Source organism: Lissotriton helveticus, chromosome 4_1 (genome assembly GCF_964261635.1).
Source record: "Lissotriton helveticus chromosome 4_1, aLisHel1.1, whole genome shotgun sequence".
Taxonomy (NCBI): domain Eukaryota; kingdom Metazoa; phylum Chordata; class Amphibia; order Caudata; family Salamandridae; genus Lissotriton; species Lissotriton helveticus.
The window spans coordinates 759,015,854-759,087,942 of NC_136063.1; positions in this window are offsets into that span (position 1 = coordinate 759,015,854).

Consider the following 72,089-nt stretch of genomic DNA (forward strand, 5'->3'; position numbering starts at 1 on the left):
AGGTTGTTTACCGATCTTCACATCATAAAATCTCATTTACATTAGACACATTAGAAACAAATTATTTTGTTTAATGTATGCACTAATGTTTCAGATATATTGCATAAAAAATGTTGCTCCTAGACATACATATACGTTTATGCAATGTGAATCTAATTTACTGTCCATTCATACGCATTTGTGTTCAATTGTGCACACACATATTAAATGTGCACCTCTAAGTTAAAACATTAAGTCGTCTTTAGTAGGCCTGTTTCATGTGCTGCATAAAACATTGTCTCCAATTTCTGCTAGTATGATGTTTCATGCAGGTATTCACAGACATTGTTATTTGAGAATAGATACATAACTGTACTAGTGATTGAAGGAGAGAGCCCGAGGAGAAGACCGTGTCGAAAGAACATGTAGAGCCAGAGCGGTAACTGAAAGGCCTATTCAGCAAAGTTACAACCTGGCTTGTGTGTTAGAAGACAAAGTCTTCCCACATCCTGTGTAAGATATTTTGCGAATGTTGCAGTCTGCAACTTTGCAATGTAAGAGGACAATGGACCCCAATGATGCGTACAGAGGGGTGTTACCAGAATGATTTATTTTAAACCACTGAAGTCTACACTGTCTGATGCTAATGCACTTTCATTTGGACTTTGAGAGGTTCAGACCTCTATGCTTCCCTTTTGATTCTCCTATGTGTGGCTTGGGCTAACATGTATTCCCTTACTCAAGAAGAATCTTGACCGAGGTTCTGAAATGCTGACCTTAATAACTTATTTTTCCTTTCCTGTTCTTAAATCCTTTATGGAAATCCCCTGATTTCCAAGATTCTTTAGGATTCTAAAACCATCCTCTTAGCTCGGATCTTGGTTCAGGAGATTTAGATTTGCTAAGGTACAGGTAAGAAAACCTGAGACTTTTCTCTGAGCATCAAAATGTAATGTTAGTCTTTTGTATTGCTGTGATTGAACTTCTTTGTTGTCTAATATTGGCCTGACTCAATTTCTTCTTGATGTTGGGCTTCCCGTTGTCATTCTGTATATTTATAGTATGGTGCTAAGAGTGATATACCTTAACTTCATTGCTAATTTGTAATAAACCTTCTTAACCGTAGTTACTGATTTCTCGTCCGTTATGTGTAGCAACATGCATTACACTGCTAATTGAAAATGGTTGATGTAATGTTAACTACCATCAACGCTCAGGCGGAAAATAAATGGTCCATCCGAGGACCGGTGGTAAGAGGGTAGGCCCAAAATGCTGGATCAGTAGTAAGGCAGCATCAGGTGTACCAAGGGGCAAGCCTGGAGTGGCAACTACTACCCCTCGTTTTCACTAATAGACATCCAAATCTGGAGTTCTAGCATGGAGTTAAATGCCAGCAATGGATCTAAGTACAGTGATCATAAAAATACATGCTACCTTGAAACACACAGTATTTTAAACATTCCAGGCAATCAATTTATTTTATGATTAAGTAAAACCATTACAAACCTGCAGACAAAATGACAATGTCTTATATACACAAATATTTTAAAATGAACGACATTGAAATTGAAATAGTTATCATTTCATTCTTCCATCATCATTGGGATAGATTTTTCTAAAATGTCTTAAAAAGCTATTTGGTCTCAAGGACTCATGAGTTCACCTCCTCTAAGTACATTGAAAGAAATCCACAAACTGCAGCATAGGAGAGACCCAAGGAATTTCTTATTATTTTAGTGTGAGGTCCAGAGGTTTTACTAACTGCAGATTAATTCAACTTGATTGTCCAAAAAACAGGCTTCACTTTTGTCTTTGATTGACTGCAGCCTCACTCATATAAAACACAGCCTTAAAATGTTTTTACTTAGTTAAAGAAGGGTTTACCAGGATAAAAATTATCTGTGTAAAAAATTCAAACTGATAACCACATCCTCTACAGCATTCACATGACCAATCATTAAAAGGTTTCCTCACAGATCCTATTTATACTAGTGTTAGAAGCTGAAACCTGAATCTCAAAGATGCATTTGTAGTTAATGGTCTGAGAGGAATTTTCAATTAATTCTGTTGGGATAGATAAACAAATGGCAATAATAAAGTTTTACCCCTTTTTAATTTTAAAAGCTCCTCAATATTGTCACCAAAAGAGGAATCTATTACTGCTTATTTTGCCTTGATCTTGAATGAGCTACAGTTCGTGTTCGTTTTCCAAAATTTGATGAAGCCCAGTTTGGCAAGAATTCTATTTAAATTATTTAAATTTGTAAGACCATTTACTAAATTATTTTTTAGTAAGGAACAAAGGGGCTCATTATGATGGCAAGCAGACATCAGTCCGCCTGCCATCATCACGGTGATGGGACCGCCCGCCAGACGTGTGGCGGTCCCACCAGCCCAGTTAGGATGCCCCTGCCATTCTGGCAGGCGCATCCTGGCCTTTTACCATTGCGTACAGTGCTGCTAGCTGCAGCACCATCTGCAATGGTAAAAGAGCATGCACAGCATTTCCCTGCACCACATGGCAGGCATCACGGGGACCTGCCACTTGGTGCATGGGAACTGCATGGGGTACCATGGGTACCCCCAGTGCGCACCCTCAATCACGCCCGAGGGCGCCCGCAAAAGGCCCCCAAAGCCAATCCCCGGCAGCCTTTCCATGGCGGCATCGTCACCATGGAAATGCCCATCAGTCACCATCATCCTAATATGGAGACTGTGCCTGCTAGGCACCACCACCATATTAGTGACCCAGCTCCGCCTGGCAGGCAACTGTGACGATTGCCACCGGCGGAAAAGAGGTGTATGGACTTTGCGTCTGCCACGATACCCACCGCCATCCTAATACGGTGGAGGGTAATTCCCATTTCGATGGCGTAACGATCGCCACCGCCGGCCCAGCGGTGGCAATCATTACGCCATCCTAATGAGTCCCCTAGTTTTTGACAAATGAATTAGGACCTTTTAAATTATAGACAATATTTAACAAACTGGAGATCTAAAATCCCACACAGATTGGGAAAACCAAATTCTAGTCTAAATTGTGATACAGGGGAACTATTTGTAAGGCCAAACATGTGTCTAACTGCATCAGTAAGTATTTGTCCAAGTCTTTTTATAATTTGGCCCCTTAGGTTTGCAATCCATATTGGGATGGATGGAAAGTTGTTTTCTTTGAATACTTCTCAATCGAAAGTTTCCATTGGACTCATAAATGTATTGTATATCTATTCCTGAATAGGTATTATGTGTATTGAGCCCTATACTTCATAACCTAAAGTTGGCAAAGTTGTCCCATTCAGTTAGCTGGCCAAACACCCAGATACTGGAAGGACTCTGTCTGATCTATAATTTTCTGCCAATCTTCCAGAAGTTACTATAATTATTTTTCCAAAACATCAGTTTATTGTTTATTTCTTACATTAAGTTTCAAATCATTGCTTATGTTATACTTATTTGAGGCACCCATTGAGTGCTTCAAACCAATCGTGTATAGTCTAGGTAAAGAAAACCATATCATCACATTAGCTTTCTTGAGCCCGAACCATCTTTGAGGATTGTGGAACAGTAGGTGTAAAATCTGGAGAATGGACATAATATTTAGAATTTAGGCTAACAATATTAGTTTATATGATATACATGTTACTACTTTAGTTACAGATGTAACAGTATCCAGTTGTAGTGTAGGTCCACTCTGTAGAATATCTGGGTCTACAGTTGGCTTTGTTTCCCTTTTTATCCCAGAATAGTTATTACTTTTTTTAATGGATCACAAAACAATGTTGCTATGTATTTTTTTAGACTTCGTTAGGTTCTTAAGCTTTTTTTTTGTTTAGTTCCCGAGACCATTTTAACTAACTGCTAACTTCCTCATATGATGTTTTTTCCCTAGACCATCATGACTGACTTTTCACTTCCACACATTATGTCCTTTATCTTATTGTTGTTATTCTTATACTCCAACGGTTATACACCCATCATTGTTAAATGATCTTTTACTTCAAGGTTATGTTCTTGATGATTCCCATTTCCAGGAATATTCAATGAAATAGGCTGGTGGTGGTTCAAAGACTGAACCAGGCCATGATTTCAGGAGCTATTCCAATTTTTCAGTTAAAGACGATTTTCTCGTTCGACTGCGCTATTCACTTAATAGGCTGATTTATTCACCTTTATAGTTGTTCTCTCTGTGTTCCCAATGATGCTCTCTATGAACTCCTCCATCATATCCTGCTGAATCTTGGGCCAGGGGCCTATCACAATATGCATAACAGCTATTAGAGTCCTTAACTTACCAATGATTTCTCTGCAAAAGCAGTGGTTATCTGGTCCCGATTGAAATGTATTGGTGATTATAACAGGCTCTGACAAAAACATTTTTCCTCAAGATCTTAAATAAAATATTTAATTGTGGTCCATCTTCTGGGAATGTTTATTATGGGTATCAACTGTGGTTGTTAATAGAGCAGCCATCAAATTGAGTGTATCTGCCAATTGATCTTTAGTGACTGGGGTGTCTTGGACACACTAAATGATGAATCCTTTGAGCACTCCTAAAAGTTTATTCCAAATAGCATTCAAATCAAAGCGGTCACAATGAATGTGGATTGCTATAATTGAGACCAATCATTGTCCTACATCGCACAGAAAAATCAAGGTAAACATCTCCAAATATTTAAAGCACTTTTCGGTCCTTACAGTGCCATTAATGCCTTCACCAATTACTACCTGTGATCGATTAAAACCCAAGGACTTGACCGGGAGTTGGGAGAACTGAAAAGGTCTGCGGTACCGAACAAAATAATTATTACCCACACTCCCAGCCTCATGTGGATTGTGTGAGATAATGACAAGAACAAGACTCCACCATATCTGCCAAGATTTCACCAGAAATATGTATGACATTTCAATGTTTGCAGTAGGTCTTTGGGTGAAATTGCCCAACATATTGTGTGTGAGATTTTGAGTGAGATATAGAACAGAAAACTCTGCATGTCCTTACTTTTGAACTGAAGTTTATGTAGTTCTGCATTCAAAATGATAGTATCAAAACTGAAATAACCAGAATGAAATGGAAAAACGGGAATTGATGAACTACCAGAAGTTGTCCAAGGTGACGTTCTCCTTAATGATACTAACCTCAGATGCTCACAACTCAAATCAAATCAAATCAAAATCAACTTTATTCGGTTTCTCATGTAGAAAATCATAAAAGTTTCACACATCCAAATTTCATTTAAAACATGATAGAATAAAATTACGTACAAAATACAATTCATATCAATAAAAGACAAAAAAAGGGACCTGTTGAACTACCTCACAAACTAAACAATAAAAATGGGGTATACCCTCTAACAAGAAGGGTTGCTAATTGTCCAGAAAGGCCCTGGTTCTCACCGTAGATTTCAGATAACCCATCACGAGAAATATACAATCAGCCTTCAGCAACTGCAAGTACAGAAACGCTGAGCGGACCTGGTTTAAATTCAAGTTCTTTATTAAGGGGAATAAAAAATATCTCCGGGGTACCTTATCATATTTACAAAGAAAATGAAGTGTAGCAGATCCTGTGGAGACACACTCTACCCTTTTGGAGCAGCGAGTAACAGATGGAAAAGATCCAGGCAGAACTAAGACAATAAAAAATGCTCGTATGTAGACAGCGACCGCAGGAGATAAGGCTCAGTGGATGGGGTTGTTTTTAGCATCAGGAATTTGCGGACACTAGGATTTACCACTTCTCGCTCATTTCTTTCCAGTTTCTTTATGCTGCTGAAAGCTTTCTTAACAAACTCCACATCCTTTTGTACAATAGAATTAGGCTTTGAGAAAAGTTCAGGGCGTCCCCAACTCAACAAAACAATGTTTAATGTATTTTAGCCAAGGTATACGAGACATGTTGTCAAGGCTCATACATTCTTTTATGATCTGCTGACTGAGGGCTTATTCAGCCAACACTTGAGCCAGAACACTAAGGGGTGCAGAGCCAGGGTATCACATAGATAAGGCACCCCCAATTCCTCATGAGCCACCAAATTCGACAAACTGCTTGGAACGCCCAACAAAGGCTTCCGAAAAGTGTTCTCAACCACCTGCAAGGCATCTGTGGCAATATGCCCCCAAATTTCATTGCCATAGCAAGCTTTAGCTACGCTTTTAGTCTGATAGATTTTCAGCATGGCTGCAATTAGGTGCTTGCCTATCTTTGCAGCAAAGTTGAAAATAGCAGGGTTTACCATCGCCAGCTCCACCTTTTTCTTCTAGATAAGAGGCCCCCAGTTCAAACAGTCATCCAATAGAACTCCCAAATATGAAAAGACAGTCATCAGAAGAACCTTCTCGGGACCTACTGTGAAGAGAAACTTTTTCTTGCGCCGCATCCCTACCTGCAGTATATAGTATTTACCTTTATTAATTGCTAAATCTCGAGCCTCCATGAATTTAAAGAAGGCGTCATGCAAGGATTGGAGACCCCTAGCGGTTCTGGCTATAAGGACAGCATCATCTGCATATAGTAGGACGGGAAACCCCTGTTACCCTACATACGGAAAATTTGCCCTTGTGTCTGCTAAAACTCTATCCAGATGGTTTATGTAGAGGTTGAACAAAAAAGGGGCCAAAATACAGCCTTGCCGTACCCCCTTCCCAATGTCGAAATCCGTAGAGACACGGAGATCCTGTGAGAATCTAACGTTGGCCTTAGTGGCCCTATGCCGATCCTCTAGGAAGTTAACGATATTGCTCTCCACCCTCTTGGACTGACACAGTTTGACCCGGTTGACACAATTAAACGCGGACGCAAGGTCCATAAAGGCCAGATAGATCGTACCTGGGTGAGCAATTGTGTACTTACCAAGAAACATGTGAAGATTGAGGCATTGGGCCACAGTTGACCGCCCTGGCCGAAATCCACATTGAATATCAGAAATGATCTTGTGCTCCTCTGCCCAGGAAGATAATCTTTTTAATAACACCCCACTCACAACCTTTACCACTGAGTCAAGAAGGGAGATCAGCCTATAGCAAAAGGTGCTATTACGGTCCCCCTTTTTAAACACTGTCACAACAGTTGAAGAGGCCCAGGACTTGGGACAACCGTCCCAGGCTGCTGCATTAAACTCAGCCACAAGAACCGGTGCCCAAAAAAGTGGATCTGATTTAAAAAGGTCCTGTGGGATGCCGTCCGGGCCTGGTGCTTTATTACCCAGACATCACTGCCTTAACCTCTTTCTGATTAAAAACCATGGCGGGGGTATTGATGACCATGTCTATCTGGTGAGATTGCTCTGTGGTGCCCTTAAACATAAATTTAAAATGGGACACCCAATCTTTTTCAGTGATGTATGAACCTAAATCACACCTAGCATCATGCTCAAATAGCGGTTTATTGGCAATACTCCAGAACCCTGAACAGTTCCCAAGGGTGCTCGTCTCTAACAACTCCCTCCATGCCTCCTCCTTCAAGGCACCCTTGCGTGTGGCCAGTGACTGCTTGTATTCATTTTGGCAGGTGTGTATCAGTATTTGATTTCTTGGAGAAACATTCAAAGCCTCCCTCAGCTTCTGTGCCACCTAAGAACAAGATGAATCAAACCATCTGGGAGTTGGAGTGACTACCTTACACGCCGGAGGACTTAAGAGTTCCCCTACCTTGATGGTAATGACATTAAAGGCGCTAAGGACATCCCTCAAAGAAGTACCCAGCGAGATACAGAGTGCTAATTCGGCAGCACAAGAATCTCTTACTTCACCATATAAGGCAACGGGGAGATCTGTGACCATTTAAGACGGCACCTACCATCCGTTGGTCTTAGTGTGCCAGGTTAAATAAAAGTGGGCCACTCAATTGCACACAAAGCGGGTTGTGGTCACTGTAAACACTTTCTATGATAGTAAATCCACAAAATAAGGACTGGATGGTAGATGAAATTAAAATGTAGTCTATAAAAGAACCGCTACCTCTCCCTTTAAAAGAGGGAACAAGGGCTTTGCTATGTGTGGCAGAAAGAGACAATAGTAACATCAGGTCAAATTCATTGAGTAAGTTATTAAATAATTCCCCCTGAGTAAGGTGCTCGAAATGAAACCCCCGTGTTCGAGGGCAGCCCAGATCAACCATGCTTGTATGCCTCGGATCTCCACAAGGGTGGATGTTAAAATTGTCCAGCACCATTAGGTTATCTGATATAAAACCACAAGACTGCCTTATGTAGTAGCCCAGCAAAGTGATGTTACATTCCCACTGGGTACTCGTTGTGGCGTTGTTAAAATTAATCAGGTCCATGCTAGTAGTCCCCTTCTTTAATACCAGAGCCTGGAGACCCAAACTTAAAGATGGGAGAATCTGAATCCGGCAGTACACTGCCAAAGATATATAAATGACCAGACCACCCTTAGCTCTGCCACATGCAGACGGAGAAGCTGGGACAAAAAAGGCCTTGAATCCCTCCAGGAATAAATTGCATTCCACCAACCAAATCTCTTGGAAACAGATCACAGAGAACTGTTTCACAAACTGCACCCAAATAGGATCCTGACACTTATCTGTCATGCCTTCAATGTTCCACGACAGAATGTTATTGTTATATAAATGAGGGACCAACACACTTTGCACAATTGGAGCCTTCTGCTGGGATTTTGACTCTACAGCAGGCTCTACAGGGTTATGCAGTCAATCACACTCCTCCAACCTTGGTAGTGCAGAATATCTATTTGATAACTCTAGGGGAAGGACAAGATGGTGCTGAACTGACTGATTTAGACTGCTTGCTGCTGATGGGAGCCTTTGTCCTTTTGCCGCAGGAGGTCTTTGTGTCCACCTATCTCGGAGGGGCAACCATATTGCTAGTATACCTTTGTGTATCTGCTTTATAAAAGAAGCCTAACGGTAGACCCTGTACTGCAGTCCCAAATTTCGGGGGGACAGACTATAAATCCCTGGACAGAATTCTTTCAGCAAGATATGATCTATTAAAATTCACAATAGCGCAGGCATCCCCACAAGTTTTCCATGACTGCCTATCCAGCTAACTCAGCACACCTGCTGCATGCCTGAAGCAGACCAGTTGCTATACCAGATTGTTAGCAGCGATCAAAGGAACACTCATGGATAGAGTTATTTCAGCTGCATCATCAGCCTACCATCTTCATTCTCCCTCAGTGAAATCTTTTTGGAGCCATGACTTTCAACTGGCATATGTTCAGTCTAAGATCAAAGACCTGGAGAATCGCCAGAGGAGAAATAACCTGAGGGTGTTTGGAATACACGTAGGGAAAAAGAGTGATGATCCCTGGCAGTTTGTTGCTCAGCTGTTTGGGAGAGCGCTCCCTGATCTTTTTGACTGGGACATGGACTCACAAATTCAGCATGCACATCACCTCCTAACAACTCAAAATCACATGACAGCTATTGCCAACACTAATCCAATGTATCCTTGCCCAATCTTGATATATGTGGATAATTTTCTGTTAAGGCAGGAGTTCTCTATTAAGGCCCACCCAACTATACCTGTGGTTGTCGATGCTATGTTCCTAACAGTGTGCTCAGATCTGTGCAAAACTCCCATGGATAGACGTTGGCAGCTGCGTCAAATGATCAACCCACTAAAGGCTGTTGGAGTTCAAGTTTTCTTGCAGGAACTTGCCAGGCTCAAGATTGTCAAAGAAGGTTGGACACAGACCAAGATGCAGCACAGGCTCCATATGCAGGGAGCTTCATTGTACATTTGCCAATCAGTAGATCTAACTTGGATAAATATATTGTTGGTTTGAGTTGGTTTTTGGCCCTGGGTTCTGATGATGATGATGCTGTTTATGTTTAAATAATTTTAATATGTGCATTTATAAGTTCGCTCTCACATGCTTTTCAGCATACTGTGATTTCTTCTTTATCTTTTCTTTTTTTTTGCAGATTTGGATTCTTTTCTTTTTAATCTCTGGGCGGCATTGTGTTTGGGTGGTCAGGGTGTCCTGGGTAGAGGCCTCTCTGTGCTGTAATTCCAGCAGATATCCAAGGGGTGGGATGATTCCTTTCTTTTGATATGGGGGTTCCTATCGAAGACGCAAGAAGGCATGGTGTGGTCCCACAATACATGTGTGCGGAGAGAAAGTCTGCTATGGGTGGGAGGGACCTATCAAATTTCTGATAGAAAGTCAAGGTGTACAATCCAGGGCAATAAAGGCAGTGATTGAACAATACATTCTAATCCCCAGGCAATTGTGGACCAATTCTAATCCTTTTACCAGGATATTTATAGTCAACTCCAAATAATCTATCAGTCCGGTCTTACAGAATATATTCAGGGTTGTGGAATACCCCACTTAGCGGAGAGTGAGGCGCTAACACTTCAGAAAGATATCTCTGTGGGTGAAACCGAGGCTGCTCTTATCGCTTTGCCCTCAGGCAAGGTAGCAGGAGAAGATTCAATTTCACTTGAGTTCCATGAAGTGTTTAAGAATAACATAATATCAGAATATTTAAGGGTGATTCAACATATTGACAAGGGTGGCGAAGTAGCTGCCACAGTGTTCATGAAGAAAAATAAGCCAGCAGATGACAGGGGCTCTTACTGACCTATATCTTTGATTAATGCAGATGCAAAGGTTTTTGCAAAGTTTCCCACCCAACTTGCTCCCCTATTACAAGCTTTAGTCCCACAGCAACAGCATGGTTTTATACCCGGAAGGGATACTACAAGCCATATCAATACGGCAATTACTGCATTTGCTGTGGCGTAAAGATCAGATAAATAATAGTTATGATCCTTTTAGGTACAGAGAAGACTTTCAACCACGTTGTGTGGGACTGCTTATGGGCAGCAATGGGAACCTTTGGTGTGGGGCATAGGTTTTGTAAGTGGGTACAATCTTTTCATAGGACTAGTCTGTCTTAGCTAGTATATGCTGGGAATCACTCACTGCCATTTAAGAACTATAGGGGCACCCGGCAGTGATGCCCGCTTTCCCTCCTCTTATTTGCTCTCTACATCGAGCCGTGTCTGCAATCATTAAAATTGAATGAAGGAATTCCGCCATTGATGTCTGGACGATATGAGCGTAAAATAACAGCATACATTGCTGACATTGCTATTTTTTCATTTAGCTCATCCGCTGCTCTTGATCAAATTATGGAATAGGCTAATAGGTTTGGAACTTTTTCGAGCTATAAGCTAAATTTAGCTAAAACACAAGCATTTCATAATTTTAAATCAGACATTCCAATCTAAGGAGTAACCGCAACAGCTTCATATCTGGGAGTAAAGTTAAGCAGTCGGATTGAAAATATTTATAAACTGAATTTTGTACCTCTACTTCTCTCAGTTATTGCTAAACTTTGTTTCTGGAATAGGCTCCCAAAGAATATTATAGGCCGCTGCATATATATATATATATATATATATATATATATATATATATATATATATATATATATATATATATATATATATATATATATTTGTTAAGCTTCATGTGAGACAAGAGGTAAGGAGATCATCCCTGTGTTGCCATCTCAGCCCTCACGATTCTAATCTTCCACTTCTATACTTTGCCTAATCGAATATTCAGGAGTTTCCAAAGCCCCAATTTGTACTCCTCACAAATATTCAGGAGTTTCCAAAGCCCCACTTTGTACTCCTCACTTTGTTGATTTTTGGCTTAATCCTTGTACCTCTGATATTCACCCAGTCATACAGTTAATTTATCTTACCCTATCTAAAAAGAGTATGGTATGTTACCAAAGGTTCCCACATCCATTTCCCACATATTTCCCTTCGTTCAATTAAAATTAGTATAAAAATTAACTGTGACTGTTCCTTCCCCATTCCACTTACCCACTCTTCCCCATCCAAAATGCCAAACACAATCAGTGTCAGGCCTACCTTAATGTCTCTATTCATTATGACCATTATAATCTTACCCACTTTCTTCCAGCAGGATTGGATACCAGAGCACAGCCAAAACATGTGTACATTGTCTGTCCTCTCAAGTCCACACATGGGGCAACAACTCTCTGCTTTTGGCCACCCGTCTTAGATAACTTCTTCGGGGACCAGTAAACCGTATGCATTGTGAATAAATGCTTTGTGATTTAACAGTAACTCAAAGTGTAGACATTTATACATTAGAATAAACAAAAATGGAGAGCAAGGGTTATGAGGGGTGAGTCCCTACCCCTGAGGTATATTCAAGTAAACAACGAGGACTGGCCCACTGTGTTGGAGTAATGGAATCTGGTTAGTATTCCATGTCACCGGCAAACGTAGCTGTGTCAGCTGGGCACAAGCAGTCTTTGTTAAAAAAACCCTCACACACCAACCTGGTTGGTGTCATACTTCATCATCGGGGTCCAACCAGGCAGCCGAGTGCCGCCTGGTTGTGCTTCTACGCCTGACTACAGCGGAGCGGGTGTCGTGCGATAGTGTGAAGTGAATGAAGGTGAATGTTAAAATGCAACTCTGGGAATCCTTGCCTAGTGATTTATTTGTGGCGGCCCAGGGTGTCAAATAAAAACTATGTGCTGTAACTAGTAGTAAAAAAATTATGATTACTAAGTTGGCTTAATAACGGTCTACATGTTTCAGTCCCTGTAGGGTCTGGGCGGGACTTTCTTCAGGACCAGGGTGAGTGAGTGGCAAAAGGAAAGGCCAATCTTTATTTGTGTACTTTCCAAAGGTTTCAGCCTGAGGAAACTTTCTAGCCCTGCAATAACAGAGACTTGATTAATTTGTCCGCACTGCACTGTTCATAGGCAGGAATAAGCCGATCCTATTTGGGAACTTGTAACCTGAAATGAGAGGAGCTCAGGTATTTTCTCCCAAATGAGGCTGTCAAAATGCAGCTAAAATTCCGTTATCTCTTCCAGGTCCAAAGGCCTCCAGTATAAGTTCTCTCCCGCCTAAGCTGGGGTTCCTTTATGAATGCATTCGTAACGGAACCCCAGCTGAGTTTCCTCACGCTGAAACCTTTGGAAAGTACACAAATAAAGATTGGACGTGTACCATAGCACCTCATCCCTTGCTACCTAACCAAGTAACAACAGGGTGATCTATCAGACCCCCTGTTATGACAGACGAAAAGAAAGGTCTTGAAAAAGGTGGAATTAATCTGTTCTAACCACCGAAACGCGTCGACGCCCAATCTCCAGTACAATTTATGTCTCCACCACCAATGTTTATATATAAAATTTTTAACAATAAAACATAGGTGCCAGAATTTGTGAGCTACGAATGTACAAATTGTATTTTACAATTTTTATGTTTTACATTTTATGTCTGTCTTCTCAATTGTGCAGGTCATAATTGATGGTGTAATTTGTTTTGCTTTTTTAACCATTGACATAGGAATTTGAATATGTCTAGTAGCATAATTAATTGTTTTTAACTATTGATGCATAATAAATTATTTGTACTCTACATATTTGTGTTTGTAATAGAATTGATTCAATTGTGAATATTTAGGCTATGTTTTAGTTAAATCCTGCTATACTTTCAAGGGAATCCATTCTTGACTGGTTAGATAACCTCATTTCCCTTGAGTCTCTTAAGGGGTACCTCTCATTTATATACCCTTAACTACATAGTGCAAGGATGCTCCTTTCGGAGTGACAGTATGCGCTTTATAAGTTCCCGATTAAAGTCAATTAAACTTACTCTGTCAAAGGCCTTAGCTGCACTGAATGTCATTATGGGTAGAGAATATTTTGTTGCTGTTGCTATGAGTACTGCACCTACTATGTCATGTGTCAACTCATGCAGCTGCCTACCTTTTATAAAGTCTTCTTGGTCTACGTGTACCAATCAACTGATCACCTTTTCTAGTCTTTTGGCTATGATCTTCATGTATATTTTATAATCACTTTTAATAAAGATATCAGCCTATATGATTTGCACAACTTGGGATCTTTCTTGGTTTTAAAATTATACCTTTTGTCTCTCCATCCCATAACACTGGGTGAGCATTGCCTTCTACATATCCTATTCTGGCTAATGCTTTATTTCCTTAACTTTTTGCCTGATACCTATACTTATTAAGAAGAAGTCAATTTAGGAAGAGTGGCCATATTTCTTATTATTGTGTGTAAAACTCTTTTTCTGACCTGCCTTTGCCTCCAAATATCTATTAAATCCAAATCATTCATCATGCGTGGCACACAGTCCCTCACCATAGGTCTGGTCATCTAAGGATGGATTTAACAGTCACTTAACATCACCTCCTACCACGATATTATTTCCAACCTCTGCTAACTGGCCATATAGTTCACAGAGTGGTCCTGGGTCATTGATATTCATCCTCCACCTCAATGGCAGACCTACTCCCCACGACAAACACGGAGCAGAGGCAGCCAACAGTTATGAACAACATTGTGGTAAATCTGTCAGATTACACCTTGTCAGAAAGTGAAGATCGAGTACTAAACAAAGGGTTGGGGTTTGTCCCCACACCCACCCATGACTCTTTTAGGTGTAGAGTGGAGTTCTTTGAGACGGTCCGAAAGATTAAACTGAAAAAGTCTTTTGCAAATCAACAACAGGACAATCGGGGTGGTTTTAATACCAACTTAAGGAAACCATCAACCTTTATGCCACCTAGTGGGACGCTGGGTCCTGAGATTGCAGTGTTTGAGGCTAAAGTCCTGCAAGACATGGAGCTACTAGAAACAAAAGAGAGAAATACAAACTATAAAAACATGTCCAAACTTGACTGGGAAGCTGTGAAAAGCTTGCAGAATAATCCTGACTTGACGATAAAAAAATGCAGATAAAGGTGGAGCGGTAGTTGTGCTTAACACCTGTGATAATGAGGCAGTAGTCTACCGCCTACTGAACGTTCGAGCAAACTACCAGCCACTTAATAAAGATCCTACCCCTGAATTATTGAAGACCATAAAAGAGATGGTAGGAGAGGTGAGAGAGAAGAAGTGGATCTCCTCTAAGGAGGCGGAGTTCCTGGTGAATACCAATCCCAGGACTCCTGTATTTTATATTTTGCCCAAAATACATAGGCCTGCCCGGCCTCCGTCGGGCAGGCCGATTGTATCTGGGATACAATCGGTCCTTGAACCCTTGTCTCAGTATGCAGATTACCTTCTGCGTGAGTCCGTTGTCACTCAGAGATCATATGTGAAGGACACTATGGATATCTTAAATTTGATCGAAGAAATGACATTTGATCCAACTGAAGAAATTTTGGTGACCATTGATATTGAGTCCTTGTATTCCTGCATTCCGCAGGACGCCACGCTGGTGGCAGCAGCGCGTGCCTTGAGGATGCAGGAATGGTTTTATGATGCACCGCAAACATTTGTATTGCGGTGCATTGAACTTGCCTTAACAAGAAACTTTTTTGGTTACAAGGACAAGCTGTTCCTGCAGACCACAGGGACCTCTATGGGGGCTAAAATGGCGCCTAGTCTGGCCTGCATATATGTGGGCCAATTCGAGGAGCACGTCGTCCACCCTTCCACCAATCCCTTCAAAGACCATGTGCGTCTTTGGAGGAGATATATAGACGACGTGCTCTGTATTTGGACTGGAGAGGAATCCAGACTACTGGAATTCTTAAATTGGCTCAATGTGCAAGATCATAGCTTTCGCTTCACTTGGTCCTATAGCCGCAACTCAGCGGTATATTTGGATCTAGACATTAAAGCCATTGAGGGTGGCCTGAGGATGAGTGTCCATCAGAAACCCACCGACAGGAACTCTTTGCTGTCCTATGACTCATACCATCCGAGGGCACTTAGAGATAACCTGCCGGTGGGTCAGTTCCTTCGGTATCGGAGAAACTGCTCTACAACGGAGGTTTATAATGAGCAGGTACAGGTTCTTTGTGATAAATTGAAAAAATAAATTACCCTGCAAAAATTGTAAAAGAGAGCACTAAATACACCCAGGAGTGCACTTTTGGAAGTTAAACACAAGGAAAAGGAGGATTGTCTTCCAGTAGTAATGACAGTTGATCCATTAGCTACTAAAATAAGGCAGTCAATACGGAAGCACTGGTCGCTGCTGTCCAACAAAGACTTTAAAATGCCGCCGCCCAGGTTTGCTTTCAAGCGTTCATGCAACCTTAAAGACAAATTGGTGCATACACGTACACAACTTTGTAATGCAGCAAGTAACAGTACGGTCCCTCCTGGACATTACCCTTGTGGTACATGTTCCATCTGCCCTTTAACATCTTAACATTTTTGAGGCAGTTTAGTAACTGTAATACCACTAATGTGGTATATAGGATAGACTGCGAGTGTGGTTTGCAATATATTGGACTAACCACACGCAAAATAAAAACGCGGATTCAGGAACATGTAAGCACTATTCGGGCAGGAAAATTGACCACAAAGTTAGTTCAACATTGTCACAGCAATAAACACACATTTAAGTGGGTGGTGTTAGAAAAAGTGACAGGAGATTCCAGAACAGTAGAAGGGCTGCTTACCACCAAGGAGGCGAGATGGATTTTCCAGGAGAAAGTGAAAGAATGGGGCTTAATGAGCTTCTGGAGTGGAATAAAGTACACTAATGGAATTTCAATCGTGTGCTGTGATAAAGGGTTAGGAGTTCTTTTGCATTAGTGAAGGTGTTCAAGCGCAAAACCTCCCCAGAGAAAATACATTCTACACTTTGTGCAATAGACAACCCCCGTTTTCCCTGTTTAAATTGGACATATATATTGAACCCAATATAAAGAAAATCCAGGTGTATGGTGGATGCAAAATATATGGTCTATATGAATTGGGGTTATATGTATGTGAGTGGACACTAACTGTCCCCATTAATCTTTGCCTGAGTATCCAGCAAGTAACAATATACTGAATAAGAGAGCCTCTGGTTATGTGCAATTCTTGCAATTCTTTTTAAGAAATTCTTTTTAAGGAATCTTTTTTGAAATTATTTGCATCGACAATGTAAACGGGGGGCTAGGCGGAAATTATAATAATGATATCGGTCTACCCGAGTGAGTTGCCTTTTGTGGTGCAGTTTTTTCCACTCATAAAGATCGTTTTTTTCGGGTTTTGGTTATGTGCAATTCTTTCAAAGAGTCTTGTTTGAAAAATCCTTTTTGAAATAATTTGCATTGACAATGTGAACCGGCAACTAGGCATAAAATTGTAATTATGCAATCAGTCTAGCCGGAATAGTTGTCTCTGTGGTGTAGCGTCTTCTTTTTTTTGAAAAAGAACACTTTTTGAAGTATGAATAAAGTTTTCATTGGAAAACTCGAAAAAATCGTGAAATCTCGCGATACTGAAAAAACAGCGGTATTTCCAATGAATAGACTAAGCTTAGCCCTGCTCCAAGACGGTGACAGCCTTCCGCGTGATTACGTACGTCAGACGCTGATCACGTGACGTTTGAACGCACCCAAGTCGAATAAAGAAAGGACTCTTTTCCGGGGAGGCATACAGGCTGATGAAACGCTGAATGTCTGTCACCCTATCGGTAAGCAGAATGGGGGCCGAGATTTGGTATAGGAAGAAGAACATCCATACCTATAGGAATCCTTACTTAACATGGAGGGGTTTTGCTTCGCTTAACGAACACTCGGGGACTATGTGGGTCCGGCCATGAGCGAAATTGAAATAGAGAAAGGCCTTTTTTACATAAACACAATTGCTGCAGTAAGAAATAAGAGATACAGTACATCAAATAATCGGCAATTAAAAGCAGGTGAAAACCTAGAATGTATGACAGAAGAGTGAGTAAATAAGTATGTCAATTGGTTATGTTCTATCCCTTGCAGTGAAAATAACCGAAGGGGAGCAGAAGTGACTTACATTTGGAGTCTCTCAAAAAAAACCCTACGAGGGTCCCGTCCTCTCGGCCGGTATGAGTCAAGTTGGCCGATTGAGGGTAACTATGGTGTAGTTATGTGCATTTGGATCTACCCACACCTAAATAAGTGTTTTTATAAGGCAGGTTGACAATTGTGTGTTTTTATATGTTTTTTATAGTTGTGAAGACTACATTTGTCCGATGCAGTGTCTTAAATTGTGATGCCCTGAAGAAATTGCCTTAAACTTTTAAATGGCAATGAAACATGTCGGCTGCAAGTAGAGTATGGTTGGATAAGTAGGAGTCATACTTACTTTTTTAGAGTCCACAACCAACACGAAAGAGACAGAATAAAGTTAAAGAACCGTGTTGTTTGTGGTTTATATGTTGTTTTGACATTATATGTGTTTTTCGTGGTTTTTCTACACTGCATATCTTTACAAACACATTGTTTGTTTTTGGACTCATTTTTTCTTTAGAGCTTGATGGTGTCAATGATGAGATCAGGGTAATCCTGGTGAGTACCTGCCAGGTTCCCGTTGGTGGTTCGCCCGTGAGGTGCCATCTTGCTCACACACACTTTTCTCTTTGTCTGAGTCTGACACATGGGTGTGTGTAGTCTGTCTCACAACATTTGTTTTACAAAAGGGATTGGGCAATTTTTAAATGAGGCCCAACGTGGATGTATCTCCTACCCCATCAATTAAAATAGGGGAGTTAGTTGTAATGGTTTTACAACATAAGATACACTATTGAAATTATTACCTTATAGGTGCCTACTTGGTCTAGGTCATAGTTGTGGATAGTCATTGATATTCGGGCTATAATATCCTATAAAAGTATACCTTGCTCCCCATATTTTGGTGTTAACCAATAACCATCTCCCATTAGGGTCTGCCGTATAATTCTCCACCTTCGACTGTGCAAATTTTTTTAACAGAATGGCAACCCCATTACACCTCTGATCTATATATCCAAAATGACAGATCCATTTTTGTCTCTTTATAATGTCCTCCCATTTGCCCTGAGGTAGGTGCGTCCCCTGCAATATTATAATCTCATTATCTGATTGTTTTAACTATTCTCCTCCTCCTGTCATGTACCTGGAGCCCATTTATGTTCAAGGTCAGAATCCTTATATTTACTTTATTTGTCTTCTTGCAAGTTGGAACCCTATCTTAATGGCTTTTTTTAGACTATAACCTTTTCTCACAAATGAGAAAAAACTTTTTTTATTTTCTTTCCCACATGTTCCACACCCAATGAAAAACCTTATTCGCTTTACGAAATCTTTTGTCCCCTCGCGTGTGTCTCCTCCCCATCCTCCCCACCCTTCCACACTCCCAGGGGAACGCTCTACTAACTGTTTTGGCCATCTCATGATAGCCTTGAGCTTCCTCCCTCCTGCTGCTACTATTGCTTCCCTTTTATGTGTTGCAGTAAGTTCTCAAACTCAACTGGATGTCTTATATTATGCATTTTATTATCCCACATTATTCCGAGCATTGCGGGGAACTTCAGCTGAGCTGTTGCCCCAAAACATCTAAATTCCTGTATGTGTTATCCCAGTACCCATTGCCTGTTTTGTGTTGCTCTAGAAATGTCTGATCTAATACAGAAAGAGGCCTCCCCTTTTTTTTTAATGATTTGCATTCAGGGCTTTTGAAAGAATATGCTCTTTTAAGGTGTAGGTTTCAAAATGAATTAATATTTTCATACATTTTTCCTTCCTTGGGTTTTTCTTGAATCAATCTCAATGGATTCTCTGTATATCAGCTTCCAAGATTTCTAATGCTAGGATAGATTTAAACTTGTTGATTAGCTTACTCAAAAAATATTTTAAGTCTTCATCTTCCACGTTTTCTGGAATATTTAATAATCTTAGATTATTCCTCTAATATTTTCAAAAAATCCAGCTTTGTCATGCAACTCTTTTTTCTCCTGCTTTCAATATTTGAATCTCTCTATGGGTTGTTTCTACATCCTTTTTAAGTTTCTCTATGGAGGCTTTCATATTCGATTGTCACTCTGTGAGGTCGGACATCTTAGTTTCTAAATTGTTGCAGGAACCTGGGGGCAGATTTAAAACCCCCATGCGCCACTAACTTTAGGACTCCAAAACTGAGAAAAATCCTAACTTTAAGACTTTCGGTATTCACAGAAGGCATTTAGGAGTCCTAAAGCTAGGAGTCCTAACTTTACTACTCCTAAACTGAGAAAAATCCTAACTTTAAGACTTTCAGTATTCACAGAAGGCATTTAGGAGTCCTAAAGTTAGGACACCTAACTTTAGGACTCCACAACTGAGACAATCCTAACTTTAAGACTTTCGGTATTCACAGAAGGCATGTGGGAGTCCTAAAGTTAGGACTCCTAACTTCTGTGAATACCGAAATGAGTAAGTGCTTTCTGTGAATACCAAAATCAGTTAGTGCTTTCTTTGAATACCAAAATAGTAGTAAGTTTAGGATTTTGTCTTAAGTTAGTTTTGTGAATAGGGCGCTGTTCTAAACCCTTGGGACTCCTACCTGCTACACACGCTGCAGGCTGCTCTTTTTACCGTTGCTGGGTTTGTTTCGTCCCCCTCCCGCCGCCGCATCAACCACTCCTGCGGCCGCAGAGCGGAGGCGGGCACTGGACACCGGAGAGCAAACTACATCTCCGGCCTGCCCTAGCGGCGGGAATCCCGGCGACAGAGCGCGCCAGGCGGCGCTTGAAAGAGGCGTCACCCCGGTGCAGCGGGTGACGCTGTTCTAAACCCTTGGGACTCCTACCTGCTACACACGCTGCAGGCTGCTCTTTTTACCGTTGCTGGGTTTGTTTCGTCCCCCTCCCGCCGCCACATCAACCACTCCTGCGGCCGCAGAGCGGAGGGGGGCACTGGACACCGGAGAGCAAACTACATCTCCCGCCTGCCCTAGCGGCGGGAATCCCGGCGACAGAGCGCGCCAGGCGGCGCTTGAAAGAGGCGTCACCCCCGCGTCGCGGGAGCGCGTGGGTGTGCCCGGGGCGAAGCCTGGGCAAAGGGCGGGCCCTCTTAGGCCCTCAGAGGCCTGAGGAGACTGGACTGGGCCGGAACCCCTGGTCGCTTGTCTACATCCTTCCGTTGTGTCTGGGTAAGTCCATCCATTTACGCGCCTTAAAATATTACAATGTCTACGTCGGTGTTAAGTCCGGAGATTGTTATATCCAATAGACCTGGGGGCCTGTCAAATGGAACTCTGGATAACTATTTCTTAAGAACTGCTGCTGAAGCTCCTAAAGAATTAACTTTAGCAGAGCGGCGGTTAGAACGTCGTCGCTCGATTGAAAGTATGAAGAATAGGACATTGACTGACCCAACTCCAGAGGTTTATTCTACCATCGAGGCGAGCCACAATGGCAATGATGATATTGTATCTCTGGACAGTGTGCCTCTTCTATTTAGAGATTGCATGTCTACATCCAGTACCTCCCATAAACAAGCCGTGAGTTGCATCTCACCCCACAACTCCACTAGCTTACCCAGTATAACTGAGGTGTTGATCACACCAACACCTATGCCATGTAAAATTACACGAAATAAGACCAAGAAAATTATGCTGCACAAAACTTATGGCCCACCCCCAACTAAAAAAAGACGAAAAAGGGTGGAACCGCATAAACAAAAGTTGAGCCATTCCGATTTTGGCATAAAAGTAAAGCCTACTACTACTAATGATCAATGCACAACAGTCATTACTGACAAAGAGGGAACAGTAATAGCACTCTCACCACCCCAGCATCTACACACAAAGATAGGGAGGTTAGTACTGATAAAACCTTAGCAGACACTGTGTTGCAAGCAGCGCATACTAGTGTTACACTGGATAGCATCGAATATATAATCAGGAGTTATACTCTAGCAATTGTCGAGAGATTAAATAGGGTGGAGGAAAGACTTGGGAAAATAGAGCTGGAACTGGGAAGAAAGGAAATTCCTACTAGGGCTGTAGTAAATAATGTTGCACAAACTATTCCAATGTCTACTGAAATCACTACATGTGCCCACAATCCTCCATCTAATCTGATAACAGCAGTACCTAAACCTTCTCAAAACACAAATACAAATCAACATAAACCATCTTCTACAAAGTTGATAAACAAATCCAACTCTACCCCTGTTATCCCTGCTAGTAAGCCATCGAAGGGTCTGGGACTTGCATCTTCAGGGTTAGCTAGAACGGATTCAATTAAACTTACTCTGTCAAAGGCCTTAGCTGCACTGAATGTCATTATGGGTAGAGAATATTTTTTTGCTGTTGCTATGGGTACTGCACCTACTATGTCATGTGTCAACTCATGCAGCTGCCTACCTTTTATAAAGTCTTCTTGGTCTACGTGTACCAATCAACTGATCACCTTTTCTAGTCTTTTGGCTATGATCTTCATGTATATTTTATAATCACTTTTAATAAAGATATCAGCCTGTATGATTTGCACAACTTGGGATCTTTCTTGGTTTTAAAATTATACCTTTTGTCTCTCCATCCCATAACACTGGGTGAGCATTGCCTTCTACATATCCTATTCTGGCTAATGCTTTATTTCCTTAACTTTTTGCCTGATACCTATACTTATTAAGAAGAAGTCAATTTAGGAAGAGTGGCCATATTTCTTATTATTGTGTGTAAAACTCTTTTTCTGACCTGCCTTTGCCTCCAAATATCTATTAAATCCAAATCATTCATCATGCGTGGCACACAGTCCCTCACCGTAGGTCTGGTCATCTAAGGATGGATTTAACAGTCACTTAACATCACCTCCTACCACGATATTATTTCCAACCTCTGCTAACTGGCCATATAGTTCATAGAGTGGTCCTGGGTCATTGATATTCATCCTCCACCTCAATGGCAGACCTACTCCCCACGACAAACACGGAGCAGAGGCAGCCAACAGTTATGAACAACATTGTGGTAAATCTGTCAGATTACACCTTGTCAGAAAGTGAAGATCGAGTACTAAACAAAGGGTTGGGGTTTGTCCCCACACCCACCCATGACTCTTTTCGGTGTAGAGTGGAGTTCTTTGAGACGGTCCGAAAGATTAAACTGAAAAAGTCTTTTGCAAATCAACAACAGGACAATCGGGGTGGTTTTAATACCAACTTAAGGAAACCATCAACCTTTATGCCACCTAGTGGGACGCTGGGTCCTGAGATTGCAGTGTTTGAGGCTAAAGTCCTGCAAGACATGGAGCTACTAGAAACAAAAGAGAGAAATACAAACTATAAAAACATGTCCAAACTTGACTGGGAAGCTGTGAAAAGCTTGCAGAATAATCCTGACTTGACGATAAAAAAATGCCGATAAAGGTGGAGCGGTAGTTGTGCTTAACACCTGCGATAATGAGGCAGTAGTCTACCGCCTACTGAACGTTCGAGCAAACTACCAGCCACTTAATAAAGATCCTACCCCTGAATTATTGAAGACCATAAAAGAGATGGTAGGAGAGGTGAGAGAGAAGAAGTGGATCTCCTCTAAGGAGGCGGAGTTCCTGGTGAATACCAACCCCAGGACTCCTGCATTTTATATTTTGCCCAAAATACATAGGCCTGCCCGGCCTCCGCCGGGCAGGCCGATTGTATCTGGGATACAATCGGTCCTTGAACCCTTGTCTCAGTATGCAGATTACCTTCTGCGTGAGTCCGTTGTCACTCAGAGATCATATGTGAAGGACACTATGGATATCTTAAATTTGATCGAAGAAATGACATTTGATCCAACTGAAGAAATTTTGGTGACCATTGATATTCTGTCCTTGTATTCCTGCATTCCGCAGGACGCCACGCTGGTGGCAGCAGCGCGTGCCTTGAGGATGCAGGAATGGTTTTATGATGCACCGCAAACATTTGTATTGCAGTGCATTGAACTTGCCTTAACAAGAAACTTTTTTGGTTACAAGGACAAGCTGTTCCTGCAGACCACAGGGACCTCTATGGGGGCTAAAATGGCGCCTAGTCTGGCCTGCATATATGTGGGCCAATTCGAGGAGCACGTCGTCCACCCTTCCACCAATCCCTTCAAAGACCATGTGCGTCTTTGGAGGAGATATATAGACGACGTGCTCTGTATTTGGACTGGAGAGGAATCCAGATTACTGGAATTCTTAAATTGGCTCAATGTGCAAGATCATAGCCTTCGCTTCACTTGGTCCTATAGCCGCAACTCAGCAGTATATTTGGATCTAGACATTAAAGCCATAGAGGGTGGCCTGAGGATGAGTGTCCATCAGAAACCCACCGACAGGAACTCTTTGCTGTCCTATGACTCATACCATCCGAGGGCACTTAGAGATAACCTGCCGGTGGGTCAGTTCCTTCGGTATCGGAGAAACTGCTCTACAACGGAGATTTATAATGAGCAGGTACAGGTTCTTTGTGATAAATTGAAAAAATAAATTACCCTGCAAAAATTGTAAAAGAGAGCACTAAATACACCCAGGAGTGCACTTTTGGAAGTTAAACACAAGGAAAAGGAGGATTGTCTTCCAGTAGTAATGACATTTGATCCATTAGCTACTAAAATAAGGCAGTCAATACGGAAGCACTGGTCGCTGCTGTCCAACAAAGACTTTAAAATGCCGCCGCCCAGGTTTGCTTTCAAGCGTTCATGCAACCTTAAAGACAAATTGGTGCATACACGTACACAACTTTGTAATGCAGCAAGTAACAGTACGGTCCCTCCTGGACATTACCCTTGTGGTACATGTTCATTCTGCCCTTTAACATCTTAACATTTTTGAGGCAGTTTAGTAACTGTAATACCACTAATGTGGTATATAGGATAGACTGCGAGTGTGGTTTGCAATATATTGGATTAACCACACGCAAAATAAAAGCGCGGATTCAGGAACATGTAAGCACTATTCAGGCAGGAAAATTGACCACAAAGTTAGTTCAACATTGTCACAGCAATAAACACACATTTAAGTGGGTGGTGTTAGAAAAAGTGACAGGAGATTCCAGAACAGTAGAAGGGCTGCTTACCACCAAGGAGGCGAGATGGATTTTCCAGGAGAAAGTGAAAGAATGGGGCTTAATGAGCTTCTGGAGTGGAATAAAGTACACTAATGGAATTTCAATCGTGTGCTGTGATAAAGGGTTAGGAGTTCTTTTGCATTAGTGAAGGTGTTCAAGCGCAAAACCTCCCCAGAGAAAATACATTCTACACTTTGTGCAATAGACAACCCCCGTTTTCCCTGTTTAAATTGGACATATATATTGAACCCAATATAAAGAAAATCCAGGTGTATGGTGGATGCAAAATATATGGTCTATATGAATTAGGGTTATATGTATGTGAGTGGACACTAACTGTCCCCATTAATCTTTTGCCTGAGTATCCAGCAAGTAACAATATACTGAATAAGAGAGCCTCTGGTTATGTGCAATTCTTGCAATTCTTTTTAAGAAATTCTTTTTAAGGAATCTTTTTTGAAATTATTTGCATCGACAATGTAAACGGGGGGCTAGGCGGAAATTATAATAATGATATCGGTCTAGCCCGAGTGAGTTGCCTTTTGTGGTGCAGTTTTTTCCACTCATAAAGATCGTTTTTTTCGGGTTTTGGTTATGTGCAATTCTTTCAAAGAGTCTTGTTTGAAAAATCCTTTTTGAAATAATTTGCATTGACAATGTGAACCGGCAACTAGGCATAAAATTGTAACTATGCAATCAGTCTAGCCGGAATAGTTGTCTCTGTGGTGTAGCGTCTTCTTTTTTTTGATAAAGAACCCTTTTTGAAGTATGAATAAAGTTTTCATTGGAAAACTCGAAAAAATCGTGAAATCTCGCGATACTGAAAAAACAGCGGTATTTCCAATGAATAGACTAAGCTTAGCCCTGCTCCAAGACGGTGACAGCCTTCCGCGTGATTACGTAAGTCAGACGCTGATCACGTGACGTGTGAACGCACCCAAGTCGAATAAAGAAAGGACTCTTTTCCGGGGAGGCATACAGGCTGATGAAACGCTGAATGTCTGTCACCCTATCGGTAAGCAGAATGGGGGCCGAGATTTGGTATAGGAAGAAGAACATCCATACCTATAGGAATCCTTACTTAACATGGAGGGGTTTTTCTTCGCTTAACGAACACTCGGGGACTATGTGGGTCCGGCCATGAGCGAAATTGAAATAGAGAAAGGCCTTTTTTACATAAACACAATTGTTGCAGTAAGAAATAAGAGATACAGTACATCAAATAATCGGCAATTAAAAGCAGGTGAAAACCTAGAATGTATGACAGAAGAGTGAGTAAATAAGTATGTCAATTAGTTATGTTCTATCCCTTGCAGTGAAAATAACCGAAGGGGAGCAGAAGTGACTTACATTTGGAGTCTCTCAAAAAAAAAACTACGAGGGTCCCGTCCTCTCGGCCGGTATGAGTCAAGTTGGCCGATTGAGGGTAACTATGGTGTAGTTATGTGCATTTGGATCTACCCACACCTAAATAAGTGTTTTTATAAGGCAGGTTGACAATTGTGTGTTTTTATATGTTTTTTATAGTTGTGAAGACTACATTTGTCCGATGCAGTGGCTTAAATTGTGACGCCCTGAAGAAATTGCCTTAAACTTTTAAATGGCAATGAAACATGTTGGCTGCAAGTAGAGTATGGTTGGATAAGTAGGCGCCATACTACTTTTTTAGAGTCCACAACCAACACGAAAGAGACAGAATAAAGTTAAAGAACCGTGTTGTTTGTGGTTTATATGTTGTTTTGACATTATATGTGTTTTTCGTGGTTTTTCTACACTGCATATCTTTACAAACACATTGTTTGTTTTTGGACTCATTTTTTCTTTAGAGCTTGATGGTGTCAATGATGAGATCAGGGCAATCCTGGTGAGTACCTGCCAGGTTCCCGTTGGTGGTTCGCCCGTGAGGTGCCATCTTGCTCACACACTCTTTTCTCTTTGTCTGAGTCTGACACATGGGTGTGTGTAGTCTGTCTCACAACGTTTGTTTTACAAAAGGGATTGGGCAATTTTTAAATGAGGCCCAACGTGGATGTATCTCCTACCCCATCAATTAAAATAGGGGAGTTAGTTGTAATGGTTTTACAACATAAGATACACTATTGAAATTATTACCTTATAGGTGCCTACTTGGTCTAGGTCATAGTTGTGGATAGTCATTGATATTCGGGCTATAATATCCTATAAAAGTATACCTTGCTCCCCATATTTTGGTGTTAACCAATAACCATCTCCCATTAGGGTCTGCCATATAATTCTCCACCTTCGTCTGTGCAAATTTTTTTAACAGAATGGCAACCCCATTACACCTCTGATCTACATATCCAAAATGACAGATCCATTTTTGTCTCTTTATAATGTCCTCCCATTTGCCCTGAGGTAGGTGCGTCCCCTGCAATATTATAATCTCATTATCTGATTGTTTTAACTATTCTCCTCCTCCTGTCATGTACCTGGAGCCCATTTATGTTCAAGGTCAGAATCCTTATATTTACTTTATTTGTCTTCTTGCAAGTTGGAACCCTATCTTAATGGCTTTTTTTAGACTATAACCTTTTCTCACAAATGAGAAAAAACTTTTTTTATTTTCTTTCCCACATGTTCCACACCCAATGAAAAACCTTATTCGCTTTACGAAATCTTTTGTCCCCTCGCGTGTGTCTCCTCCCCATCCTCCCCACCCTTCCACACTCCCAGGGGAACGCTCTACTGTTTTGGGCATCTCATGATAGCCTTGAGCTTCCTCCCTCCTGCTGCTACTATTGCTTCCCTTTTATGTGTTGCAGTAAGTTCTCAAACTCAACTGGATGTCTTATATTATGCATTTTATTATCCCACATTATTCCGAGCATTGCGGGGAACTTCAGCTGAGCTGTTGCCCCAAAACATCTAAATTCCTGTATGTGTGATCCCAGTACCCATTGCCTGTTTTGTGTTGCTCTAGAAATGTCTGATCTAATACAGAAAGAGGCCTCCCCTTTTTTTTAAATGATTTGCATTCAGGGCTTTTGAAAGAATATGCTCTTTTAAGGTGTAGGTTTCAAAATGAATTAATATTTTCATAAATTTTTCCTTCCTTGGGTTTTTCTTGAATCAATCTCAATGGATTCTCTGTATATCAGCTTCCAAGATTTCTAATGCTAGGATAGATTTAAACTTGTTGATTAGTTTACTCAAAAAATATTTTAAGTCTTCATCTTCCACGTTTTCTGGAATATTTAATAATCTTAGATTATTCCTCTAATATTTTCAAAAAATCCAGCTTTGTCATGCAACTCTTTTTTCTCCTGCTTTCAATATTTGAATCTCTCTATGGGTTGTTTCTACATCCTTTTTAAGTTTCTCTATGGAGGCTTTCATATTCGATTGTCACTCTGTGAGGTCGGACATCTTAGTTTCTAAATTGTTGCAGGAACCTGGGGGCAGATTTAAAACCCCCATGCGCCACTAACTTTAGGACTCCAAAACTGAGAAAAATCCTAACTTTAAGACTTTCGGTATTCACAGAAGGCATTTAGGAGTCCTAAAGTTAGGAGTCCTAACTTTACTACTCCTAAACTGAGAAAAATCCTAACTTTAAGACTTTCAGTATTCACAGAAGGCATTTAGGAGTCCTAAAGTTAGGACACCTAACTTTAGAACTCCACAACTGAGACAATCCTAACTTTAAGACTTTCGGTATTCACAGAAGGCATGTCGGAGTCCTAAAGTTAGGACTCCTAACTTCTGTGAATACCGAAATGAGTAAGTGCTTTCTGTGAATACCAAAATCAGTTAGTGCTTTCTTTGAATACCAAAATAGTAGTAAGTTTAGGATTTTGTCTTAAGTTAGTTTTGTGAATAGGGCGCTGTTCTAAACCCTTGGGACTCCTACCTGCTACACACGCTGCAGGCTGCTCTTTTTACCGTTGCTGGGTTTGTTTCGTCCCCCTCCCGCCGCCGCATCAACCACTCCTGCGGCCGCAGAGCGGAGGGGGGCACTGGACACCGGAGAGCAAACTACATCTCCGGCCTGCCCTAGCGGCGGGAATCCCGGCGACAGAGCGCGCCAGGCGGCGCTTGAAAGAGGCGTCACCCCGGTGCAGCGGGTGACGCTGTTCTAAACCCTTGGGACTCCTACCTGCTACACACGCTGCAGGCTGCTCTTTTTACCGTTGCTGGGTTTGTTTCGTCTCCCTCCCGCCGCCGCATCAACCACTCCTGCGGCCGCAGAGCGGAGGGGGGCACTGGACACCGGAGAGCAAACTACATCTCCCGCCTGCCCTAGCGGCGGGAATCCCGGCGACAGAGCGCGCCAGGCGGCGCTTGAGAGAGGCGTCACCCCCGCGTCGCGGGAGCGCGTGGGTGTGCCCGGGGTGAAGCCTGGGCAAAGGGCGGGCCCTCTTAGGCCCTCAGAGGCCTGAGGAGACTGGACTGGGCCGGAACCCCTGGTCGCTTGTCTACATCCTTCCGTTGTGTCTGGGTAAGTCCATCCATTTACGCGCCTTAAAATATTACAATGTCTACGTCGGTGTTAAGTCCGGAGATTGTTATATCCAATAGACCTGGGGGCCTGTCAAATGGAACTCTGGATAACTATTTCTTAAGAACTGCTGCTGAAGCTCCTAAAGAATTAACTTTAGCAGAGCGGCGGTTAGAACGTCGTCGCTCGATTGAAAGTATGAAGAATAGGACATTGACTGACCCAACTCCAGAGGTTTATTCTACCATCGAGGCGAGCCACAATGGCAATGATGATATTGTATCTCTGGACAGTGTGCCTCTTCTATTTAGAGATTGCATGTCTACATCCAGTACCTCCCATAAACAAGCCGTGAGTTGCATCTCACCCCACAACTCCACTAGCTTACCCAGTATAACTGAGGTGTTGATCACACCAACACCTATGCCATGTAAAATTACACGAAATAAGACCAAGAAAATTATGCCGCACAAAACTTATGGCCCACCCCCAACTAAAAAAAGACGAAAAAGGGTGGAACCGCATAAACAAAAGTTGAGCCATTCCGATTTTGGCATAAAAGTAAAGCCTACTACTACTAATGATCAATGCACAACAGCCATTACTGACAAAGAGGGAACAGTAATAGCACTCTCACCACTCCCAGCATCTACACACAAAGATAGGGAGGTTAGTACTGATAAAACCTTAGCAGACACTGTGTTGCAAGCAGCGCATACTAGTGTTACACTGGATAGCATCGAATATATAATCAGGAGTTATACTCTAGCAATTGTCGAGAGATTAAATAGGGTGGAGGAAAGACTTGGGAAAATAGAGCTGGAACTGGGAAGAAAGGAAATTCCTACTAGGGCTGTAGTAAATAATGTTGCACAAACCATTCCAATGTCTACTGAAATCACTACATGTGCCCACAATCCTCCATCTAATCTGATAACAGCAGTACCTAAACCTTCTCAAAACACAAATACAAATCAACATAAACCATCTTCTACAAAGTTGATAAACAAATCCAACTCTACCCCTGTTATCCCTGCTAGTAAGCCATCGAAGGGTCTGGGAATTGCATCTTCAGGGTTAGCTAGAACGGAGAGGAGAAGCATTAGGCACATTCGGGGGTCACATAACAGGGGTCCACTAACAGAACTTCCACCGGAAGCAGTGCCTTTCGTGGTGGTTCTTACGGGGGTGCCAGAGCTGGAAGAGAACAAGCGGGAAGGATTTGCCCAGCTGAAGAATAAAATTATGCACCGGCTGAGTATATACAGGCCAATTGCAAGTAACATTAACGGCGAAATAGTACATGTTTGCAGTCTTCAGTGGTTGGGTGGTAGACCTAAGGACATTGAGGGAGATGTGGTGGTAGTCAACTTCAGAGACCAAAATGTTGTCCATTACATACTAAATTGGCCTCCAGGCAATGCCAACAACTGCATTACCCCCCGTCCTCTAACATATTTTTACCCGAGATCTATAGTGTTCCCGCCTCAATATCCATATAGACAAGCTCACTCTAACAATTATTTTCCAATCACACAGAATATAAGGAACCCTTCATATGTGCACTACCCAGTACCAGCTCCTGATCCATATGGGTGGAATATTGTACCCCCCAGGTTCAATACAACTGCCCACAGGAGGATGGACCATTTAAAGCCTTTTACGCCACTGGAGACAACAAATAGGTTCAATATATTAAATGGATTGGATGACTGTGATTGAAGTCCACAGAACAGAGGGGATGGGGGTGGTGGAACACATACCCTTAGCCCGGAGGGCACTGATGAGGAAGTTGAGGTTGAGGGAGATCTCAGGGTAAATACCTTAATTAGTGTAACACGTCCACCCGTGGGGGGGATTAATACAGCCTGTTATATTCGGCCAGAACGTGGTACTCCAGCATTACAAGATAAAGCCGTAAAATCATCACACGCCGACCTCCAAAATATAGAGACAGTTATGGTCTCGGGGGCCAACTTGTTTGATTCTGGGGAAACCTACGACCCAAACATCGACTTTATTAGAATGGGAGAAACAGCGATTGTTACAACTAAATACAGTGTAGGCACCGATAATCAAATAAGCAGTCCAACAGGAAAAATAGAAGTAGTTGCCATGGGATTACATGATAATCTTCAGAGGCCCATGGGGCCTATTGACCCCCCGGGATCTACCATTCTTCATGGGGAATCATGCCTACGGCGCAATCAGGCCCAAAGCGAACCACCCAACGGTCTGGGTGGGCAGTTTTTAGTATCCTGGAACGTGGCAGGCCTCAGGAATAAGATGGCCTCTAGGGACTGGGCGAACTTTATTGACAACTATATGATAATTACTATGCAGGAAACCTGGGCAGTTGAACCCCAAAATAGACTAGGGTATCTACAATTTGCGATAGCCGCAACCCACTCTAATAAGGGAAGGCCAATGGGGGGTCTGACTACATGGGTCAAGCAGGATGACAGAAACAAAACAACTCAGTTAGCAACTAATTCCAAAGATATATTGGTAGTAAAGCTAAAATCCCCTGCATTTGGTGAATTAATAATTTTTAATGTGTATGCCAGGGGGAAACCGGGAGGGAAATTGTCAGAGACAGTCGATGCACTGGGCCACTATGTGAGAACATGGAGGGGAAATGCAAACGTTTTAATATGTGGAGACTTTAATTGCTCCTTTGAGCCCTTGGATCAAAGTGACTTGGAACTCACTGAGGCAGAAGATATTTGCTGGCAAATTCCCCCACTTAACATACCCCCAATAAAGAGGTGGACTCAAGCAGCTCTCCAACTCAAGACTTTCAGTCTTGAGTGTGGGCTTAGAGCGTTAAATGGGAGAACACGAGGGGATAAGCAGGGTAATCCCACATTTAATAATAGTTTGAATACAAGTAGAGCAGATTACATCCTAGTGAACTTGGAATTTTGGTCGTCCATATGTGACATGACCATCATCCAAAGAATAGAGAGTGATCATAACCCACTCAGCCTAGAGATACAGCTCCTTAAGGGTCAGGGAGAAGTCGAAACAGACACAATGGGTGACATAGTCCTGGCAAATGATACACGGCGGCTGAGATGGGCTGAGTGTTTGGGTAATTCTCACTCTATTACAGAAATGGACGCCCTGGTAATGGGCGCTACTGCCGATTTACAGGGTTATTCATCCAAGGACGATTATGAGATTAGGGTGGCTCATATTCACACGACCCTTTTTTTTAAACTTGGCACATTTTTTAGTAAGTTAAGAAAAAATCCTTTGCGTAAAGGTAGACGGAAACCCGATTCATGGTATGACAAAAACTGTAGGTTAGCATATAAATCCCTAGCGCTAGCGGTGCAAACCACTGATAGGGAGGCGATACAGGGCGCTAGACGATACTTTAAAAAGATACAACGAGAGGCAAAAAAAGCTGGGGACAATAATTATTGGGATAAATTATATGAGGCCAGTGAGTCCAGAGACATGACTGGTTTCTGGAACTTAGTGAGATGGGGCAAGTGGAATCAAAAACCGCAGCCCGAAAATTCTGTACCTCCAGAATGCTGGATATCGCATTTCAAGTCCCAGTTTGCTAATACAAATAGCGCACCTATAGATGCTCTGGATTTTATTAGTAATTATACACCTACAACTACACTAGTGTTCAGTCGGAGAGACGTTGAATGTGCTCTCAACTCAATACCAAGAGGAAGAGCCCCGGGCCCAGACAAAATTCCAGCAGACCTTTTTTTACATAGTAAAGAGGTCTTGGTCCCGTACATAGAACTGTTGGCAAATGCCATTGCAAGGGGCTCGACCTTGCCGGAACTATGGAGGGGAGTCGAAATAATACCAATTTTCAAAAAAGGGGACCGTGCCGATCCTGCGAACTATAGGCCAGTCAGCCTAATAGCATGTATTCAAAAGGTTGTGGCCAGGATGGTACTTCTCAGGATCCAGAATTGGATAGAGGATTCGGGGGTCATGTCCACGCTTCAGACTGGCTACCGCCCCTCTACCAGCACAGTGGATCAAGTTTTTAGGTTTTCAACAATATACTGGAATTGGGAGATTCTTGGGGGTGGCACACTTAATGCAGCCTTTGTCGATTTGAAAGCGGCATTCGACCTTGTGCCACGAGATAGGCTGTGGCGAGCGCTCTACGAACAAGGCATGCCACATGAACTCCTCTCCGTTCTGATCAAATTTCATGAAAATAATTACGCGCAGGTCAGGTGGGGAAACCAGAGCCAAGTCACAGATAGATTTCCAACAGAAAGGGGTGTCAGACAAGGGTGCGTATTGGCACCAACATTATTTACGCTATACATTAACCGGGTCATAGATTACTACAGGGATGCACATACAGACGCACCTAAACAAAATGGCATCCCAGTCCCCCTGTTAATGTTTGCAGATGACACCCTTTTAATCTCTAAAACACAAGAAGGGCTCCAGAAAGCAATCGGGTGTTTTGAAAAATTCTGTAATGACTATGGCCTAGTTATTAACGTGTCTAAGACGAAATTTATGGTAATGCACAGGCACAGGAAAATAAGGGGCAGAGTTTTCATGAATGGTGAATTGTTAGAACAGACAGACAGCTTTAGCTATTTGGGTATTACATTGGGATCTCGGCTAGAGTGGAAACCACATATGTCTTACCTAACAACCAAGCATGCACAGTTGGCAGGTGTTTTACTGAGAGAGTTTAAGTCCTCAGCCACAAAACCAATAGCCCCAGTACTCAAAATATATGATACAAAAGTGAGATCTTCTATGTTATATGGGGTGGAATTGTGGGGGGTTTCTGATGTCACGGCTTTAAAAAATGCACAAAATAAATTTTTGCGATGCATAACAGGGCTCCCACGTTCAACACCAATTGTACCTCTGTATATGGACTTGGGCTGTCGCAAAATACAGGACATATCTAGCTTCAGACCAATTGCCTATTGGAGGAGACTATGGGTCACGCCTGAACTCTCTCATTACGCTTTAGCGCTTCTGGAAACACGAAATATGGACTCTGGGGGTAAAATATTGTGGTTCAGAAAGGTCAAATCTTTACTTAAGGCCTTAGGGATGGGGGAACTATGGGAAAAACCTGAGGAGAACATCTTCCCATCCAAACAAACTTTAAAAAAGGCTTACTGGGCACACGTAACCCAAGAGGAGTTCCAGAAACATACTGCACCATCGCTCACTAGGGTTTTTTTTTAGCAGAAACATATTCCTGTGTATGAGAGATATTGGGACCTCATCACAATACCACATGACAGGAAACTGTTCCATCAGTTTAGGGCAGGAACCCTTCCAATCAACACATTTATTAGCAAATGGTCGAGTAACACAGATGATAATATGTGTCCCTTTTGTCTAGTACACTCTGAAAGCATAGCCCATGTGTTGTTTGTGTGCCCAGTGTACAAAGATCCTCGCCATAAATGGATTAGGCCGATCTGTATACAAAAGGGCATCCAGAGTGGGACTGTAGCACTCAGAATTCTCAAAACCGATTGCTCTGATAGTATGGTGGTTGCGCTTGCCAAATTTTTAAAGTGGATGTGGTTATTACGAAGGGACAAGCTGGAAGTATTGCAGCCTCCATAAATATAATCTGGTATTCATGCAGGAAAACAAATAGTATCAATTTTAATGTTTTTATCAAACACAGTATTTATTTTTTTAATCGGTCGTGTTGGAACACCCTATATGTGGATAATATTAATTGGATGATCAAATGATGTATTCGAATGTAAATATTCAAAATGGATGTAATAATGATGAAATGTTGATTTTAATATGTTTATGTACGTCTTTCATGACTAAAAGTCGAAATAAAGACTTATTTGAATTGAATTGAATAGGGCCCAATGAGTTTACATCAATTAGACCCAACATTTTCCTTTTCTTCTTTCCTGAAGTCATATCTTAGAGGTATTCTTCTGAAATGCTCCTCGATAACTTTATATGAGAAAAGCATCTTGCGGCACCTACGGCGGCCGGGATAGGCAAGCTACAGTGGGTGGGGCAGGTTCCTGGTTTTGGGTTGTTCAAGCCCTCGCAGAGACCACAGAGTCTTCTCACTGCAGGGCATCCAGGGGTCTCCAGGCTGCGTCAACTTTGCCTGCCGGCTGTGCTAGGGCCAGAGATTGCACTCTCACCACAACAGAGGAAGAGAGAAAACAAAGCACAGAAAAGGAAAAGGCTTCTATGAACCGGACACAGTACAGTAAGGGGAAGCCCTGTGGAATAAACATATCTGATGCGAAGAAAACTCAAAGGAGGAAACCTGAGCACCGAGAGCCAAAAAATTCTGTGGCGGCAGAGCCAGTAAGGAACAGTAGTTATAAAAATAGATACACATTAAGAAACAGAAGATTACATTTGATGTTCCTGTTGTAGAGGAGGGTGTACTGAATGTATACAACAACCTAATTCAATAACTTTCCCCCAGTATATATTGCTACTGTTGACCACCAAAAGAGTGGGTATACCTCCTCCTTCACTCTAGTACTACCCTTGGTCAGTTTAAGCAATACGCCCATTCAAGGATCGCAGCCTAGACCTGGGGGAAAGTTAGGATTACACCATCATTGCAATCCTTTTTTAAGTGCACACCAGGCAAGAGTAGAGAAGGACTATACCACCCCAACCTGTCTCTTTGATCTCGTTAATAGATAGCAACAATATTGAAAAGCAATATAAATTATCTGAGAGGAAGGTAGCGGCCTTAGCTAATTGGTTTAACCACTTGGACGCTAAGGCCCGTGGACCCTCTTCATGTAATTTCCATTGAAGTCAATGGACACTCCATGACGAGCTGAGCTCGTCATGAGCGTCCAAGGGGTTAATGTGCTAGCCCAAGAAATCGGGTTGCAGCTACCCAACCTTAAGTTGTATTTCTGGGCAGTACTCGCTGGCCTTTAGAGTAATTTGCTAACTGGGGCTGAACCAGATTCCTCTGTCCTTAGTTATTGATTGCCTTGGAGTCTAATTGTGGGCTACTATGTTATAGATTAATGGATCCCAATTATTACAAATTAGTAAGATTTAAGTTCAATATATATATTATTCATATCTGGAGGGAAATATGTGCAAAATATTCTCTAGCTGTGTGACATGAAGATACGTCATTATGGGATGATCTAGCCTTCCCTGAAGTATTCCATGATCCAATGTGTAAGGCCTGGGGAAGACTAGGGTTGGAGACCATTGGGCAACTATAGGACCTTAATGGATTCTGCATGTTGGACGGGCTTTAGGCCTTATACGACCTCCCTCATCATTTCTTTTTAAAATATCTAAAGTTATGGGATTATTTTCTTTCAGGCTGTAAGCACTCAATAGATTTGGAAGGGTTGGATATTATGTCCTATCTACATAGGGCAACAGGGAAACCCTTGATCAGCGTAATCTAGCAAAGGGTCTATCAGTACAGTATTGATCATAGACTATTACTCAGGGCTGAGTAGAGTAGAATCCTTCCTCTGAGATCTTGGTATCTGAAATTCAGAGCACCTTGGAGAATGTTGACTGCTTGGTGCATTCTATAAGCGCAAAACTGCAGCATTTTAAGATTATCTGTATGCTGTACTATACACTGGCACAAATATCAAAGTAGGGTGAAAATACTTGTACTGATAAGAACCAATTTTAAAAGGGTGGGTACTATGCAGCAGATATTTACTTATGATTTTTAGCTGTCTCACTCTTCGGGAATTATGGGAAGGGATGACAATTAGCAACACCCTGTCTATGTTTTTACGTCCAGCTGTCCACTAAGAAGATTATAATGGGGTGTAAAATGGAACATCATCTCAGTCGAAGACTGATGATCTCAATAATACTTGTCTCTGCCTGGCTGTATATATCTAGATTATGGGTTTCTCTCTCCCCTCCGAAAGGAGTCGAGTAATGGGCTATTATTCTACAGACGTACGAATGGGGATTTGGCAATGACCATTTCTAGAGATCCCCTCCTCTGTTACACGATTTGACAGACTATGGGCTGGATTCAATTGGGATTCCCAAATTAAGATCTATAATTTATTAGCTGGTACACTGAGGAATTGAAATGTCCTTATTTGTATGATTTCTTTTTTTCTATGTGTTTGGTCTGTCGTTTCCATTTGCGATGTTGTTATATATTTGTATTTAATCATTTTCTTTTTTCTGTATGGAAGGCCAAACCTGGTATCTGGGGCATTCCCATGGGTTATTAAGTAGTTGTTATGCATTTGTGATATGAGCTATGATCATATCTGACCTAATTAAAAATAAATAAAAAAAACATAGTTGTGTAAAGTTATTTCTTTCATCACCTAATGGTGTGCATGTGATCCTCTCCAACCTGTAAATGAGTACACTTCTCACCTGCATAGATATTTTGCGGCTTCCATGGTGCGGGATTCATAACACTAATTTGCAGCATTTATACATAGCTCTGCAGCAGCTACACTAAACCTGTCATTTACCTTACAGCCATTGCTCAGTTTATTAATATAATATAGATCACGTGTGGGTATGAGGCACTTATAAATAAGTTCACTGCTACATAATGGACCCATAAACTCTAAAGAGTAGTCTAATACAGAATTAGGGGCATATCTTTATCACTGCGTGACAGCGATAAAATATGTGTGCCAAGGGCTGTGCATGTCATGGCAGTGCTGACAAGCACTGGTTCCCCATCAATTATTGCTCCTGGCTGTTCACACTGACTGTTCTTCGGTGCACTGTGGGTAGCCACGTCTTGGTGTTCAAATGAGCTTTTACAACACATACACATAATACAGAGACAATAAATCATAAGTGTGTAAATCAGTCTATAGAAAATAATACATAAGATAATGAGGAATACAAGGGGTAGGAATCACATGTCACCAATACTAGCAGGCAGTATATTCAAAGACTGTTTAGTCGGGGGAACCACAAACTCTGGATAAAAACGTACCACAATGGTTGGGGTTTGCATTACTAATAAGAATGTATTTCTACCTAAGCAAACCCTTTGTAGCAACATTAAAGTAATGAAAGACTGAGGAAAAACATATGGTTCGAACCCTATGCCTTGCAGTTAACATGCAGCTCTTTGATGACAGTTCATATGCCACTCCCTTATATTTGAATTGTAAGTTATGAATGCAGGCAACAAAAGGTTCTCTGTGATAGAAGCTGTAACCCATTGAGCTATCCACATGAAAAACAGTTGCAGGTTCTATGCAGCAGGCACATTAATCCTATATGCTACTTTTTGATGAGTCAGAACTGCCACTGGACAAAACTTGATCTCTTTCCAGCAGGAACATTAATCACCAGAGTTATCTTGACATTTTTATTTCTGCCCGAAAACTGGACAGCGCCAGGTGTGGCTGCACCTGTTGCACCACCAGAGTCGACCCTGGGTAGGGGTATTTTCTGACTACCTTAAGAACATACTGAAAGTGCTGTGGGAGCTGGACAGCTCATGTCAGAGTCCTCAAACTAACTTAAGGCAGGAGACTTTTATGGGTAACTTCATCACTCTAATAGGGGCATTCAGAATCACCTTCACTCCTGATTGAGATTCCTAGTGAGAGGAAACTGGATGTGGTTAATACTCTCTGAGTTAAACCAATCAGAGAGAGACACAGGGGGCACAAAAACATTTTCCTGAAAAGAGAGGGGCAATGACAAAATAATGACACCATGTGCCAAGGACAGCCCAGGCAGCACTCCTATGAGTCACTGACTGCTTTGAGAAAAAAGGCACAGCTCAATCAAGCTGGCACCAGATATGCAATTAGATTTAATTGTGTGACAATACATATGAGATGCTGTCAGGAAAAGCTTAGTGAATGTCATAATCAAAGGAAAGAGTACCAGAAAATGGCTCAAGGCCAAGAAGTATCCGCACTGGAATATCTGATTACTGTTTGCTCCATGCCTCAGTCACCATTTCTTGATGGTGTTCTGCTCCAGAGTATTTGCAGGAATTCAACATGGCCGTCGCCTCCAAAAAGTGATAGTTCACGGTTCTATGCCTTTTCTGCTCGTGGGTCTGTCCCGGTCTCATAGCACCTGCGTAGATCTCGCACAGCATACTTCAACTAAAGATTTTCTGTGAGGAGCAGTGTCTCGCCTTTGTGCCTGTTGCCAGCTTGAAGAATTCCTCTGAAAACTCCCCTTTTTTGAAGTGCCACCTATTTAACAGGCTGGTGTGCACACCAAGGAAGGTTTTCGTCATGCTTGCTCATATTGTTAGCTTGCGGTAAGAAGGTAGGAGCTACTTCTTATGTAGGAGGCTTCTTGTGGAGAAAAAAATCATTTTTTTTGACAAGTTATTTGTTCAGAAAACCTTCCAGCAAATGATTCAAGACTATCAAGCAAAGTTATTTAAGGATTTGCTGATTTCTTATTTATACACCTTGAAGAATGGACTACCGAGACTTAAAATACTATTGAAACTGAGTGTTTTCAGACTATCCTTGTGCAAGAGATACAAAATACTTGAACTAAAGGTGACATATACATTTTTCAGGATTTTTTTTCTCTGAAGCCTTTTTTATGAGGACAAACACCACCAGAAAAGACTGCTAGGACTGCATAGGAGAGAGGCAATACCTTGATGTGATCTGCGGTATAAATAAGAATTGCATGTTGTGTAAAGCAGACTTGTAAAGAGATATTGCCTAGAAAACTAATAATAAGCTGATTACTGTGTATTTGTGTTTTGTGCTTTATAATTTCTCTTTCCTCTTTTCTACCTTATCTTTAGAGTTCTACACATGTAAATTATCTAATGTATGATTGTAAACAATATTAGTTTATATGGAAAATGAACCCTAGAAAAATAAATATATAAATATAAAATCTGATCCAAGTGTCCTTTTGATACATGACAAAAAAGAGAAACTTTTTTGCAAATAGATAATCAGTAAAAAAATGTATAAAAATGAAATGAACTCGAAAATGTGACTAAAATGACAAAATAAAAGTATACTGAAATATATAAATTAGGACAAAAATAAATCCAGCTCTTTGAATTGAATTTTATCTATGCATACTCACTTTTTGATACTAAGTTCCATCAATGTGACCTAGACCTAGGGTTTTAAGGCAATTAAGTGAACGTTGTAAGATAACATAATAGTATGTAATGTGACATTGATTATTTCATGTTTTTTAGTGATTGTTTATTTTGTCCTGTTGCAAATGACGGACTCCTGAAGAAGGCAATAGCCGAAACGCGCGTTGAGTTTTCATCCACCGCTTTGCTAACTTCATCAGCCCACAACTACAACTAAGTCATTTGGGTTTTCTCCCTCCCTTCTCTGTTATATAATTGTGTGTTGTAAAACTATATGTTCTTTATTGATTTATTCACTGAATTGAAATTTTAACCGGAAAACTTTACCAAAAAAAAGAAGAAAAAAAGATAAATAAATTCAAAACAGTAATTTGATATATAAATGATGTTTGGTCTCGTTTAATCATGTTCATATGTCACTACGAATGTCAATTTAGTTGAATCCCCTAGGTTTTGGCATTTGGTCCATTGTTTTTCACTACTGTCCTTTTTCAAAATAATTGTTGTTAGTCCCTACTGGTAGTGAATACATCGTTAGTAGGGGTCCCCCTTTTTTTCCAAAACGTACACCTCCTGCTCGTACCGGCTCCTTCCTCGTATTGCCCAATACGAGGAATACGGTCAGGATTTCTGCGGGACCAGATCGTGGTGAGTTCTAAGAATTTGAAAAGGTCTTCAATGAAATTGAAGCAGACAAACTCCCTCCACATAGAGCATACAACTGTAAGATTGATCTAGAACTTATCCTGCATTAGAATCAAGGCTTCACTGAAGCCGAAAATCAGTCCATCAAAAAAGTATTTTGACAATTTATTCGATCCTCTCAATTTCCAGTCTTGCCCCCTTTATTTTTTGCTCTGAGAAGAAATGGCGAACTTAGAACTTGCATCAACTATAGAGCAGTAAACCAAGTAACCATCAAGAACAGATACTCCCTGCAGTTGATCTCAACCCCATTGGATCAAGTCCCCGAAGGGGGTGAATGGAAGACAGACTTTCAAATTTGGTTCAGGCTTTTTGAGTACCAATTGATACCTTATAGGTTGTGCATCACCCCAGTGGCCTTCAAATATTTCATCAAAAACATTTTGAGAGAATTTTTTGATAGAGTAGCTTTGGTTTACATTGATGATATTTTGATATTTTCAGTGAATAGAGAAGAGCACGTTCAACACGTGGGAGCCATCCTCTAAAGGCTGCAAGAACACCAACTGTATGTAAAACAGGAGAAATGTGCCTCCATGTGGAAGAGGTTGATTTCCTATGATTTGTTTTATCTCCTAAGGGAGTTTCAATGGATCCCTCCAAGGTTAAGGTTATTCGACATTAACCATCACCTAAAAGGTGCAAGGCTTAATTGGGTTCGACAATTTTTACCGGCACTTCATTAATGGCTTTTCTCAAAAGGTTGTTCCCTTAACCCAACCTTTTGAAATAAAGAGTACGTTTTTCATGGACACCTGAGGTGGAAAAGACCTTTCGTTTTTTTAATAGAAGCCTTTACAACAGCTCCAATCTTGCTACATCCCAACCCAGAAGAGCCCTTTTATGTGGAGGCTGATGCCTCAGATCAAGTCATTGGAGGAATTATATCCCAATGGCCCAAGACTACTGGTCAACTGCACCCAGTTGCATTCCGCTCCAGAAAACTGATGCCTCCTAAAATTAACTACTCAATTGCTCATAAAGAATTATTAGCTGTGAAGGATGCATTTCGAGAATGGAGGCACTTCCTGTTGGGGGCTCAACATGGAGTGACCGTGTTCACGGATCAAAAAAAGTTACAGTATTTAAAGTCCGCTAAAGCCTTGACTCCCAGGCAATTGAGATGGTCCTCGTATTTTGCAGATTTTAATTTTGATTTTGTAATTACTTATCCTCCTGGCTCATCCAAAGGAAAGGCAAATGCCCGTTGAAGTCTAAGTTCTGAGACAAATCTCGCAGATTATGCCAGAAGAAAAGTTTGCTTGTGCTACAGATTATTCCAATTTTTAATGTGGGGTGCAAGAATCTTTATCATTAGCTGAAATGAAGACATGGACAGAAGAAGATTCAGAAAGAGAAATAGGAGATGACCTTCCATACTTCAAGGGAGCCTTGTACTTAGCACCCACAGAACTGCGGGAATTGGATTTACAAAACTTTCATGATGATTCATTGGCTGGGCAAAAGGGAATTTCAAAGACCACAGAATTAATCAAGAGACATTTTTGGTGGCAGGCCATGAACAATTAGATTAAACAATATGTACAAACCTGTGAGAAGATCATAAAGGGAAAAGTTAAACATCAGGCCCCTCAAAGACTATTGCAGTCATTATCTTCCATCCCTAATTCCTGGCACCCAGTTTTGACGGATTTAATTGTTGATCTTCCATCATTTCAGGGTTATAACACCATTTGCATTTTAGAGACACTTTCTCTAAAATGAATCACTTCATTCCTTTAAAGACCCTACCACAGCCCCCAGAGTTAGCACAGCTATTCACTCAACATGTAGTTACTGTCCATGGGATTCCAACAGTGATAATTTCCGATAGAGATTCTCAGTTTGCATCCCGTTTTTGGAGGGCCTTCACAAATACATTGGGAATATACTCCTGATACTCCTTCAGTTATCATCCTGAGACAGACGGGCAGGCAGAAAGGGTCAATCAGGAATTAGGGCAATACTTAAGTCTGTATTTGCAGGATTAAGAGGGCGAGTGGCCGGAGTTGGTGTGGACTGCAGACTTTGCATATAACAATGCAATTCACTCTTCCACTGGTTACTCACCTTTCTATTTAAACTATGGAAAGAATCCAAACATATTAGTTGGCAAAAAAAATTATGATTCAATCCCAGGTGTAGAAACCCTAGCTAATAGTTAAATCAACACCCCCTTCCATTCAGGGGGAATCAGAAAGTGAGTTCAAAGTGAACAGACTCTTGGATTCTAAGAAAGGATGCTTCCTTTATCTGATTGACTTGAAAGGCTTTGGTCCCAAGTAGAGGTCTTGGGAACCTTCTTCAAATGTCCATGCCCCAAGGTTGGATAGGAATTCCACAAAACCTTCCCTAACAAACCAAGGTTGGGACGGTTCTTTGGAGGAAGGTACTGTCAGGAAAACCTTAGTGAATACCATAATCAAACAAAAGAGAACCAGAAAATGGCTCAAGGCCATGAAGTATCTTCGCTGGAGAATCCAATAACCAAAAGAAACCTATCAAGAAACTAATAGAGAGGTATAGACAGAAGTCAGCATCTGGAACTTCAAAGTTGTCTGTCTTCTTTCTGTCCCATTTCCCCTTCCCCCTGTGAATGCAAGCAGATGGAAATTGATTCCTTGTTTAGAAACATTTGAGGGCATTGGGAGAAGATTCATCTGCTCCTGTAGAATCAGTTGACACCAGGTTAGTGTTCTGACAGGTGCTTACAGTAATATATAGGGGTTGGACGAATGTTTAAATCCACCTGCAGAAATGGCACAAGTTGTTGACTGCGCATTACACTTGTAAAACAGAATTCAGGCCAAATTCGGCCAAATGCCACATGGTGGAATATTTTCTTGTGAGGTTCCAGAAATGGGAGTTGGTGAGTGAGAGTCAGATTTAGTGTCCCCCAGCGTGAATATTTAACGAAGGCTATCACGGTCAGAGGGCTGCTTCTTGAGTCGATTTGCTGTTGCTCAGGTAGATTTTCTGCTTATGAGGCAGCCAAATCAACTTGAGTGGCATTGTGCTATTCCACACCTTATGGTGCCGCTTGCGTAGATTTTTAAGCGCTGCTTGCTCTACCATTGTTAAATTGCAACTAGACAAGCACAACATCCATATTTTCCACCCATATTCCAGAACTCTGAAAAATGTTGCTGAGTTTTTTTGTAACTCCTTGGTATCCTGAAGAGTGATACGCTGTGGGTCCCGCCTACTCCTGGTAATAGCCAGAAATCGTCCTAAAGTGTTAGGTAAACCCTTGAGGTGTGACACTTGGCAGGGCTGCTCCATTGAAGCATACACAATGTTTATATTGTTTCTATAATTGTATCTTGCTGCCTTATTATTGTGATATAATCTACCAAGCATAAGGGTACGGACAGTCAAAGTTTATAAAAATACTAGCAAACAATTAGAAACAACAGAATGAGGCATGGACACCATCAGACTAGCAAATCATGCAGGTGTTATCCATTGCTTAAAGATACCTCTAGTCTTGCTTTGGATTATTAAACATGTAGCTCTGTATCATATATCACATTTTTTCAAATATATATATATAGAAGAAGACCGTTCAATAAATACTTTTATTGAAAACGCCCGTCTCTCTATTTCTCTGCACCTCTTATGAAACAAAGCATGCACGATTGACTGAGTGAAATATCTATCGATTGTTTCCACGACTCTGAAGATTAGTTTTATCTGGGGAAACAAAGTTGTCATGTTTATGCGGTTGTCAGAAACTAATCCCTTCTTGTTTATTTGAGAAAGTTTCTAGTGACCTCTGAGCTAGCTGGCACACACACTGAAGTCTAATATATTTGATAGAGACCTAGTAGACATAAGTCCTACGTCAAATCTATAGGATATATTATTCCAATGCGCAGGGCCTTTACGAATATAGGAACTACACTACAGGCAGTCTGCACTCCGGGTTTAGCTGGGGGAACATTGTGAGTCAGTCGTGGCTGTCCCACTCCCTAGTCTTCGTTGGTTTCACTTCTGGCATCGCAGGCTGTTCTGCTGCTCAGCCGTGGCTGCCCGAAGGATCCTGCTAAGTTTGCAGGGATGTCATCTCATTGCCAGGATCACTCCCACCTACGATTGATAAAGTGCGACCGGGTGCAGTTGTCTAGTGCCAGAGGTTGTGGTCTGTCTACAATCGATGTGGCCTCTTCCTGTGCCCTTGCTCACACCGGAGGTTGGACTGAGGCAGTGTCTGCTCGGCGCAGGGAGTGCTGAGATCTCCCCAACTGGATCGTGCTTTGGGAGACTATCGGTTCAGGCTGGACTACCCAGAGGTAAAACATTGTTATTCACTGGGTTCCCATGGTTCCTCCCGCCATTGTAGTGCTCGCTTGAGTGTTTTCTGCTTTGTCACTTTTGATCTTCGTGTTCTCCCCTGGATGGGGTGCGCTGTGTTGGGCCCTATTCTGCCCTCCATTTGAGAGCTTGCTTCCTTTCTAACTTCTGGGCTTCCCAAGATCGCAAGCAGCAGCCCTAGTGAAAGGGAAAAAGGATTCTCCAAGCACAGATTTTTAAATTAAAATTGATGTAGGACTTTGCAAAATTTCATAGAAACTAAAGAAAGACTTCCTACCCTTTGTACAAGTGAAAATTCCACTGCGTCTTAACTGGTTGGCCATACCGGAACAGTAATTTAGGTGTTCCCTCAACCCTGTACTCCCAAAACTCACACTATTCAACTAATTGGCACTTCAACTGTAATTAAAGAATCTTTCCTCTTCCCCTACCCGGTATTAACCCTTGATGGCTCCTTGGACTCCAGCCGTCTCCGAGATGCACCTCTGCAGAACCACGCCTTACTGGATTAGTCTCTGAGCTGCTCATTATTGACTCTCTCTAATGCTCTGATATTAATTGTGTTGCTCTTGCATATTAGTTGTGGCTCTCCTTGTCCAGCGTTTAGTTCTAACAGAAGCCTCCCAGTCTTAGACTGCAACTATTCTATTCTTGTAACGAAGCATGTCTCCAGCAAAACACCCTTACCCATACCTCTGACTCTGCTCTCATGAGTCATGGCTCAAACTCGTGGAGCATCATATATCCAACAAATATCTCAAAGAACGCTAATAAAAATCTCAAACATAAATTATTGAAACTTCATCCGGAAACTCTAATAGTTGATACTTACCACAGCCTGTCTAGTACCATGAAGAAAACTGACTTAATATTCTACTCCAAATGTCTGACTATATGGAAAAACATCTATCTTCTCCACCTTCCTCTCACTAAAACAATCAAAATTCCATATGGAATTAAACTGACGATGTTCCCCTCCCTTCTGTTCAATGGGGAAATTGATATATCCATATACAGGACTGGGAATATTCTCATTCAAGCATCTGTACCTCACCTCAACATTTTTTTACAGACATTTCAGTACTGTGGCCACTTTGCTCTGACAACTGGGCCAAACACCCCAATTGCCTATCTCCTCCTTGACTCAACTCACTCTCCCCAAACAGTCTCACCGTCCTCCTCCAAAAAACCCGCCATCCTTATCAAGGCCCCCCTGAATTCTTCCAACAGCCCAATCACCCCTTCCAAATCACACTGTCGATTCTTGCCCTCCTTACCGACTTCTTTCCCCTCCCTAACGTAGAGCCTCTCTAACACTATCCTTGACAATTTGCCTGCCTTGCCAAGGTTTGCGGGCCCCTCTCACAGTCCCACTTCAGAGATCCCCTTCCTCCCAGCTGTACTCCTTCACCACCCTTGCTGATGAGGGTCAACCTCAGGACCTCACACATGGACTCACCTCATAGCTTAGAACTCCCTGCCCCGTCCACTGGACTCAACCAACTACCCAGACTCACCTTCGAACACTCATCCTATACAATTGCCTTCTAAATTGTCTCCTCTTGCTTTCTCCTCAACGTTCAGTTACACTGCAACTAATGGAGTCCATTGCAATCTGTGCGATGAGGCATGTTCCCTTGATAACATCTTCGCACAATTATTCTTCCAACACTAACCCCCTTCTAATGGCAGACTCTAAGCATATCACCCAGAGTTTATTAAATCCTAGTCCAAATGGCATTGACCACCCTCCTAGCGTGGTGTTTCCCTCCCCCGTCTACACTGATCCTCCTGCGTCTCCCGCCACCTTCACTGCATGATGCTCCTCTAATTCTCTTTCACAGACTCTGAACTGAATGGACCTGAAACTCAACTCTCTGGCTTCAGAATTAACACATCTTAGACAGGATCTCTCCAACCAGAACACCCGGACCCACCCCTACACTCATGATACTCCACTGTTCTTCCAACTTCTCTCCACGCTCCCCTTGGCCTGTTATACCCCTTTGTAGGTTGGCACACAAGCCTTATCACGCTCATTGCTCTCTCCGCTCTCGAATTAAATGCTCTTAACAAATCCTATCTCCGTAAGATCCAGGTGACTGACTATTTCCCCTCCTCCAAAATCCCAGTAACAGCGGGCTTAAATCGAGCCCTTGACACTCACAACTCACCCAGACCTCCGGCACAATATACCACCATCCACACCCTCAAATCGGCTAAGGATAATCCTTACCCTTCTTGCATAATTGTAAACTGCAGATCTGCAGCACTACATGCTACAGAGATTGCTGAAACCATCCTCGGTGAGGAAATCGATATTTCTTTCTTCACAAAAATCTGACTCAATGACCACTCAATGGCCATCCTGGACCTACTTATTCCGCCCGGCTACTCCATCATTAGACATGACAGACCTGATAGAACTGGTGGAGGTCTATCCATAATCCACAAATCGGAAATTCGACTCTCCCTTCTAAAGAATGCTGACTGCTCGACCTTTGAATACCTCGGCATTAAACTCAATGTCAAAGGCTTCCCACCTATCGAATTGCATATTATCTACCACCCTCCTGGTGCGCTACTACTCTTCGCTGAAGAGCTATATGACCTTCTTACTCATTTCTCCCTTTCTGACTTAAAGAATGTCTTTTTAGGCAATTATAACCTTCATTGGAATAATGCAGAAGACTCCACGAACAGGCGCCTTGCAAAGCTTCTTGAGATGAATGACCTAAAGCAACTTTGCAACAAACCTACCCACATCAAAGGCACTACACTTGACGCCATCATCAATAGCAATGATCTGGTCTCCCTTATGGGCATCATTCCCATTGACTGGTCTGACCACCATCTCATTCTGTTCAACATCCTGGCCATCATCTTTCCTCCCCAAGTCTTAAATAACAAACCAAAGATATGGACCAGAAACCTCAAGTCCCTCCAACTGAACTTGAGTGAAAAATTCATGCTCAATTCCAACGTCTCCCACACTCTCAAAATGCAAACGAGCTCTCCTTAGACCTACAACGTTAGCTTATAAGAAGCACATTTTTAGAGAAAAATCATCTTTCTTCCGTACCCATCTTGATCGTGCTAAAAATAGGCCCAGGGATCTCTTTAACATTGTGAGAAGACAAACCTCATCTGCCCCTCCCGACCTGACTGTCTTCAATGAAAGATGTGAGGAAATCGCCAGCTTCGTCACAGACAAAATTGCAAAAATTGATTAATCCTTCCCACAAATCACGGCCTTTCCTACAAGGCCTACTTCTCTTAACATCTCCCCTTTCTCCAGATCAACCCGACCTTCTGATTCTTTCATCAATAAATCTACTCCAATTGGTACAGGAGACTACCTTCCCAACACCCAATTGAAAAATGACGCAAATTTGACAAATTTCAAACCCATGACCGAGCTAGAAGTCTTTAATATCATTGCGAAATTAAAGCCAACCTCTCATACCAAAGACCCACTCCCGGCAAAACTAGTACACAACCTTAACCACATCATCGACTCATGTTGGACAAAAATGATTAACACCTTCACCTCTGGGTGCGTACCTGACTCCCTGCAACTTTGACAAATCACTCCCATACTTAAAAACCACAAGGCAGACCCTAATGATCCCAACAACCTCCGTCCCATCTCTAACCTCCCACTCCTAGCTAAAACCATGGACAAATGTATCTTACAACAACTCAACAGACACATAGGCAAGTACAACCTACTGGACTCCTTCCAATCTGGTTTCAGGAAAGGCTGCAGCACAGAAACCGCCATGCTTAACATTGCTGATGAAATACATTGTTCCATAGAGAATGGAGATGCCTGCCTCCTTATCCTACTGGACCTCTCAGCGGCTTTCGATAAGTACAACCACGTATCCTTACTGGAATTTCTGAAGACTCGTTCTGGCCTTAATGGCACAGTCCTAAATTAGTTCACTTCCTACCTCCAACACCTAACACAACAAATTAAAATCAACTCCTGCCCCTCTAGTCCCACTCCTTTCTCTCTTGGTGTCCCCTAGGGCACAATTCTCTTCCCTCTCTCTTCAACCTCTTCATGGAACCCCTTACTATCATTTTGAAACAAGCTGGGATGAATTATCACCTTTAAGCTGATGACACGCAACTCTACTACAAAATCAAATCACACTGCGACATCCTTCATCTTTACATCACACCGAGCAAGATTCAATCCTGGTTTCACTCCAACCATCAAAAATTAAACCCCAACACAAAGGAAATCATTCTTTTATCCCCCAAAAGTAACCATGTCCCTATCCAAGGCTGGATCACAGACCTCAAAAACCTAAACTACCAGCTCACTCAGGATTCACCCTGGGCAAATATCTGTCACTGAAGGACCATATCAATAACTCAGCCAAAGGAGCACTTCACACACAAAACACCTCAAAAAAATAAAACCCTTCTTCCCATATGACGACTTCAAATGGGTTGTTCAATCGCTAGTCTTCTCAAAACTTGACGACGGGAACACTATACTCACCGGAGCTCCTAAGACTCACCTCGCTCCCCTCAGATCAGTACCCAACATGGCTGTCCGGCTTATAACAGATTGCAAACGGTATGATCCTGTAATGCCTGCCCTCAAGTCCCTTAACTGGCTCCCCATTGAAGGAAGCTGCATCTACAAGACTACCTGCATCACCAACAAAGCACTTCATTCTCAATCCACTTACTACTTAAACAATAAACTTACAAAAGCAGGAAGTGTCAGACCGTTGATAAGCTCCAATCTTCTTCTTCTTGTTCCCCAGTTACTAAAAAGAAATCTACCCAGACTCGTTCCTTCTCAGGAAATGCACCCAGCATCTGGAACGCCCTCCCGAGGGACCTTCGCTGCAATCTCCTACCTTGGCTTCAAAAGAGACCTGAAACTCCATCTCCTCAATAAAAACTGGAGCCCATGAATCTTCCCGAACCTGATTTCGATTGGGCTCCTGTGATCAGGTCATCCCTCTCCTGATCTGCTTGCCTTTCTTTTCCTTGTGTTCACCTTATTGTTTCCACTTGCCTTGCTCTCTCTCTTCTAACCACATTTCTGTAATTTTCTGTACAGCGCTCTGTTAACACTGGCTCTAGCCTAGCCAACACTTTTATGTCTCCTAATATTGTTAATTGTTTTGACCTCATTTCAGTAGCTCCATCCCTCATGTCCCTACAAATGTTTCTTTGTATATTTAATGTGTTGTTTCTCTGTTACATTCCCCTTATTTTTATCTGTATGTAACCATCAATCCTAAGATTTTTGCCTTGCCCGGGACACAGTGTTGATTTCTACGTCCCTTATTGTTATTTTGTATGTATCCTTTGTTCCAGTGATATTTGCCTTCCTCTTGATGATATATAAAACCTTTAAAATAAATATATAGGCCGCCCCGACTGACTTCACTTAAGCTGTTCGAACTATGCCTGGAAGTGTGCACCTTGCAACTGACCCAGCACCAGGCCCAATGTGAACAGTCTGACTTTAACTGACAATGATGCTCTTTTTAACTACATCTAAGCAACCATAAGATGTTTTTAAGATGAGTTCTGCAAAGTGTTACTTCCAGATATGCAAACGTAGCATTGTATTTTATTATGTGTACTAACGGTTGTATTGCAATGGTTTTCAGTAACTATGCAAATGAAAATAAACGTGAAACTTGACACACAGGAACCATGTGCTAAGTGGTCTTTCATTTTATGCATTTGTGATGTGTAAAGGTGGAGTCAAAATTCCACTGCTCCAATATTGTTCACTCCGGTGGGCGCTAGACCCACAACTCACTACATGACATAAAGGAGAATTACGGGCAGCATGCAGAGACCTGTCTGCATTGTGTAAACAAAATACAGTGGTTCAATGGGCTTGTGGCTGGGCCACGTGGGTTTGTCTTCTTTCCATGCTTCTTTGACTTTTGGTAGTCAATTAATCCAATGTAGGGTCTGGTGTCAAGGGGCACAATTTCACTGCTCATGATGACTTGCATTCTGGTTAGTAAATGTCTGCCATGTGGGTTGAATCAAAATTTAATGGCACTTCCAACAAAGTAATAGCTGAAGGAGGCTGATCTATTGCCCTATTCAATATATGCAGTCCTATGGACTGAGTCAACTGTTGAATGGCATCTACAGCATGCTATGGCTGATATAGCCTTACCCAAATCTCCTCTATATGTATTAGTTTATTATGTATTTATTTCAAAAGCTCCACTAATGATTGATTGATTGATTGTAATACTTCTATAGTGCCTGCTGTCACCCAATGGGTATCCTGGCGCTTTAGACTGAAAAGAGTGGGCCAGAGTGGAAAAGAAAAGGTCTCGGAGATGGAGGGCTGGACGGCGGTTAGGACTTCGGGAAAAGATAGGTTTTTAAGCTCCTGCGAAAATCTAACAGAGAGTCAGTATGTCTGAGATACGCAGGTAGGTCGTTCCACAGGCGGGCACCGGCCACATTGAAGGCCCTCCCTCCTGACTTCGATCGTTTAGTCCAGGGAACCATCAGTAGACCAGCACTCGATGATCGGAGTTGCCTCTTAGGCTGGTATCTTATACATTTTTCCTGTAGTGGGACTGGTCCCGACTCATGCTCTGCTCTAAATAGCATACATAGGGACTTAAAATGGACACTCTCCTTAAAGGGCAGCCAGTGTAGATCCCTCAACGCCAGTGTAGTGGAGGCCCGACGCTGCCTATCAAGGGCTAGTTTCGCTGCTGCAGTCTGGACCCCCTGCAATTCCTGAATAATGTATTGTGGGGCCCCCAAATACAGGGAATTGCAGTAGTCCAGTCTGCTAAGCACCGTGCTTCTTACCACCAATGAGCGAGACTCCTTTGGCAGAAGGGGAAGTATTTTTCTTAAAGTACGCATTATAGCAAAGCAAACATTGGCGGTCTTATTCGCCTGTGACCCCATCTGCAGATTGTCATCAATCAGGACCCCCAAGTTACGCACGCACCCTATTGACTGGTACTAAGGGTTTCTCCTCAGGGGTGAGTTTAAACTCAAATGGTAAGGGTTTAGGGTCTCTGGCAGAGGAGCAGTACACCACCTTGGTTTTCCCGCTGTTAAATTGTAGGGAATTTCTTCTCAGCCAGTTAGCCGTCCGTCGTATACACTGCTGGAATACATCCATGGAAATTGCCTGTTCGCCTACCATGGAAAAAGTAAGCTGCGTATGATCGGCGTAGTTAACTAGGCTGACACCAAAGGACTCGATAATAGGGAGCAGAGGCTGTAGATAGACATTGAAAAGGATAGGGCTGATCGCCGAGCCCTGTGGCACCCCATATATTACCGGGGATTTAGTAGAGGAGAAGGGTGCTAAAGTCACTACCTGCTGTCTTCCTGTAAGGTAGGATTGAAGCCATTGAAGTGCCTTTCCCTTTACTCCCAACCTCATCAGTCTATCTAACAGTATGGAATGGCTCACTGTATCAAATGCGGCTGACATATCGAGAAGCACTAAAACCGTGGCATTCCCTTTGTCGGCTCGCATGCGCAGATTGTCCAGCATGGTGGTTAGAGCCGTCTCAGTCCCATGGCCTGGGCGAAAACCAAATTGGTCTTTATCAAGCAGATGGTTAGCCTCCAAGAAGTACGATAGTGTACTACTAACTGCCTTTTCCAAGATCTTAACTGGAAAAGGCAGAAGCGAGATGGGCCTAAAGCTTGCCGGCAGCGACGGGTCCAGGGAGGGTTTTTTAATCAGTGGAGTTACCACTGCCTGTTTCCAACACTCCGGTACAGTTCCTTCCTCTAGTGATTGATTGCAAATCAATCTCAGCCAAGGGAGAGTTTCTTAACCAAAGGACTTCCAGATTTTATGAGGAAGGGGGTCAATGGGGGAGCCTGAAGTCACACTAGACACCACTACACCACACAGCTAACACAATCTTTTCCAGACCAAAAGCTCGAGTGATACAGTTACTAAAGATTTGAAGATGCATATTTCTGAAAAGTAAAATTCTAGAATATTCTCAAAATCCATTTGTGAAAGCAAATCTGTGAAAGAACATACATAAATGAGCACTTTTCTGATGTGCTAATTTGTGCAAAATGTTTGACAAACGACAGCACATTTACTTGGACAGTGGAAACTATTACGTTTTCCACACCAAGCATACATTTCAACTAACTAAAAGATGGTGGAGGTGAACAGTGTAAGCATGCACAGATCAGTTTTCTACTTCCTGTGAATGAGTGCCAAGCTAAACTTAAAGGACATGATTCACAAAAGGCCTCTGCACTTGTGGCGAAGGCTCCGCAGTCCTGGAGGCTCCACACTCGGGGTAGAATCTATGCAATAGGAATTTTCATTAAGGAGATTACATCCCAAGTGCGGAGACTTTATTTATTTATTTATTATAAGTTTTGTATAGCGCTAGCTGGACCCAAGGGTATCAGAGCGCTACACAGCAGGTACAACAATGTGCCTTAACGGCGATGGAAGATTGATAACTTGACAACTTAAGGGCATTGCAAATAACATAATCATACATATCATAAGGTCTACCAGGGGGAGGGGTACTATGATCATCCCCCTAGAGTTCATGTGGCCTCGAGGAAGAGGGCTTTGAGTAAAGCCTTGAATTTCGGGAAATGGGAGGTCATTCTGATGTGGGGAGGGATGGGGTTCCATATCCTGGGTGCATTGCCCGCAAAGGATTTACTTATAGTTTTGCGTTTCCGCGATTTCAAAGGAATGAGAAGAAGCCTGTTGGAGCTTCTGAGGTTCCTGGATTGGCCAGCCCTTTTGAGTTTCGCGGCCAGGTATTCTGATTTGCCTGTGTGAAGGGCTTTGTGTGTAAAACATGCTGTTCGAAAGTTGGCTCGTTGTTCAATAGGGAGCCATTTCAGATCCTTGAGCGCGGGGGAAATGTGGTCGAATTTCTTGGTTCCTGTGACCATTCTAGCCGCGGCATTGAGGGTGGTTTTCAAGGGGCCTAGGTGTGATTTGGCTGAGCCGGTCAGGGCTGCGATTCCATAGTCAATTCTGAAAAGCACTAGTGCTTGAGTGGCCTGTTGAAGGTCCTTTGGAGGCAGGAAGGGTTTTATTTTGTAGAGAAGTTTCAGATTGAGGAAAGCGCTTTTGGCGGAGTTCGCGATGTGTTTTTTCATGTCTAGTTTGGGGTCTAAGGTGATACCTAGAGACTTGACCGAATCTTTCGGCTTGAGGGTACCATTGAGGGCGTCGATGGCTTTGAGCCATTCTTCAATTTGGGGGTTTTCGTCTCTGTTGGAGATGAGTGGAACTTCAGTTTTTTCTTGATTAAGCTTCAAGTGGTTTTGTGAGAGCCAATGTCGAACGTCTTTGAGCGTGTCATTGAGTTTGAGAATATCGTCCATAGAGGTGGTTTCCAGATAGAGCTGCGTATCATCAGCGTAGAGGTAGAAGGGGATGTTGGAATTCCTGAGTATTGTGGTGAGGGGTTCTTATAGATATTGAAGAGTTGGGGGGAGAGTACTGACCCTTGTGGGACTCCTCTACTGACGGGGAGGGGGTCGGATTCAAAGTTTTAGATTTTTACTCTTTGCAAGCGATTGTGTAGAAAGGAGGAGAACCAGTTCAGTACCGTCAATTCCAAGCCTGCTCTGTCTTGAAGGACTCTTAGGAGCAGTGTGTGATCGACAGTATCAAATGCGGCCGATAGGTCAAGGAGAATGAGAAGGCAGCATTGGCCTGAGTCAAGTGATTTGTGTAGATCATCTATGACGTTTAGGATGGTAGTTTCAGTGCTGCATCCCTTTCGGAAATCCGATTGGTGGGGGTCAAGGAGCTTGATGTTCTCTAAGTGTTGGGTTAACTGTGGGAGAACACATTTTTCCAGTGTTTTGGATAAGAGAGGAAGGTTTGACACGGGTCTAAAGTTGTTCATATCTTCCGTGTCCAACCCTGTTTTTTTTTAGTTGCGGCGTGACTTGGCCGACCTTGAGGCAGTCTGAGATAATTCCCGAGCTCAGCGAGCTGTTGATGATTTTGCACCAGATTGGGGCTAGGGTGTGTTTCAGGACTTTGGCCAGGGTTATAGGAAGCGGATCCAGGGACTGGGATGATGGTTTGGCGTTGGCGATCAGGGTGATGATCTCTGCTTCCTGAATCGGCATGAAGACGGACCATTGAGTGGGCGGGGTCAATAAGGTGTGGTCAGTCAGTGATGGAGTCTTGGTCTCCCTGAGAAAAGAGGGGTTTGTGCTGAGAGAGAGGTCGATCTTGATGATTTTTTCGTTAAAAAAGCTGGCAAAGTTGTCGCATTGTTTTTTGGAGGACACTGAATCGGATGTGGTAGGTTTGGAAGTTTGACTTCTGATGATGCTGAAGAGCTCTTTGGGGCGATTTTTTGCATTATCTAGAGCGGAACAGAAGAAAGAAGATTTTTTTTCCTTGATGAGTTTGTAGTAGTTTCTGCGTGCTGTCTTGAGTTGTTCGCGTTGATGGGTGGAGGGATTGCTCCTCCAGATTCTTTCAAGGGATCTGAGAAGTCTTCTTTCGTCATTGATGTCCGTGGTGAACCACGATCTCGATGGAATGTTTCTGGATTTTTTTAGTTTCAAGGGCGCCAGGCGGTCAAGGGTGGCCGTCATGTTGGAGTGGTAGAGAGAGGTGAGATCTGTGGTTGAGAGGTGCTACATCGTGTTCGGAAGAAGAGTGCTTAATTCTTCTTCTAGGATGATCTGTGGGACTTGGGCAATATTCCTTATTCATTTGGTAGGAGCTTGTTTTAAGTGTCGAGTTGGCGCTGGTTGGTTGATGTGGAAAAGAATTAACTGGTGGTCTGACCAGTCTACTGGAATGATATAGTCGATGGTGATTGTGTAATTGTCCACAATGATTGCGTCGAGTATCGCTCCTCTGTAGTGTGTTTCTTCAGAGCAGTGTTGTGTCAGATCGTTTTCTAGCAGAAGGTTGTTGAGGGATTGGATGAGCGGGTTATTTGTTTTGTTCCATCTAATGTTGAGATCGCCCAGTATTATATTATTGGCGTTGTTGAGCGTGCATTGGGTGATTAGGTCAGATAGTTGCATTCCGAATTCCTTTGAATTGCCTGGTGGGTGGTAGAGGAGATGGCAAAGTATTGAGCTCTTTGCGCAGGATTTGATGTTGATAGAGAGGCATTCAAAGGAGCTGTACAGGTATGGTGAGCTTTCCGTGATAGCGAGGTTAGTCTTATGAATGATAGCTACACCTCTCTGCGAATGGCGGTCTTCGTGAGTGATTGAAAATCCTGGTGGTACCAGCATGTCCATGATGGGGGCTGACAGGGAGTTGAGCCAGGTTTCTGTGATAAAGGCTACATCAATATCATGTGAAAGGATAGCTTCTGCCAGTTCTGTTGCGTGTTTGGAGGCAGATCTGCTGTTGATGAGCATGCATCTGATGCAGGGTTCTTCATCGTGCAACGACTTGCTGGGTTGGGCTCCGCCATGAGTGCAGAGGCCCTCTGCGAATGAGACCTATAATCTGGAGCAAATGGTATGTATTCCTGATTTTAAATCTCAGGTTCTGCACACATTGCACTCAATCCTGTTTTTTTTCATGACATACTTTCCTCCAGGTAGTTTGCATTGATGAAATACATTATGTGGCAAAAACAGTGTGCAGTAGCAGGAAACCAATATATTCAAGTGTGAGAAAAATCCAGGACATTATGAGTTCAACTCTGAGGGACCTGTAAAAAGACGAGGAATACATGGGGAATAGATAATTCCAGGTCTCACTCCTATGGTAGTTCCTCATTTTCCCCCGACTTTTGTTCAGTCACTAATCGTGAAAGTAAAGAGATCTGTGGTCCTCCCAGCAATATATAATTCTGATGGGTCCGTTAACTGCTCTTCTCAGCCCCATCAGGATTAAGAGGCCACTCATAATGATGGCATTAATGAAATAGTGTGCAGTAAGGCTACATGCTAAGAACATTTCTGTTAGAACTGGGATTTCTGGTTGGCTAAGGCTTACGCCAAAGCCAAGCAGAAACCACCATTCTAGCCAGGGCAAGGGAGTCACACGCCAAGATAACCCCTGCTCACCCCCTTGGTAGCTTGGCACGAGCAGACAGGCTTATCCCGGAGGCAATGTGTAAAGCATTGGCGCACGCACAGAGCAACAACATCCCAGGCACACTACAAAAGATACTCCACACAAGGTTATATAAAAATAACTTTTGTATTATCAAAAACACATCAGATAGTAATCACACCATATACATTGTGCCAACTGGCACTGGCAATATTCACACGGGATTATTTACATAGGACAGTACCACGTGGGCCACTGTCAGGAACAAGCACTTGTTAGAACTAGTACTTAGAACAGTTGTAGCACAAACTGACAATTGTAGAACACCACCAGTAACAACTGGTAAAGGTAGGTACACACTACGCAATACTAATAACCATAGGCCTAAATCACGCAGGGACACAAACTCACTAGTATAAACATACTAGGCAAAGCAAACTTCTAAGCATGAGCACCTTTAGAAGTATCACAGCCATAAAGGCATTGCACATTATGCATAAATCACTTTAGGCCTAACCAGTAGAAATACAGTAGGCAATCTCCTCACTAGTCTAAACACATTAGACCATACCCCCTAAGAATAACTCACATTTAGGGGCGTAACTCACAGAGTGAAAACATCTCAATAGCATAAACCTACATAGGTAAAACAACCTCATAATCACAAATCAAAGTTTTAGCGGTATCAGATACAGGTTGCGCCAAACATACTATAAACAATACATTTCCTAGCACCACATCACTCTAGCCCATAAATCCCATTAGGCAATTATCATCACAAACATAGTGGAAAATCACATTGCGCAAAAATCACATTAGGGCCTTGCGCCCTATCCACATACCAGCCCCCCTGGCCAACTGGCCATCTCAAGGAGGGGCTCAAATGCCCTGTGTCGAGAATGTCAGGGCGCGCTGCCATCGCAGCGCCAGTAAGGGGATCGCCACCGGCACAAACCTAAACATTGCAGCTGCCCACTACTTGCTGGGCAGCTGAGAACAATCACAAGGACCTAAACGCTGCAGCTGGCACTAAGTGCTGCACAGCTGTGAAAGGCCTGGCACCTCTGTGCCACTTCTGTCCCTCTCAGGGACTCTCACTGGGCATGCGCCTAACGGTGCAGCTGCCCACTACTTGCTGGGCAGCTGTATCTCAGACAAGGCAAAGGGGGCATGGGCTTTCACTAGCCCATAGGAACAGCTAACTGTGCCCCCTGGAGCCATCTGGCTCTTCAAAACAAACATGTATAGCCTGGAGCCACACGGGGCTCTGTAGCTAAAGATGTCCCCCAAAATAACGAGGACAAACCTGTCCCCAGCACTGAGGCATCCCACGGGGGAAAACACGGGCCTCTCTGGCTCCTTTTAAATATCCAGGGCCCCACCAGGGTTTTCTCAAATAAACATGAAAAGAACCTGCCCCCAAACACTGAGGCATCCTCGGTGGGAAGATGCAGGCCTCTCTGGGGCCTCTCAAATAAACAGGGGCACACTATTGCAGCAAGAATTGCAATGCTGCATGAGTTCAAACCGGGACTCAGAACATTACACAAGCCCCCGCTGCCCCCGCTCTTCGTACTGCCAGCAGTCCCTACATACTACCGGGAGGTTCCTCTCAAGGCCTCCCCACTCCGGGTACTTCTACTCCGTCCCTTGGCACCGCCTGCAGCTCCTCTTCCCCCGCGCTAACTGGCAAACAGCCGGATTACCTTTGGGTGCGGGGACGGAGGGGGCCGCCACTCTAAATCAGCTCCCGGCGTCTCCAGCGATGGATTCTCGCGCTGCCCAATCCTATCGCGGCTCACTGGACGAGCCACCTTTGACGCGGCAGCTCTTCCGGCGCTGTCCAATCACAGCGCGACCTCACGGGACGAGCCTTCTTAGACGCGGCAGCTCTTCAGAAAAGCTTCCCTCCGCGGCCCAATCCCAACTCGGCCCCGGGTCTGATGGCGGCGAGGTTCTTCAACGTTAAATGCGGGGTAGGCTCCCGTAATACAATTAAGTAAAAAAGGTGGCAATGCTGCGTGGTGGCACACGCAGTAAACTAAAAGCACCAGTATGCGGGGTGGGCACCCGCTCCCCTTGGCACTAAGGCAATCTCGGGTTAATCCCTCGTAAGGGGGGCTGCAGCATCGCGCTGTGCAGCCCCTGCTCCTCCTTGGCCGGTCATCCAGAGGTAGCGCTTTCAGCAGCGATAAACGGAGCCAAAGTCCTGGAGTAGGGAATATAGCATAAAGGCCCCAAGGTCCCTAAATAAGGACATACAGAAAAACAGAAGATTCCAGGGCATAGCTGGGCCCCGGGAGGCAGCCCTCCTGGCAAGTCCTCCTGGGCCCCAGCAGCAGCAGCACGCCCTGCAGCAGTCAGGATCCCAAAAGCAAGAAATTTTACATGGGGTCACAGCCCCTTTTTATACACACATATCCTTTGTTTAAAAGGTGGAGGCAATGGGAGAACCAGCCACAACTGGTTCAGGGGAACTCCTGAGCACCTTGTTTTGCTCTGCCCCTCTCTCCCTTTCACCGGGTGGGTCAGGAACATCAGACACACCACAGGGGGCGGAGCCAGCATTGTGGAGGGAAAACCCAGCCCTATTCAAGTCCTAGGTGCAGCCCCTCCCTGCCATCAACATGCAGATCTCCCCATTCACCACCGGGGCAGAGCCAGCCTGACTCCAGGAGCCAGGCACACCAGCCAGCTCCAGCCAATCACATGCCAGCACATTCACTGCACAGACACACCAACTTCTAGAAGTGGCACTTCCACACTAGACACATGAACGCCGCACACATCATCGCGCAGCATTCAATCTCACGAGTTCGCACATACCAAACTCGACCCTGCACACCCCACACATCAGGAACTACCATGGTCACACATATTCCCCATGCATTCCTATGGGAGGGCAGGTCACTCTCACCACACATACACAGAGAGCGCTGGACCACAGTGAAAAAGTGTGCAGAGGCCTAAAATCACCAACACCACGTTACAGAAATAGGCTAGGAAAAAGCAAAAAGTTTCCGGGTGTACCTGCCAAAAAAGGCCAGGTCCTTAATGGTTACAGATGTTCTGAAGTTTGAACTATCTTGTGCAGTGATTTCACAGGCTCTGTTGGCTGAATGTGACGCGACCGGCCCTTGTGGGTTGTAGGTAAACCGCTGTGTATATCTTTGAGCTTGTGTACTGGCAACGGTTTTCTATTTTTCATGAAGTAACGCGGCCGGCCCTGTTGGGTTGTAGGCTTAACGCTGTGTACGACTCACTCCACTGCAACCCCCTGTTATGGGGACGAAATAAAAAGATTTGACAACAACAAAAAAATGGACCCATAACCCAACCAGGGGGCATACTTACAAGGATGGCGATAAATAAATGCAGAGCACTTAGCGCTTTTCTATTTATCGCCGTCTATCGCTGGATTATATTGCCCTGTTAGCACGTTATTTACAACACATTTCACAAGGGCGATATAATTACCAGCGATTGCGGGGAATTGGTTGTTTTACAGGGAACATCGGTGGTTTTCCAGCGATGTTCCCTGCAAAACGGCAATTACTTTGCTGATACGACCCTGTGGTCGTATCACCACAAACAACCCCCATATTAGCTATGCCTAAGTCTGCGTTCTAGCAGACGTTAGTTTTCGACGAAAACAGCGGTTTTCACCCAAAACTAACATCTGCTAAAATGCGTTGCCAGCCTTGTAAATATCGCAATGTGCACATCAGCAATATTTACAAGGATGTACTGCCCAGTGACTCCCACTTTGCATCTCACTAGGCCACCATGTATCCAAACTGTATATCACCTAGCTTTCGTTGAAGTTGTTAGAGTCAATGCAGCATGAAGGTTGTTGGTACTTGGGTGCCCCATATGCTACTTGATGGCCAATGATGCTTGTGGTGCTCAGTAAAAATGAGGAAAAAGAGCCTGTGGTGACCCTTATAACAGTGTCCTGGTTGGCATGGGCCATGCTTAGACATGGCTAAATGAACCCAGACGGAAGAGAGGGAGAGAGCTGAAAATCACAGGACACCCAATTCCATGAGTCTGATTATCAGGCTGCCGCTGTGCAGGATCCGACTGACTGATGAGTACAAGTGGTGTCGTGACTGGGGCAGAGGAGGCCTGAACCAGACAGTCAATCTAACTGGCAGCAGAGAGAGAGAGCACTGCAGAGCTGTGATAGCCTCCATAACTGCCACACAATGAGACAAAATGTCCCAGACCCAGATAAAGGGATGGAGTGGTAGTTGGCATCATTGTGGAGGCTGCGTATGCTACTTACTGCAAGAAAGCCACAATCCTACCTCAGGTGGGACCCTATAGGGCAGAGGGATGTGGAGGGTCTGTTGTGGAATCAATAGAGGGCATCTCACTCATTTGAAGGATGCCTGTTAAGGTGAGTTGACCTACATGGTGGCTAAGATGTCTTTAGGCCACCTAGCTCCCAAATAGCCGACCTGCTGCCATGCTTGCAACTGCTGACTGCCAAGGCTCAGAATGGATCCAGGGATCTGGGGGTCACTCCTGCCCACCCATGGACAGTTAGGGCCTACAAGCTGATTGAGTACTATTTGAAAAGGAGTAACAGGGGGTGGGGGGGCAGCTGTAATCAAGGTCCTCCCTGTGGTGCACAGTTGTGAAGAGGGCACCACTCACATCAACCACACCCATGTGGATTTGGCCTCAGAGCCAGAATAGTAACCAATGCTTTTGTTGACTTTGAACCAAGTTCTACCTGAGTTGTCACCACACAACAGCGGTTGGCCTTACTAGTTGAGTTATACCCTTCAGAAGCATGCCAAGAGTGAACAAACCCATGGAAAAGAACATCAAAACCATAACTGAACCCTAGAGAATGTATTGGCTAACAAATTACATTGCATAAATGAGAGAAACGAGCTCTCCACAGCACTGGCTTCAGCTGAAAAGGGGGCAACATGAGACTAAGTTGCTTGTCTGGGAACTATGACTCCTAGCTTCATTCTCATTGGCATAGATAATATTGATATGTCACCAGACAAATCAGAGCTGAATTGCTTGATTAGAAAGCCCATGGTGAGCCATGGACAAGGGCTCCCACAATTGATGGCTGAGAAAGTAGCTGAAACCCTGACAAATGAGACACAATCCTGGAAGCCATTGAACACATGATCCACACAGTGAGTGTTGTTGTTGGACTGCTGACATATGACAAAAAAAGACTGGCTGAGTGAACTTAATAAATGGAGGTCTCAACTTCATGATCTCAACCCTTCTACCAGCAGATTGGAAAGACATCTTCTATATATCCTGGAGTGGGTGAGGTTCCTATAGTACAGAGCTGAAGATTCAGAGAGACACGCAAGAAGGAATAATAGCCGCATTGTTGTACCAGTAGAATACTGAGTGAATGGGCATGATCTCTTTCATCAAATAATGGCTAATGAGGGAGGTTGCACCACATAGCCTTACAGTACTAATGTGGCACCTGCCACTGATGCACTTCTCCCCGTCCCCAAAGCAGTGAAGGATCACCTTACTCATTATCAGTGCAGCGGTGTGAGTCTACAATGTGCCTGCATGGTTGGATACTAAGAGCTGGCTAATAGCAAAACCATAAAATTCCACAATGGTTCAGCAGCAATGCTTCTCATTCCTAACTGTGTAAAAGAAAACTGAGAGCACTGGGGGTATGATATGCTGAAAAGCTAAAGGTAATGAGAGTTGGCAAGAAAAAGAGAAAGAAGAAGACACAAATGGGTAGATTTACCAAAAAGTAGCACAACTGAGTACAGCACTGCAACCAAAGTTGCTGTGCTTTGTTGCACAGGGGGAAGAAATCACTGCAGAGCCATAACTGCTAAGATATGGCAATGGTGCTCTCTTCTCCTATGTTAGTGCACAAGCAAGCTACCCAGCACCATCTACACATCTTTGCATCATAGTGCAAATGTATATGTGTAATGTCTAGTAGAGTTTGTACTGGAAGGGTAAATTTTCAGTACAAAATTCTATGCCCAGACATACTTTTAACCTTTCCATGCATTGGATGTGTGCTATCCAGTGCTGACGTCTGCCTCAAGGAGGCGTTATTTTTTTGCCTTAAAGCCATGTCTATCAATTTTAGTTGCTATAGCTTTGCTTCCGAAACCATGGGTGGTGGCATAGAAACACTCATTTACCAATCATTGGATGCCAATTGGATCACCTATCAACACTTTGCATCACTTTGTGTGATTTACCAGTAACACAAGTAAGGGTCAATCTATCCCTATAACTTCAAGTAAATAAGAGACAATTGCCCTGCCAATCACATTTGCACAGAGAGGTAGAATTGTGACTTATGCACTGACCAGGATCAGCGCTCCTCAGGGCGCTCCAGTAGTTTTGAATATAAGACCTACATTGATAGACCAGACTCAACCTTGATGACTGGAATTGATCTGCGACTGTTTCTCTAAAAATCTGCAGATTCATTAATCTGAACATTTGAGGTGGTTCATTGTATTATAAAATCTTCTGTGGACCTTACTACTAATAATCTCCACAGCTAGGGTTGACCAGTGCAGACGTCTGATAGGATGGAGGTGACTCACAGAGTAACTGATTGATATCTGTCATCCCACTATCCCCAATACCTGCATTGAGATGAGCTGGAGTTAATTTGATTTCATGTTGTTTGATGTGAACAGGGTGTCATTACCATCACATCCTAGGACAGTTTTTGGGGAATGGTTGTTGTTGGTTACAATTTGAGTCTAAGAGTAATTCTTTACAGATTCTCCCATGAGTATGAGAGATATGATGTGAAATAAGTTGTTTGTTGAGATTCTGGACCTTTGATCTTTGTTTTAGCTCTTAGAGACCTTCCGGTGATAGGCGCACCACAAAACAACCTAACATTAACATTAACATTAACATAAGTATTAGTCTAGGTGGGTGGCTACGTACCCCTAACCGTGGGTGCGGTACTCAGATGATCATACAGTTACTTACAATATGTCTTCAGTTAACAAATATAAGTTTATAACCTAGAACATGAGGCCAATTGTCGTGCAGTTTCCACTAATCAGTGGGATCTGTGTGTTTGTGGACGGAATAAACATTGGGATGGTGCCAGACTGATTGTGTGCACCCCCTCAGGATATGTTGTCCCTTGGACCAGCTAGGTCAGAGTACCTCCATAGCCCTCTAAAACAGACAGGGAGTAAATAGTTAGGGAAACCACTGAACATGACAATCCTGATCCTTCAGGAATAGAGGTGACAGATGTAGAATCCTTTTGCTCACAAACTCATGCGCTTCTTCGCTCAGGGAAATGTACAAAGAATACACAGAGGGACATTTTCAATATTTATTTAACCAACATGATTTTTTTTATAGAATAAATGTGCTACAATGATGAATAGACAGAAGCAGATGGAAGTTATTAGAATTATAATGACAGTGAATAAAATAAAAGATTACACCATCATCCTGAAACAATGTATATACGCAAGAATATGAAACAGTATAACAATCTGGCATACCCCTACTATGCGTACCCTAACCTACCTGTTGAGGGTGTATGTGTGTGTTCTGCCAAGAATCCTGGTGGTTGATGATACAACCCCATTACCTGTAGGGAAAGAGTGTAGGACCCCATCTTGGTCACAAGCTGGACACCCCTCATGGACATATCAGTCTGCTGCTGTGTGAAAGCATCAACGTGTAGAGACATCTCTATGACAGCACAAATGCCCTCTACCAGCACCCACAAACACATGTTTATTTATAACAAAAGGCATCCTTGGACTGCGTGAGATTATAATCAGGTTGCCATTATTTGTGTGCTAGAGATAGCTATGTTGCCATTTGTACGAAAACAACAAGCACATTTACACAACATATTTGTAGGCCTTGTACACGTTGTCAGGGCAATACAATAGTATTTGTGCAAAGTTTAATTGAGTAAGCAAGGTTGGTGTTTCCAAGAAACTAATCAAAACTGTCACAAATGCAAATGTGTGTCAAAAGTCAATGTGAAAAAGTGAAGGCAATTTTAGGAAGAACCAGGTTCATGTAAAATGGCAAAGTTTTCTTCAAGGCCTAACTGGGACACATGACTCTATGGGCACTGCGGAGAAAAGATACAGAATTCACTCCTACTTGAAGAGTTGTGGCATCTGAATTAGGAAACTCACTTGCTTCAATCTGGAATTATTCATCTGAAAAAGAGATGGAGGGGGCAGTTATACTCCGTGGCTTATTCCTCTTATGATAGAGGTCCTGGTGTACCATTTACACATGACAGAGTTGATGTGTAGAGGGAATTTTCATGTGTACCATTGACTGGGTGACTAGACAGAGTGGAGGTGCTCTTAACCAATGTCTACGCTCTGAACGCTGATCAGTCCGGATTCTTGGACGCATTGTCAGGAAGAAGGCACTGCTTAAAGGTGAGGTAATACATCCATATCCCTGTATTTTATTTTTTCTTCTGAGTTTACATAGCGTGAACTTGACCAGACGGTATCAGGTATCAAAGCGATTTTACATGAGCACCAGTTGCTTTACATAAGGAAATATTCATTTTTTTGTTAGGCACAGGGAGATTATGGGGCGTATTTATGCGCCCCTTGCGTCACTTTTGGGCCGCCGTTGCGTTACTTTTTGTAACGCAGCAGCGGCTTAAACAATGTGCCATGTTGTGCCATATTTACAAGGTGATGTATCTAGGCAGATGCATCACCTTGTGAAGCCCTGCACCACATTATACCTGTGTCAGGTATAGTGTATGCAGGGTGGGTGTTCCGATGCAAGAAAGCCTTGTAGAAGTGGCGCAGTGAAATCTATCAGATTTCACTGCACTATTTCTAGGACGACACTGCGTCAAATCCTTATGCCTGCCTCATAGCAGGCATACGGATGACACAGTACTATAATCATAGCCCTCCCTCCTGCATTGCTGGAGTTGCATCATGCTTCTGACACAACTCCAGAAATGCGTCAGTTTTGCACCGACAGATACATCAGTAATACTGACGTATCTGTCATTCCTTGTGACATGAAGCGTCATACAGTAAATATGATGCATCTATCATGTTGCAAGTAGGGTGCAGTGAAAACTGTTGCATCGCTGTTTTAATGCATCAATGCAACAGTTTTCATAAATAAGGCCCTAAGTGATTTGCCCAGAATCACAGGATGTTGTGCATCGTTGTCTAGACTCAAACCCATTTCCCCAGATTTGAGGTCACCCGCCCTAGCAATTGGGCCACATCCTTTCCCCACTGTATGCAAATCACAGACTAATTTATTTGGGGAACATGAAGTTGGGATTGGGCCCATTGATCCATTACCTAGAAGATTTTGGCTTGAGAGTAAATTGAGACTAAATCATGTATATTTCCATTATAGAAGCAAGAAGTGTCCCAGGACTTGGGCAGATATTTGCTTTGGAGCACATAACATTCCGCTATTTGGGGGTTCAATTATAGAGATCTAAAGCAGATATCATTAAAAGCAATATCGGCAGGACGATAGAGTCTAACAAAAGTTGTGCCTTTTTTTAAAGGGCTTTGCCACTCTTGGATATAGGCAGATGAAGTTATCCAAAATGGTGGTTCTATCAAGACTTCTGTACCATTTGCCAACCTACCAGTTTGACTGCCAGCATGAATATTCGAGGAAATGGATGCCATCCACCTGGACTTGATTTGTAGCAGAGGCACATATATACGGTTCAACATAAGTGTCTGCTCTCCCCATCCAAAGAATATTTGGGAACCCATATTATGAACTCTATTAAATATCTGCCTAATTTAAATGGGCCACAGGATGGTACTCAGATGTGATCTCCCCCAAAGCTGAGTTGGCCGCATCGGGACTGTCTCTAGCAGGCATATTCAGGCTGTTTAAAATAATGAAATCTCAACTGAGGGCACAGACCATATTCCTCAGGTTGTCTATTTATAAATGGGTCAGATGTATAGAAAAGGGAGGGCTAAAGAGCAATATATGCACCAAATGCCCTAATCCCGAATTTACCTGAGTTGGTATGATAGGGAGGACCCATTAGAATAGCTAGTCTTCAGCAGGAGTAACCACTGGAGGAGAACTGTATAGCACAGATGTGTTCAATTAATTCCCCAATCTGACACAAAAAGATGAGATTTCCGCAGGACAGTTCTTGACCTATGCTACCAGTTCTCCAATAGTGTCCCATATACTTTGAAAAGGGTGACACTAACAATCCTGCTGTCTATACGTCAGTGCTATTTGGGGGCAATTATTAACAACCTGGGAAAGGGAAAGATCGCTGGAGACTCTTCCTTGACCCTCGCAGCCTTGCACTTTCATAGTAATCTCAACCTGGGAAAATGCAGGCAGACATGCTTCAAGTAGTACATTCAGCCTGGGTTTTTTTTCACTCACATCTAGATAACAAAAAGAGTTAGGACACAGGGCTCTCAGATATATCCGTTACAATGTTTACTATTGATTATTTGACATTTGACCTCTTTGATAACAAAAATGATGTAAGACCAATTGCCTGTAATAACGCTTAAAAAATGCGGTTGATGTCTAAACAGAGACGATGCAGCAGATGATTCATATGATCAAGATGTAACATCTGGGTAGAAGTTTGGAACATCGGTTTTGCTATGGTGTACAAGACAATAAAATATATTGGAAAATAAGATGCAGTTTTATAACTTAGAACGTCCAGTCTACTTTATACTTTCCAAGCCCAGCACAGATTGAGATCAATGTTCCCTCTAATTGTTTTCCTCCATGTGTGACTATAAAGGTGCTCCGTGCACTGCAGCTAAGGCTGCGTGCAACGAAGGCACGTAACAACCGGTAAACAACCTTTACAACGAAACTTTTACAACGCACTACCATTACAAGGCGGTCATTACAACGCAAACCATTACAACGCATTGCGCTGGGGGGCGCTCTAGGATAGGATAGGGAATAAGTTTAATTTACTATCCAACACCTTCCCTAGTGTCCACGGGGACTGGAGTTGGAATAGTAAATTAAACTATTCACTATCCAACACCCAAAAGCACTATGCGCTGTAATGGATTGCGATGTAAAAACCACGTTGTAAAGGCAGGCGTTGTAATAACCTGCGTTGTAACATCATACATCCGTACAACCTAATATGCTAGCACGTGCAGTACGCAAGCTGCCAAAATTAGCGGATTAGTAGGAATTGCAATTTTTTCTCTCCTTAAAATCTTGCCACAACAGCTGACCTCCTCCTTCCAACTAACCCTGGGCGTAGTTCGCGTAGTATCGCTACTCGAAGCTACGCGAAGTGCACTTCGCACTACGCGAACTTCACGTAGCACTACGTGAGCTGCGTAGTAGCATGTCCGCACTGTGCAAGATGCGTTTTCAATGATTGCACAGTGCGGACAAGCATCCGGCACTGTGCAAGCATTGAAAACGGCATCTTGCACAGTGCGAGCTGTAGTTTTCTGCTGCTCGAGTAGATTATTACTCGAGCGGCAGCTTTCTCAACGTGAACAGGTAGTTTCTCATTGAGAGCGGTCGCGAGCATGCACAACCACTCACAATGAGAAACCTGACCTCGCGTTGAGAATCTCGCCAGATGTCATTTTGCTTGCTCGCGGTCGCGAACATGACGTTCAGGACCGCGAACAAGCAAAATATGACCGCTGCACTACGCTACGCTGCACTACACATGTTCGCACTGTCCAACGTGCAGCTCGCGTAGTGTGAAGTTGCAAAAACTTCGCAAACTCCGCGAGCGTAGCGTAGTGCTTCGCCCAGGGTTACCTCCAACCTCATTCTATCCACCCCTGTTTAATCCCATACTTCTGTTTTCCTTCATTCCGGCTGCCTTTTCACCTCATTCATCAGCTTCCACCATGTCTCTTTGTCCTCTTTTCTACCTTATGACAAGCTCCTGCACAACCCATTGAACGAATGTTTGCCTTCTGCGCCACTGTGTACTTTGTTTCAAGTTTTACCAGTGCTTGCCTGGGACCGGTTTCATTCTCTTTTTGAATGACTCTCCCCAACCCCTCGCCGAGGAAAAAAGACACACAGAGCTAAACCGAGGAAGACACGTCACACAATTCTTAGCAAAATCAGGGCAGTCTTTGGCTACTTGTGTTCTGGTTCAGGGAGAGCAAGGCCTGGCAGTTTGCCTTAACTGTTCCTATTGGAGTAGAGTCAAGACTGATTGGCATATGGCTGGGTCCAAACTGAGTTGGCCTGGTGGGCAAAAGAACAATGGTTTGAAATGATACCCCGAGTGATTGCCAGTGGTTAGGCAGGGATGTGAGCCAAAAAAGTACGGCTCTTCGAGGCAGGCATAAGTATGGAGCATATTTTAAAACTCCATATTTTTCAATCTTTGTATGTGCGTTTCACTGTGCTGCACACATACAGTGGGACAAGACCTAAAGGATATTTATTGCACTAGAAGGATCCCCTTTCAGTACAAAACCTATGCTTGAAAGAACCCTCACACCCTTGTACTAAGGTCAGGGCAACTTGAATTATGCAATGTTGTGGCCCTTTCCGCATGATTTGCTACGTGTGCCACATAATCCATCATCTACTGTATAATCTTCAGATTTTAATCCCCAAAAATTGTTTCTAGCTTGAATGTATCAAAAGGCACTAAAACCATGACTATCTTTATTGCTACAAAGTGGACAACCCTACTATCAAAAAATATGCCACATTACTCCGCATAATTTGCATTTTCTTGTCTCATAATCCAACCCTGACACATAATTTTGTCCTCTCCTGCCACACAATTCCTGTGTCTCTGACCATGGTGCATGATACAGGTGGGCGAGTCAACAAATTAAAATGGACAGCTGAGCCAAGGTTCTGCTCTAGCTCTTAAGATCCCATGCACAAACTGAGCCTTGTAAATATGTGGCATTTATTTTATTTTATTTTTGTGTTTTGTAGAGCGCCTGGTGACCCGAAGGCATCCCCGCGCTATCGAGTTGTGAGATCCTGGAGAGGAAGACCGAGGGGACTATTTGGGGAAGAGGAAGGTTTTAAGTTTTTTCCGGAAGTGTGGGAGACAAGGTTCCAGACGCAAGTTGCGAGGGAGAGCGTTCCATTTTGCGGAGGCATTGACCGAGAAGCGGCGGCCACCAGTACGCGACTTCTTGAATTTAGGAACTATGGCCAGGTGTTCGCTGTCAGAGCGGAGATTTCTGGGGGCTTTGTAGGGGATGATAAGGTTTTTAAGGGCAGCTGGACCAGCCCCGTTTATAAGTTTATGCGTGGTGCACAGGGCCTTGAACTCTACACGCTGGCGCACAGGGAGCCAGTGCAGAGCTTTGAGGGCCGGCTTGGTCGAGGCTCTGGGCGGGACGTTCAGAATGAGCCTTGCCGCGGCGTTCTGAGCACGTTGGAGCTTGGCCAAGGTGAAATCAGGAGCTCCAAGGTAGGCGGCGTTCCCATAGTCAAGCCGGGCAAGTATCAGCCCCTGGACCAATAGTTTCCTTGATGGGGGGGGGAAGGAGTGGGAGAATCTTACGGATTGACCTCATGAGGCCAAAGCACGTTCCAGCGGTCTTTGCTGCCTGGGTCTTCATGGAGAGGTCCTGCTCCAGCCAGAAACCTAGTGTTTTAATTTCTTTCTTTGGCGTAGGGATGTTCCCAAAGGCCTCCGGCCACACTGATGGGGGGATGGAAGACCATTTGTTGCCTAGGAGCATGATTTCGGTTTTCGCACCGTTGAGCATAAGGGAGGATTCGCACATCCAGGTGTGGATATCCTGCAGACAGTTCAAAAGATTATCTGGGTGCTTGTCAAGGTGCGAAAGAGAGACGACGAGTTGTGTGTCGTCAGCATAGTTTACTATTTTAATCCCGTAAGGGGTCACGACATCTTCCAAGGGGGCCATGTAAACATTAAACAGGGTGGGACTAAGCGAGGACCCCTGGGGAACTCCACACGTGAGAGGGAAGGGGTCAGAGCGAAAATTGCCGTCCCACACCTGAAATGACCGTCCGGCTAGAAAGGATTCAATCCATGTATATGCTGTTCCCCCAATTCCTGCCCTGGCCAGGCGATGGAGTAGGACACGGTGGTCCACCGTGTCGAAGGCGGCACTGAGATCCAGGAGGATCACTGCCACTGATCCTCCTGAATCCAGGATACATCTGGCCTCCTCGATGACGGAGAGGAGGGCAGTGTCCGTGCCCTGGCCCGGCCGAAATCCTGTTTGAGACTGCCGCAGAATTTTGTTGGTCTCAAGGAATTGGGAAAGTTGTACGTTAGCCAATTTCTCAGCCATCTTACTGATACAGGGAAGGAGCGAAATGGGTCTGTAATTAGCCATGTCGCCCGGGTCTGCTTGAGGTTTTTTCAACAGGGCCTTGACGACAGCGCTCTTCCAGTTGGAAGGGACCGAGCCTTGCTGAAAGGAGGTGTTAATAAGATCCCTGATGGTGGGGGATATGCTTGGTGACACAGTTTTTAGGAGTCTGACAGGGGCCGGGTCAAGGGGGGAACCACTTTTCAATTTGGCCATCGTGGCGGTGACCTCTGTGAGGGAGACTGTTCTAAAAGAGATCAACCGCGGGCTGTTAGTGCAGGTGTCAGTATCATCCTGTATGAGCGGGCTGATTGGGGGGAGGGAATCCAAGATCCGCGAAATTTTGGAATTGAAGTAAGCCGCTAGGTCCTTGCTTCTATCCGGGGGATGGGGAAGAACAGCCGATGTTGTAGGAATGTTAAGTAGTTCCTTGACTATAAGGTAAGATTCTTTAGCAGAATTAGTCGCATTTTTTAT